The sequence below is a fragment of the Papaver somniferum genome, chromosome 1, assembly GCF_003573695.1.
Source record: "Papaver somniferum cultivar HN1 chromosome 1, ASM357369v1, whole genome shotgun sequence".
Lineage (NCBI taxonomy): Eukaryota > Viridiplantae > Streptophyta > Magnoliopsida > Ranunculales > Papaveraceae > Papaver > Papaver somniferum.
This window is the reverse complement of record NC_039358.1, coordinates 154,588,287-154,660,375: the sequence shown is the minus strand read 5'-3', so window position 1 is coordinate 154,660,375 and position 72,089 is coordinate 154,588,287. Positions and strand designations below refer to the sequence as shown.

At 38.5% G+C, this 72,089-nt stretch overlaps 1 protein-coding gene and 1 pseudogene across 2 annotated transcripts; one reads left to right on the top strand and one right to left on the bottom strand.

The window, feature by feature from the left end:
- Positions 1-23,832: 23,832 nt before the first annotated feature.
- LOC113305160 (autophagy-related protein 8C) lies at positions 23,833-25,812 on the top strand. Of its 2 annotated transcripts, XM_026554265.1 has the most exons (6): positions 23,833-23,991; positions 24,101-24,166; positions 24,768-24,823; positions 24,935-24,987; positions 25,254-25,372; positions 25,468-25,812. In XM_026554265.1, the coding sequence occupies exons 2-6, from the start codon at positions 24,127-24,129 to the stop codon at positions 25,557-25,559; spliced, it is 360 nt and encodes a 119-aa protein (XP_026410050.1). In that variant the 5' UTR covers positions 23,833-23,991; positions 24,101-24,126; the 3' UTR covers positions 25,560-25,812. The 2 variants fall into 2 exon arrangements, with proteins under 2 accessions (XP_026410050.1, XP_026410044.1); XM_026554259.1 differs by lacking the exon at positions 23,833-23,991 and having other exon boundaries at positions 24,058-24,166.
- Positions 25,813-26,538: 726 nt separating this feature from the next.
- LOC113333581 lies at positions 26,539-40,488 on the bottom strand (annotated as a pseudogene).
- Positions 40,489-72,089: the final 31,601 nt, after the last annotated feature.

The following is a 72,089-nucleotide window of genomic DNA, read 5'->3' as shown; positions in this document are numbered from 1 at the left end:
TTACGTTATTCTACATAGAGGACATGATGAAATGCGTGACACTGAACGCTCAGCTAGTGGAGGTCTTTCAGGAAACATATTTATCATGGCTTCGTAAAGTATGAATCGTCACATGCCTGAAGCCAACTCAGAAACATGTAGTATCATGATTTTACGGTTTTGTCCTTTGTTGAAAATCCACCATCAACAATTACATAAGCTTTTGTTAAATCCAGATCTTGTACTTGTGAAAAATTAACCATTTCTTTTGCACAAGTAAAAAAGAATAAACCAAACAAATTAAAATAATTGTAGTGATTTTCACATATTTGGAGTGGTGTGACTCTTAGATTTTGAGTGATATGATTTTTAAAGTGAGACAATCTTGTATATATATAGCATGTGTGAAATATATTCGTTGTAGTAGAACGGAAAAACGATTAGTCGTTTTCGAATCTCAGCCGTAAGATAAATACAACCGTTGAAGATCTAATGACTGATACCATCAACGGGAGATGGATAATCGTATAACGGAAAATTGTTAGCAGTTTTGGTTTGTTTGCCATTGGATACACAACGGTCGATTCCATCTTATGGTTGCCATTATAAAACGGACAATTATTAGTCGTTTTCTTTTGACGGCCAGATTTCAAAGACCTATATATACCATACGTCATTTGTTCACTAAACATTACAACACCGCTTACTTGCACTAACTTGTCTTATTTATTTGTTTTGTATTTTGTTTTTCTGTGGAGAGAAAATGGTTAATTTTATCTAACAAGAAGATATTAAATTGGTCAGAATTTTTTGCACCATCGTGGATCGACCCCTTTTTTGGATATGGATATACAAAGTTTTTGAAAAGCCGTTTATGTAGAATTTCATTCGAGAGCGGGTGTAAACCAAAGATGCACAAAAGATCTTCAGTGTCCCTTAATTCTAGATCAAGAGAAACTGTATGGTTTTCAGAATATGTCTACGTGGATCAAATAATAACATTGAAGCAGCAATGATGGCATATTCTGGTCAAGGAAGGGACATGTTTCATCATTCTATCGTGAAGTGAACAATATCTTATAATCAACTAAGTTATTTAGAGCATGTAATATGTTTAGTTATTAGCTTATCTCGTTTTTTTTTTCTTGTTGTTGTTTGTTATTTAATTACTTGTCTAAGTTAATGTAATGTTCTTGAATTAAAATTAAAAAAATACTTTAAGCAATAGAGTTTAACGGTTTAGTAGAAGTAAAATCCAATCCTATTTCACGTGTTCTTTAGACAAATTAAACAAAAATACACAACACAAAATTACTTCCCATCAACATAAAAGCCTTGCCCAGGATCACAAAAATCTTGATCAACATCCACCTCGTTTATATCTTCCCCCCAATCCACTTGGTTGTCTACTGCATCTCTAAGCATTTCACTATCCCTGAATCCTTGGCCATGTTGTTCTCCTATATGAGCAGTAAGATCAGCACAAAGCCTCTCTTGAAGAACCGTGTTCTGTAAGGAACCGCTCGTCCGCCTCAATGTTCCTATTATAGGTTCATGAACAAAATTTGACGCATACTTACACTTTAGGTCACGATATTCATCTTCTACAACCATATTATGCATTATCAAGCAGGTTCCCATGATCGATTTCATATCTTGCTTCTCCCAGTGGTTACATTTGTGGTACAAGATCCTAAATTTACTTTGTAGTGTCCCAAATGCCCGTTCCACATCTTTCCTCTTAGCCATTTGATACTTGTTAAATATCTCAAGAATTGGAATATTTTTGGGTACACCGTATGCTTGGACCGAAAGAGAGTAACTTTTATATATTACATCCACTAGATAGTACCCCTATTGGTTCCCACTGATCATAAATTCACAAGGAGGTGCAAAACCATTTAGATTATGATCGAACAAATTTGAGGACTTCAAAACATTGATACTCCAAAATAACCATGCAAAAACCACCTATCATATGAAGCAACCGCCTCAAGAACACAAGTGGAATAACTTTTGTGACCTTTGTATGTTGTTGCGTTGTCCATTGGACAAACCCTCTGTTAGAGCACTGCTCGGTCGAACTCGCATGTGTTGCTGTCTCAAGCATGTTTGTCAATGTTAGTGATCATAACTATAAGTCCTGATTTCTAGCCTATTTATAGATGTCTCGGACTAGGACACAGTTTGTGTATTGGGCTTAGACTTCACGGCGTTTATCACTTGAAGACGAAGAACTACTAAGGAGAGATTGTGGAACTTCATCGACAAAAGGTATGTGGAGACTTAAACTCATCTATCACTTGGAAAGTATATTTCTACTCTATCGCCTATATTGAGACATAATTCGTGTTACGATATAGTTTTCTCTATACACATTTGAGATTTCGAGCTGAGTATATCTCGCTTACATATTTCTCTAAATATGTCTTGATAAGCTTTCACTTCGACCAAGTTCATCTTATATCATGAGAAAATTTCCGAGTAACATCTTACATGATTTGTGTGATACAATCATTTGGTATAAGACTTGGAATGTTTCGATAATGATTATTTTAATATCTTGAAAATTTCTTTGATGCTAATAGTGTGTGAAAACGACTATTGTCATTATAGAAGAATGTTTCAATAATTGAAATAAAGAGTTTAGAATCTTGTAACCATCTTTAGATATAAGCATAGTGTGTTCGCACATTAGTGTATAAGTCCAAAACCGGGAGCCTAAAGTATGCATACTTGTGTGTATACAAAAAGGTTCTAGGAGACTGGGTAAGTATGCGTACCCGTACGCATACTGGCGGAAGTTCACGTCTGTGAATTTCTGCTGAATTTGAAAACCAAAACCAAACTCATCCGATTACCTAAAGTACGCATACCCGTACGCATACTGGCGGAAGTTCACGTCCGTGAATTTCTGCTTGAGCTTGAAAAACCAAAACCAAACTCATCTGGTTACCTAAAGTACACGTACCCGTACGCATACTGGCGCAAAGTTCATGTCCGTGAATTTCTGCTGAGTTTGAAAACTAAAACAAAATCAAATCCGGTTACTTAAGTACGCATACCCGTGCACATACTTAAGTAGGTTACTTTCTAAAATCGGTTGTACATGAACCTAATACATTTATCAATAAGGAATGCAATCTTTGCAAACCGTGGCTATAATGGTCATGCATTGATTCGAGTGAATCAAACGGATTTTGCTTCAATTGTGTTCTTGTATAAATCCATGAGAATATAACAATTGAACAACTGTTTAACTAGTTTCATTTGAGTCATTTGAACTAGTTATGGTTAAGATGAATAAGGTTGATATGAGAGTAATCATATGGATAACCTCGGTTAAGTATTTGTGAACCAACATGGTGTACACGTTTGGGTACGGTTACATAAACCTAAATGAGGGTATATTTCATTTATGTGTAACAAGCTAAGTTCGATCTAACGGTTGAAAGATATTAGCTTGGTTGAATCAGGTTTTTCATCTGACGATGAATAATGAATGCTTTGTTATCAAGGTAACTTGGATTGAAAACCCTGATTGAAAACTGTATAAAGAAGAACTCTAGCAACTGGGAAACTTAATCCCCACACCTCCTGTGTGTTACTAGTTGCATAATTAGAGTTGATTCTCCTTTAAACTTAGATTTCTTCTTGAGACCCTGTAGGTTAACGACTTGAAGACTTCATTGGGATTGTGAAGCCAGACCCAACTATTCTTTTTGTAGTTGCGTGATCTGATCTTGCTGTTTCTATCGTGATTGAGTGCAATTGTAAAATTGGATTGAGATTTATATTTGTGATATGCAAGATAAAAAAGTAGTCACAAACATATTCGTCTCACCATTTGCGATCCCACAATAACTTGTTTCGCTAGTCGATTAAGTTTATTGTGAGGTGATTGATAATACTAAGCTGTTCTTCGGGAATATAAGTCTGGTTTATCAATTGGTTCCTGTTCACCTTGATTTATCAAAAGACGGAATAAAAAATCTTGGGTATTTCTGCGGGAGACAGATTTATTCAATGCTATAGACTTATCTGTGTGAGACAGATTTGCTTATCAAGTCTTCGACTTTGGGTCGTAACAACTCTTAGTTGTGGGTGAGATCATCTAAAGGAATCAAGTGCGTAGTATCCTGCTAGGATCAGATACGTAAGGAGCGCAACTGCACCTTGAATCGGTGTGAGATTGATTAGGGTTCAACTACAGTCCAGTCCGAAGTTAATTGGTAGTAGGCTAGTGTCTGTAGCGGCTTAATACAGTGTGGTGTTCAATCTGGACTAGGTCCCGGGTTTTTTCTGCATTTGCGGTTTCTTCGTTAACAAAATTCTGGTGTTTGTGTTATTTCTTTTCCGCATTATATTTTGTTTTATAATAGAAATATCACAGGTTGTGCGTTAAGATCAATCAATTAGAATATCCAACCTTTGGTTGTTGATTTACATTGATTGACACTTGAACATTGGTCTTTGGTACCGTTCAAGTAATTCCTCTTATATTCAATCGGGCTCGCAGATTTCTATTTGCTTATTGCGGATTGAATTAAGAGTTAGAGATATTAAATTCTTTGATATATTTTATTCTAGATTGAGTCTGACTGTCTAGTTGATTCTCTAGAAAGTATATTGGAGTAAGTCCCCTCAGATTGTCAAACGAATTGTTGGGTGTGGTTGTTAGACCCCCGCATTTTCAATTGGTATCAGAGAAGGCAAACACGTTAAAGACCTTACAATTTTGTGTTTATAGTGATCTGATATGGACAGAGGTGATATCTCTATAAACGTACCACCAGTCTTCGATGGATGAAATTACTTGTGGTGGAAAATTGCTATGCGTGCCTTTCTTCAAGCGCGTGATTTTCAATCATGGGTTTATGTAGTTAATGTCTATGATGCTCCCGTTATGGCAGTAGTGAATGCGACCGTTCCTAAGGATATTCGTGCATATGACGCTGCTAAGATACTTGCTGCAAAGAAAAACTCCGACGATTTGAATGCCTTCATACATGCCATTACGCCAGATCTTCAACGCCATGTGATTACGTGCGCTCGGTCTAAAGATGCTTGGGGTATCTTAGAAACTGTATTCGAAGGAAATACCAGTGAAAAGGAAGCTAGGCTTCAAAACCTTAATTCCGATTGGAAAAACCTTCGTACGGCAAATGAAGATTTGATGAGTTTAATCACAAAGTGTCTGGCATTGTTAATGCATCTTTTGCATTGGGTAAGACTATTCCTGAAAAGGACATTGTGATGAAAATTCTCAGATCGCTGCCATCTAGATACGATTCTAAGAAGCATGCCATCGTTGAAGGAAATAACCTTGATGCTCTCTCCATAAATACGTTGGTTGGGAAGCTAAAGGTCTTTGATCATGAGCATACATCCAAAATTGGAAAGGATGTTGCCTTTAAAGCACAAAGGAACACTAAATTACTTGACAAAAATAAAAGTGTTTATGTCTCTGAGGATGATCTTTCTGAGACTGATTCATCAGATAAAGATCTTGACAAATCAGTCTCTATGATCACAAGACAGTTTAGGGCTCTTCTATTGAAGAGAAGTAAACGGTTTTCCAGAGACAAACCTGGTTCGTCAGTTAAACCTCAAAATTGCATTCCTCCTAAAAACAGGGATGCTGACGAGGCTGATGATGAGGATATGCCACGGTGCTTTAAGTGTAAAGGTTTTGGTCATTTTTCAAATGAGTGTCCAAACCGTAGAAAATACACTGGAAACAAAGGTCTTGCTACAACCCTTGATGAAATGTATGATCACTATGATTCCAATGAAGACGAAAAATCAAGTGTTGCACTTCTTTGTGAAGATATTTATTTTGATAATTGTAGCAATACATACATCAATATCGATATCCTTCCAGAAGAAAACTCAACCAATCTGGAAGAAGAAATTAACCTTTCTATTGGAAACTCTATGTCTGATTTTTCAGGTTCCACTCTATGCCTAGCATCTTGCACATCTCGGACGTCTGAATCATCTTATCCAGTGACATGTTCTTATTGTTCACTCAAGGGTCATGAACTTTTAAAGTGTTTCAAGTACAAACACAATATGAGACATGTCAAGAGACTTCAAAGAAGAGAAAATCGCCTAGCAAACAAGCTCAAACTTGTTCAAAAAACTGCTGAGGTATGTAAAAATTTATCCTCTTCAAAGAAGTTGGTTTCCAAAGATAGGTCAAGACCACTAGAGAAAAGAGTATGTGCCAAACAATTTGATAGACAAAGTTCTATGAATTCCTTTCAAAAAGGTTATGGTGGATAAATTATTGTTCACCGTAGCACAACTTGATTGTGTTGTTTTTGTGCATCTTGTCTCACGTGGCTGATCAAAAGAGACAAGATTGTGGACACCTCGGGCTTTAAGAAAATAAAAGTAGTTTTTTATTTTTATTTTTTTTTTTGCTTTGGTTTGCAATTTTTGGAATTCTTTCATATCCAATTGACATTGGAAGGGACTTATCTGTCTTATGAAAGAGGGTTATTCTCGACAATTCTACTCTCTCTAGGGTTGTGAATTGTGCGTGCGTGAACCTGTGTTGTTTAAGGTTCCGTGACCCTACATCCCTTTTTCCTTCTCTGAAACTCTTTTCATCTTAAGACTGTCTGTTGTGTTTAAAATGTGATTTCCTCTCACAAACCCATACACGTATGGAGACTCCAAGCATCATATGTTTTGATGGAAAAGATGCTAATATGATTGTTAAGCCATCAATCATGAAGGAAAAAGAAAAATCTCCGTTACCTCCAACTTTGAAAAGAAAAAAAAAAGGAATGTGAGGAAGCCAAGAGTTGTTCCTTCAGATTCTCAGAAGTTTTCTGATGTTCTTGAAGAGTTGAAGGAAGCAAGGAAGGAGATTCAGCAAATAAAGGCTTTTGTTATGAGAACTCTCGAAATTCAGAAGGCCCTGGTTCGACATCATCAGCCTAGAAGGTTTGTTGGAATTGACTCCTTTCTCCATGAATCGTATGTTCCCATGGCTGTTGACGACAAGGAGTTCGGGGACGATAAAGAATTCTCCAGAGGTCTCAATGTCTAGTAAATCTTCTTCTTATGTTTATAGAAGAATAACTAGGGTTTGGAATAGCCATTATTGTGAGTACACAGAGCTATGTCCAATGATTTTCATCTTCAATGTTTTTAGATTTATTTATTTAAATTTTAAGTGATTTGGAAGATGATTTTTGCAATTTTAATCTTTATGATTTTATATATTGCAAAGAGCTATGGGAAATGTTGTTCACTTCCGTGAACCTGTGATTGTCTCATACTTGTTCAAAAGTTATCTCTATTATGTCTCTATGAAAGTATTGATAGAAGATAGAATGAACTTTTGACATTACAAAAGTTAAAGCCTTTTATGTCATTGTTTTGATGGAAGAAAGGATAAAACTTTTTTTTACAAGGACTAAGTTTATTGTATGTCATTGTGCAAATAGTGATGGAAAATAAAATGAATCCTTGTCTATTCCGCAGTATTGGTCAATCTCCGATCCATATTTTTGTGCATATACTGTGTTGCTCCATAAGTTTTCTTATGTTTGAGCATGACCAATTGAATTGATCATTCTCTTGTGGTCAGTTTAGTTGTTGCTCTGTAAGTTCTCTTATGACGAGCATGACCAATTGAATTGATCGCTTTTTTGTGGTTAATTTAGTTGTGTAATTCCAATTGAATTAATCATGGGTTTTCTTATGGTTAATTTAGTTGTGCATTTCGATTGGATTAATCATAGATTCTTTTATGGTTAATTCAATTGAATACTTTGGATTCAAATTCATGTTTTCATGTGATTTGGTTGACCAAAGAAATCCTTATTTTCTTGTGAAAGTGAAGTCGCCTTTGTTGTTCTTTCGGGAATGACATTTTGTGGGGGAGAGTTCTTTTTGAACTTGTGCTTAATTGCCAAATCTTTGTGGGGAGTGCGGTTGTGGAATATTATAGCGGTTATCTTGTATCTTTATAAACTCCTTGATGAATGCATTTAGCTTCGGCTTTATGATGTCATCTAAATAAGTTGATATGGTATTCTATTTTTGTCATGAAGTATCTCTATGAAAATTTCATGAGGATCCCACTAGTTTTCGTACCTTTGACAATTTATATTGACAAAAAAGGGGAGAATTAATGTGTAGCGTGATACTACAAATACATATGGTTTACGGATCATTATGTAAGGGGGAGTGGTTTTCATGTTGAGATGAAGTATTGACTAAGGGGGAGTGATACATATCACCATAGTATTGTTGTCAAAGTTGTGATACAATTGAACTTTGATGTTGTATAATAATACTATGACACTGTATACCAATGATTGAGAGCACTTTGTTTTCTCATTGGTATCGCTACGGATCTTCAACAACTATGATGATGAACTTACAACCTTTAGGATCATGGAGTACTTGGAAGTGACGAAGATTTCGAGTCGCATTGAAGATTCCAAAGAGATCAAGCATTTGGATGAGAATCTACAATTTTTATTTATTTTGTAATATATATGTATTGATAGTTTTGTCACTAAAATTGACAAAGGGGGAGATTGTTAGAGCACTGCTCGGTCGAACTCGCATGCGTTGCTATCTCAAGCATGTTTGTCAATGTTAGTGATCAGAACTAAAAGTCTTGATTTCTAGCCTATTTATAGATGTCTCGGACTAGGACATAGTTTGTGTACTTGAGGTTAGACTTCACGGTGTTTATCACTTGAAGATGAAGAACCACTAAAGAGAGCTTGTGGAACTTCATCGACAAAAGGTATGTGGAGACTTAAACTCATCTATCACTTGGAAATTCTATTTCTACTCTATCTCCTATATTGAGACATAAGTCGTGTTACAATATAGTTTTCTCTATACACATTTGAAATTTCAAGCTGAGTATATATTGCTTACATATTTCTCGAAATATGTGTTGGTAAGCTTTCGCTTCGACCAAGTTCATCTTATATCATGAGAAAATTTCCGAGTAACATCTTACATGGTTTGTGTGATACAATCATTTGGTGTAAGACTTGGAATGTTTCGATAATGATTATTTCAATATCTTGAAAATTGCTTTGATGCTAATAGTGTGTGAAAATGGCTATTATCATATAGAAGAATGTTTCAATGATTGAAATAAAGAGTTTAGAATTTTGTAACCATCTCTGGATATAAGCATAGTGTGTTCGCACATTAGTGTATAAGTCCCAAACCGGGAGCCTAAAGTATGCATACTTGTGTGTATACAAAAAGGTTGTAGGAGACTGGGTAAGTATGCGTACCCGTACGCATACTGGCGGAAGTGCACGTCTGTGAATTTCTGCTGAGTTTGAAAACCAAAACCAAACTCATATAGTTACCTAAAGTACGCGTACCCGTACGCATACTGGCTGAAGTTCACGTCCGTGAATTTCTGCCGAGTTTGAAAAACCAAAACCAAACTTATCTGGTTACCTAAAGTACGCGTACCCGTACGCATACTGGCGAAAAGTTCACGTCCGTGAATTTCTGCTGAGTTTGAAAACTAAAACAAACTCAAATCCGGTTTCTTAAGTACGCATATCCGTACGCATACTTAAGTAGGTTACTTTCTAAAATCGGTTGTACATGAACCTAAAACATTTATCAATAAGGAATGCAATCTTTGCAAACCGTGGCTATAATGTTCATGTATTGATTCGAGTGAATCAAATCGATTTTGCTTCAATTGTATTCTTGTATAAATCCATGACAATATAGCAATTGAACAACTCATTAACTAGTTTCATTTGAGTCATTTGAACTAGTTATGGTTAAGATTAATAAGGTTGATGTGAGAGTAATCATATGGCTAACCTCGGTTAACTATTTGTGAACCAACATGGTGTACACGATTGGGTACGGTTACATAAACCTAAATGAGGGTACATTTCATTTGTGTGTGACAAGATAAGTTCGATCTAACGGTTGAAAGATATTAGCTTGGTTGAATCAGGTTTTTCATCTAACGGTGAATATTGAATGCTTTGTTACCAAGGTAACCAAAATTGCAAACCCTGATTTGAAAACTATATAAAGGAGAACTCTATCAACTGGGAAACCTAATCCCCACACCTCAGGTGTGTTACTAGTTGCATAACTAGAGTCGATTCTCCTTTACCCTTAGGTTTCTTCTCGAGACCCTGTAGGTTAACGACTTGAAGACTTCATTGGGATTGTGAAGCCAGACCCAACTATTCTCTTTGTAGTTGCGTGATCTGATCTTGATGTTTCTATCGTGATTGAGTGCAATTGTAAAATTGGCTTGAGATTTATATCTCTGATAGGCAAGATAGAAAAGTAATCACAAACACCTTCATCTCATCGTTTGTGATTCCACAATAACTTGTTTCGCTAGTCGATTAAGTTTATTGTGAGGTGATTGATAATATTAGGCTGTTCTTCGGGAATATAAATTTGGTTTATCAATTGGTTCCTGTTCACCTTGATTTATCAAAAGATGGAAGAAAAACTCTTGGGTATTTTTGTGGGAGACAGATTTATTCAATCCTATAGACTTTTTTGTGTGAGACAAATTTGTTTATCAAGTCTTTGACTTTGGGTCGTAGCAACTCTTTGTTGTGGGTGAGATCAGCTAAGGGAATCAAGTGCGTAGTATCATGCTGGGATCAGAGAAGTAAGGAGTACAACTGTACCTTCAACCAGTGTGAGATTGATTAGTCCAGTCCAAAGTTAATTGGTAGTAGGCTAGTGTCTGTAGCGGCTTAATACAGTGTGGTGTTCAATCTGGACTAGGTCCCGGGTTTTTTCTGCATTTGTAGTTTCCTCGTTAACAAAATTCTGGTGTCTATGTTATTTCTTTTCCACGTTATATTTTGTTATATAATTGAAATATCACAGGTTGTGCGTTATGATCAATCAATCAGAATATCTAACCTGTTAGAGCATTGCTCGGTCGAACTCGCATGCGTTGCTATATCAAGCATGTTTGTCAATATTAGTGATCAAAACTATAGGTCTTGATTACTAGCCTATTAGAGCTAAGGTCTTGGATTAAGATAGAAAGTGTAGTTGATCTCAAGACTCCATGGAAATCATCATACAAGACGAAGGACTACTCAAGGAACTGGTGGATCTTCATCGACTAAAAGGTGTGTGGAGACTTGAACTTATCTTTCACTCAAAAGTCTATTTACTCTATCTCCTACTCTTGAGACAAAAGTTGTTTTGATATATAGACTTTCATTATACACATTTGCTATTTCGAGCCGAGTTTATCTCGCCTATCTATTTCTCGAAATGTGTGTTGGTAAGCTTTCGCTTTAGCCGAATTCATCTTTACCAAGTGACGAAAGTCATGTTATGTTTCAATCACTTTGAAAATTGCTCTGATGAAAAATGGTCCGCGAATAACGGCTATATAACGTTCTCTGAGAATGTTTCAATGATTGAAATGAGAGTTTAGATTACATAACCATTGGTAGGGCATAAGCATTGTTGTGGAAACACATGTATGCATAAGTCCTTATTCCTTGAACCAAAGTTTGTGAACTTTGTTGATCAAGAGAAATGGAAGTGGCGTGAGCCAAGTCCGCGAACTTGCGGAACTTCTCGGCCCGAGGTTTCGGCTGGAGTGTGTGTACTCCTTCCATGAGCTTAAGTCCGTGAACCCAGTCCGCGAACTTGAGCAGGTTATATCTAAAGTCGGTTGTTCTTGAACTAATGTTTAAATAAACTAAGGAATGCTTTTGCAAACCGTGGCTATAAAGTTCATGAACCGATTCGAGTGAATCAAACCGATTTTGCTTCAATTAGATTTCCTTGCAATTGAAAAACTCTCTAACTAGTTCATTTGAGTCATTTGAACTAGTCATGGTGAAGAAGAATAAGGTTGATATGAGAGTAATCATATGGATAACCTTTTGGTTGACTTGTTTAACCAACAAATGTTAATGTTTGGGTACGGTTCATAAACCCAAAATTGGACATTTCATTTGTGTGTGACAAGCTAAGTTTTTGATCTAACGGTTGAGAAATATTAGCTTGAATCTAATCACGTTTTCATCTATTGAATGCTTTGTTACTAAGCTAACATTGATTTCAAACCCTGATTTGAAAGTGTATATAAGGGAGAACTCTAGCAACTGGGAAATATAATATAATCCCCACACATTCTGTGTGATACTAGTTGTGCTAAGCTAGAGTCGATTCTCCTTTAACCTTTGGTTTCTTCTTCTAAACCAGGTTAACAACTTAAAGACTTCATTGGGATTGTGAAGCCAGACCGATACTACTTTTATAGTAGTTGTGTGATCTGATCTTGCTGTTTCTATCGTACGAGTACAATTGTAATAATTGGCTTGAGATTTCTATCTCCGATAGGCAAGATAATAAGCAATCACAAACAAACTTCGTCTCATCGTTTGTGATTCCGCAATATCTTTTTTCGCTGCGTCGATTAAGAATATTGTGAGGTGATTGATAATACTAAGATGTTCTTCAAGAATATAAGTCTGGTATTATTGATTGGTTCCTGTTCACCTTGATTTATCAAAAGACGGAACAAAACTCGTAGGTATATTCGTGGGAGACGGATTTATCTATTATCGTAGTCTTTTTTGTGTGATATAGATTTGTTTATTAAAGTCTTCGACTTCGGGTCGTAGAAACTCTTAGTTGTGGGTAAGATCAGCTAAGGGAATCAAGTGCGCAGTATCTTGCTGGGATTAGAGGCGTAGGAGCATAACTGTACCTTGGATCAGTGTGATATTGATTGGGGTTCAAATATAGTCCAGACCGAAGTTAATTTGGAGTAGGCTAGTGTCTGTAGCGGCTTAATACAATGTGTGTTCAATCTGGACTAGGTCCCGGGGGTTTTCTGCATTTGCGGTTTCCTCGTTAACAAAATTATGGTGTCTGTGTTATTTCTATTCCGCATTATATTTGTTTATATAATTGAAATAATACAGGTTGTGCGTTGTTCAATCAATTAGAATATCCGACCTTTTGGTTGTTGATTTAAATTGATTGACACTTGGATATTGGTCTTTGGTACCATCCAAGTTATCTCTCTTTGATAAAGACTCGCAAATTTCTATTTGCTTGAGTAAAGATCAAATCGAGAGATTGAGGTATAAACTCTTTGATATACTTTTGTCTAGATTGAGTCTGACTGTCTAGTTAATTCTCTAGAAAGTATATTGGAGTTTGTCCATATAAATTGCTAAGAAAAATATTGGGTGTGGTTGTTAGACCCCCGCTTTGTCAATTGGTATCAGAGCAGGCAAACACGTTCAAGACCTCACAAGTATGTGTTTGTAGCGATCTGATTTTGGACGAATTTATCTCTAATAACGTACCAGTTCAGAAATTACCAGATGTTCCTAAAAGCTTGGATTCACCTGATAGAACTGTCACATCTAAGTCAATATCTAAACATTCTCTTGATGTAAAAACTATTGATTGGGAAACTCTCCTAGAAGAACAGTTGGATGAACTTTCTGATGAAGGTGATTCGGATATTGATAGAGATGTTGATGAGGAAGTCTCAGAGTATGTTAAGTTTATGGATTCGTGGAATATGAAGAAGATTACAACTTCTCATGTCTCACCTCTTCTGACTCCTCTCTGTCGAGAAAACAAGAAGTTGAGAAGATGTTACGCAGGTGTTTATTTTTCGAATCGTTCTAACAAATCGATCCTCAAGGATTTTGATGAAAATCTACGTATGAAGTCACTTGAATGTGATAATCTTTATCAAAAATACTTCTTGTTGGAAGAGAAACTTGCAGAATCTGAAGCAAGATATGACTCTCAACAAAAACGTTTTGATGACAAAGAACTTAGTCTTCTTGCCAAAAAAAATCCTTGGAGACTGACCTTGCAGTTGCTCTTAATAAAGTGAAATCACTTGAAGAGAGTCTGAGAAGATTCAATTCTAGCTCTACAAAATTGTATTCTATGATTGGAGCATGTAAAGAACATCATGATACACGTGGTCTGGGCTATAAAGGAATAGACGCTCCAAAAACTGGTAAGATCAACTTTGTTAAGGCCATTGATAATTCTTCATGTGAAAAACTTTCGCAGCTGGAGATGCACCTAAAAACAAGGAGTCTACTTCTTCTAAATCTACTCACACGAGAACGGTTAAGAATAAATCCTTTAACTGCTATTTCTGCGGAAATAAAGGACATCCTGAGCGAAGACGTCGGTTTCGTTTAAGGAATGAAAAACTTCACAACATGCTTGCATGGATGTCTAAAGAAGTTATCAAACCGCTCTCTCACATTATTGGAGTAAAAGGCACTTTCGATAATCAAGAAAACTACTATGATAAGTCTTTTCTTAATTGTGCTTAAACGAAAAATGGTAGAAGGAAGAATGGTCAAAGAGTAACTGATTTCTTAAATAACTCTGAAAAGAGGAAAATACATAGGAGAAAGAAAGAAAAGTCAAGTTTCTTGTCTCTCCCTGGAGAAGGCCGCAATTCCAAGAATTCAGCTCCAGATTGCTTACATATCAATAATCGAGTCTCAGAACTAAAGGTAAGCATAAACAAACTCAAACGGGGCATCAAGAAATCATGGAAAGCGATTGAATCAGGTACTCCTAGTTCCTCTCTTAATAAAACTCCTTCAACTATGTCATGTGATTTGTCTCTAAATCCTTCTGAAGGAGAAAAAGTAGAAGTCAAAATTGATGAGCAAAATGCTCATCCTAATACACTATGACTGCCCAATACAACATCCCTCTTTTAATTTAAGAAGGATGCTCATTGTTCTCAAGAAGTGTGTCTTGAGAAGTGCTGTCCAGGTTGTATTTTTTTGTCTCTTCTAGTTTTTTTTCTGTAAATTCTGTTGAGCTTCGCACCAGTTTCTCTCTTGTAGATAATCATGATCTTTTGTCCTTGAGATTTTTTTTTATTTGCGTGTTCTTCCTCTAAATAGTTGGTTCCCAACTATTTGTCATGACCTTCGAACTCCATTCTTCTTTTGGTCACATCTTAAGGCCGTGACCACCAGTGCACGAACTCCTAGCCCACACGAACGTATACAAGTTTCCTAGGTTTTTCCATGGATTGTATTTATATACTTGGGTGTCATCCCACGTTATACTATTCTGAAAGGTCAAAGGGTTTTACCAGTTTGGTGTGCACAATGAATGGAAGAAACGAAGATGATGAAGTCAAGAAAGGGAAGACTATTGAGTTTCATGAGAATCCTGTTTTCATAACATTCCTTCATGCCATTGATCATGAAAACAGACTACCAGTTAAAATATCATCACAACTGGTAGGAAATCTTCTTCAATATTTTGAAGTCGTACGTGAACAACTCGGAATTGCAACAAGGAATCTTGAGTTTTTGAAAAACGAACTGAAGAAAGCATCTGATGAGCTCGTCCATATTCAATCTCTGGTTGCTTACCGGATCTAGTGTTTTTCAGATCATGTTCTCTATAAGAGTTTATTTGCCTAGTAAATCTTCTATTTTTCTGTTTAGAAGAATAACTAGAGGTTGGAATAGCCATTATGATTACACATAGCTATGTCCAACGTTTTCATCTTCATGTTTTTAGATTTATTGGTTTAAATTCTAAATTGTTTGGAAGATGATTTTTGCAGTATTAATCTTTATGGTTTTATATATTGCAATATTGTTATGGGATATGTGTGTTTGCGTCTGTGAACTTGATTGTCCCATATCTTGTCAAAAGTAAAGTCGTTCATGAATTGATATGCATGTATTGATGAAAGAATTAATGGACTTTTGACAAATATAAAGCCTATATTGTCAATTATTAATGAAGATAGGTTAAAATCTTTTGTTTACAAGGATTATGTCTATTAAATGTCGTTATGAAAATAGTGATAGAAAATAGAATGAATCCTTGTATGTTCCGCAGTAATTGATCTTCCCTGATCCATATTTTATGTATTACTGTGTGGCTCCGTAATGTATCTTATGTTGAGCACGAAACAACCAAGATGATTATTTTTATGATTAGCCTTGTTGTCGTTCCGTAAGGTACTTTATGTTGAGCATTTTGAACTAAATTAATCATCTTGTTTGGTTATTTAGTTATGACTCCATAAGTCTTCTTATGTTTGAGCGATCATGACTGGGTTGATTGTTTTCATGATTAACTTAGTCATTGCTCCATAGACTCTCTTATGTGAGTATGACCAATTAAATTGAGTACTTTTGTGATTAATTTGGTTGTGTATTTCAATTAGATTAATTATGGGTTCTCTTGTGATTAATCTAATTGTATCTTTTAAGTCTCCATAAGTTCACTTATGTTTGAGCACTTGTCGATTAAATTAATCATGGGTTCTCTTTTGTTTAATTTAATTGAACTTTTTGGATTCAAATTCATACTTGTATGTGATTTGTTATGTCCAAAGAAATCCTTCTTTTCTCTTTCGAAATTAAGGTCACTCTTGTTTTTCCCTTGGGAATGACATTTTATGGGGGAGAGTTCTTTTTGAATTTGCGCTTAAATGCTAAATCTTTGTGGGGAGTGCGGCTGTGGAATATTATAGAGGTTATATTGTATCTTTAAACTCCTTGATGAATGCATTTAGCTTCGGCTTTATGATTGCATCTAAATAAGATGATGTGTGTTTTTCTTTTGGTCATGAAATGTCTCTTTCGGAAATTTCATTAGGATCCCGTTCTTGTACCTTTGCCAATTTTATTGACAAAAAGGGGGAGAATTAATATGTAGTTCACACTACAAATACATATGGTTTTCGTATCATTATGTAAGGAGGAGTGGTTTCCATGTGAGATGGAGTATTGACTAAGGGGGGGCGATACATATCACCATAGTATTGTTGTTGAAGTTGTGATACAATTGAACTTTGGCGCTGTATAATGATACTACGACACTGTATAACAATGATTGAGAACTATTGTTTTCTTGTTGTTATAGCTACGGATTTTCAACAACAATGATGCTAAACTTACAACCTTTGGGATCATTGGAGTACTTGGAAGTGACGAAGATTTCGAGTAATGTTGAAGATTAGGCATATGGAATAGGAGCTACAAAAGTTTATTTATTTATTTTTTGTATTCCATATGTATTAATAGTTTTGACACTAAAATTGACAAATGGGGAGATTGTTAGAGCATTGCTCGGTTGAAATCGCACGCGTTGCTATCTCAAGCATGTTTGTCAATATTAGTGATCAAAACTATAAGTCTTGATTACTAGCCTATTAGATCTAAGGTCTTGGATTAGGATAGAAAGTGTAGTTGAGCTCAAGACTCCATGGCAATCATCATACAAGACGAAGGACTACTCAAGGAACTGGTGGATCTTCATCGACTAAAAGGTATGTGGAGACTTGAACTTATCTGTCACTCAAAATTCTATTTACTCTATCTCCTACTCTTGAGACAAAAGTCGTTTTGATATATAGACTTTCATTATACACATTTGCTATTTCGAGCCGAGTTTATCTCGCCTATCTATAACTCGAAATGTGTGTTGGTAATCTTTCGCTTTAGCCGAATTCATCTTTACCAAGTGACGAAAGTCATGTTATGTTTCGATCACTTTGAAAATTGCTCTGACGAAAAATGGTCAGTGAATAACGGCTATATAACGTTCTCTGAGAATGTTTCAATGATTGAAATGAGAGTTTAGGTTACATAACCGTTGGTAGGGTATAATCATTATTGTGGAAACACATGTATGCATAAGTCCTTATTCCTTGAACCAAAGTTTGCGAACTTTGTTTATCAAGAGAAATGGAAGTGGCGTGAGCCAAGTCCGCGAACTTGCGGAACTTCTCGGCCCGAGATTTTCTGCTGGAGTTTGTGTACTCCTTCCATGAGCTTAAGTCCGCGAACTTGAGCAGGTTATATCTAAAGTCGGTTGTTCTTGAAATAATGTTTAAATAAACTAAGGAATGCTTTTGCAAACCGTGTCTATAAAGTTCATGAACCGATTCGAGTGAATCAAACCGATTTTGAAAAAGCGGGGGTCTAACAACACCACCCAATATTTCTCTTAGCAATCTGTATGGACTAACTCCGAAACACTTTCTAGAGAATCAACTAGACAGTCAGACTCAATCTAGGTAAGAGTATCTCAAGGAGTTAATATCTCTCTCTTGTTTTGATTTACTCAAGCTAAAAGAAATCAGCGAGTCTTTATTCAAACACAAGGAATAAATTGGACGGTACCAAAGACCAATGTCCAAGGATCAATCAATGACAATCAACAACCAAAGGTTGGATTATGATAATTGATGATCTAACGCACAACCTGTATTATTTCAATTATAAAGATAAAACAATATAATGCGGAAACTGAAATAACACGAACACCGGAAATTTTGTTAACGAGGAAACCGCAAATGCATAAAAACCCCGGACCTAGTCTAGATTGAACACACAGTGTATTAAGCCGCTACAGACACTAGCCTACTCCAAGCTAACTTCGTACTGGACTGTAGTTGAAACCCAATCAGTCTCCCACTGATCCAAGGTACAGTTGTACTCCCTACGCATTTGATCCAAACATGATACTGCGCACTTGATTCCCTTATCTAATCTCACCCACAACTAAGAGTTGCTACGATCCAAAATCGCAGGCTTTGACAATAAACAAATCTGTCTCACATAGACAAGTCTATCAAAGGATCAATCTGTCTCCCACAGAAAAACCCTAAAGTTTTTGTTTAGTCTTTTGATAATAATCAAGGTGAACAGGAACCAATTGATAATCCGGTCTTATATTCCCGAAGAACAGCCTAGATTAATCAATCATCTCACAACAATCTTAATCGTATGGTAGCGAAACAAGATGTTTTGGAATCACAAACAATGAGACGAAGATGTTTGTGATTACTTCTTATATCTTGCCTATCGGAGATATCAAATCTCAAGCCAATCAATCTGATTGTACTCGTACGATAGAAGATGCAAGATCAGATCACACAACTACGATAAAAGTAATATCGATCTGGCTTCACAATCCCAATGAAGTCTTTAAGTCGTTAACCTGGTTTTAGAAGAATAAAACCAAAGGTTAAAGGAGAACCGACTCTAGTACGCAAACTAGTATCACACGTAAGGTGTGGGGATTAGTTTTCCATAATACTAGATGTCTCCTTTATATAGTCTTTCAAAATCAGGGTTTTGCCTTGGTAACAAAGCAATCAATAATCACCGTTAGATGAAAACCTGATCTATATTCAAGCTAATATTTCTCAACCGTTAGATCAAAAACTTAGCTTGTTATACACAAATGAACTGCACGCTTATAGGTTTGTTAACCGTACCCAAACGTGTACATTGTTGGTTCAACAATAGTTAACCAAAAGGTTAGCCATATGAGCATTTCATATCAACCATGTTCTTCTTCACCATAACTAGTTCAAATGACTCAAATGAACTAGTTAGAGAGTTGTTCAATTGCAAGGAAATCTTATGTAACTACACAAGACACAATTGAAGCAAAGATGATTTGATTCACTTGAATCGGTTCATGAACTTTTATAGCCACCGTTTGCAAACTGCATTCCTTAGTCTTTTTAAAGTTTAAGTTCAGAAATCATCTTCAGATATATAACCTTCTTAAGTTTGCACACTAGGTTCGCAGACTTAAGCAACCGACAGAGTTTACAAACTCCAGCAGAAAATCTCGGCAAGAGACCTTCCGCCGGTTTGCGGACTGGTACTCATGCAACTAGTTTGTCAACTCCATCATAATTTCTCGGGATGAGAAGTTCGGAAGTTCGCGGACTGAGTTCGCGGACTTGGCAGTAATCCATTCTTCCGGTTTCTCTTGATCAACAAAGTTCGCAAACTTTGGTTCAAGGAATAGGACTTATACATAAATGTGTTTCCACAACAATGCTTATGTCCATCATTGGTTATGTAATCTAAACTCTCATTACAATCATTGAAACATTCTTAGAGGACGTTATATAGTTGTTACACCATTTCTCGTCAAAGCAATTTTCAGGATGATTGAAACATATCATGACTTTCGTCACTAGGTAAAGATAAACTTGGTCGAAGCGAAAAGCTTACCAACACATATTTCGAGATATAGATAGGCGAGGTATACTCGTCTTGAAATACTAAATGTGTATAATTTAAGTCTATATATATAGCATACGACTTTTTGTCTCAAGAAGTAGGAGATAGAGTAGATAGACTTTTGAGTGACAGATAAGTTCAAGTCTTCACATACCTTTTTTTCGAGAAGTTCCACCGGTTCCTTGAGTAGTTCTTCTACTTGTATGATGAATCGCCATGAAGTCCTTGATCTCAACTACACTTTCTATCCTAGTCCGAGACTTAGCTATAATAGACTAGAAATCAAGACTTATAGTTTTGATCACTAACATTGACAAACATGCTTGAGATAGCAACGCATGCGAGTTTGACCGAGCAGTGCTCTAACAGATTTTGCTTCAATTGTGTCTTGTGTAGTTACATAAGATTTCCTTACAATTGAACAACTCTCTAACTAGTTCATTTGAGTCATTTGAACTAGTTATGGTGAAGAAGAATAAGGTTGATATGAGAGTAATCATATGGCTAACCTTTTGGTTGACTTGTTGAACCAACAAATGTTAATGTTTGGGTACGGTTCATAAACCCAAAATTGGACATTTCATTTGTGTGTGACAAGCTAAGTTTTCGATCTAACGGTTGAGAAATATTAGCTTGAATCCAATCAAGTTTTCATCTAACGGTGAATATTGAATGCTTTGTTACTAAGCTAACATTGATTGCAAACCCTGATTTGAAAGTGTATATAAGGGAAAACTATAGCGACTAGGAAATCTAATCCCCAAACATTCTGTGTGATACTAGTTGTGCTAAGCTAGAGTCGGTTCTCCTTTAACCTTTGGTTTCTTCTTCTAACCAGGTTAACGACTTAAAGACTTCATTGAGATTGTGAAGCCAGACCGATACTACTTTTATCGTAGTTGTGTGATTTGATCTTGTTGTTTCTATCATACGAGTACAATTGTAATAATTGGCTTGATATTTCTATCTCCGATAGGAAAAATAAAAAGTAATCACAAACAAACTTCGTCTCATCGTTTGTGATCCCGCAATATCTTTTTCGCTGCGTCGATTAAGATTATTGTGAGGTGATTGATAATACTAAGCTGTTCTTCGAGAATATAAGTCTGGTATTATTGATTGGTTCCTGTTCACCTTGATTTATCAAAAGACGGAACAAAACTCGTAGGTATATTCGTGGGAGACGAATTTATCTATTATCGTAGACTAATTTGTGTGATACAGATTTGTTTATTAAAGTCTTCGACTTTGGGTCGTAGCAACTCTTAGTTGTGGGTGAGATTAGCTAGGGGAATCAAGTGCGCAGTATCCTGCTGGGATCAGAGGCGTAGGAGTATAATTGTACCTTGGATCAGTGTGAGATTGATTGGGGTTCAACTACAGTCCAGACCGAAGTTAATTTGGAGTAGGCTAGTGTCTGTAGCGGCTTAATACAGTGTGTGTTCAATCTGGACTAGGTCCCGGGATTTTTCTGCATTTGCGGTTTCCTCGTTAAAAAAATTCTGGTATCTGTGTTATTTCTGTTCTGCATTATATTTGTTTATATAATTGAAATAATACAGCTTGTGCGTTGTTCAATCAATTAAAATATCCGACCTTTTGGTTGTTGATTTAAATTGATTGACACTTGGATATTGGTCTTTGGTACCATCCAAGTTATCTCTCTTTGATAAAGACTCGCAGATTTCTATTTGCTTGAGTAAAGATCAAATAGAGAGATTGAGGTATAAACTCTTTGATATTCTTTTGTCTAGATTGATTCTAACTGTCTAGTTGATTCTCTAGAAAGTATATTGGAGTTTTTCCATACAGATTGCTAAGCGAAATATTGGGTGTGGTTGTTAGACCCCCGCTTTGTCACAACCTTTGGTTGTTGATTTACATTGATTGACACTTGAACATTGGTCTTTGGTACCGTTCAAGTAATTCCTCTTATATTCAATCGGGCTCAGATTTCTATTTGCTGATTGTGGATTGAATTAAGAGTTAGAGATATTAAACTCTTTGATATACTTTATTTTAGATTGAGTCTGACTGTCTAGTTGATTCTCTAGAATGTATATTGGAGTAAGTCCTCTCAGATTTCCAAATGAATTGTTGGATGTGGTTGTTAGACCCCCCACATTTTCACCCTCCAACCCCAATGCATATAGTCTAGGCTACGAAGCATTCCTGAGATCCCTCGTGCTGCGTTCTCCTTCAAAAACCACTTAGTATCATTCACGGTGGGATGTCTCATATATTTCGCATTGAACCCAAACATAATGGCGTCACAAAACTTCTTAATATAATAGTAAATAGCAGATGCATACATACGGGTATAGTCATCCACCCTATCAGGTGGAATACCTTTACAAAGACACTTCATAATAACATACGTTTTCATGTGTGGGCCATGGCCTGAAATCCTTACAACATCTCTTTATTGTAGAAAGTCTGGGTCAACCTCATAAATCTTATGAAAAATCCTTTAAAAAAGTGGTCGATACATACCTAAACGACCATGAAGTTTTTTTGGTCCCCAAGTACAACCATCGTTAAAATAATCCTGCATCATCCCTGCATCTGCTTCCACACTACCTCTATAAATTGATTTTCTTTGCCTGACTTGCTTTGGAATTGGTTGATGTAAATTCTGAGTATTTTGTAGCATAACCTGATACATGATGAAAAAATTATCATGTCTCTTCATCATCAGAATAATCTCCAAGCCGAACCCCATACTTAATTGACATCTACCTTTATAAAGGCATGCTGCAAATTACAACAACGCAAAATTTGCAATGAAATTAACAAAGTAAACAACTAATAATCGCAAAATTGGAATGAAACAATACCGAAGTTAACAGCCAACAACAACTGCAATTTATTCTAACAAAATTGTAGCAAATTACATACGAGATAATATCACTATCTTGTAAATTACCAAAATAATTAGACATGCAACATCACTTGGATTATTTTTCTCTAAATTACTAACTATGTTCATCAACAAATCACTAAAATTAATAATGTTATACAAATAAGATACGCACAAAGCAGTAACTAACAATAATACATTCATTCAATTTATGTTATTCATCATAAAACGTAACAAGAATAAATCAATTAAACGATTAAACCAAATTAGGGTTTTAGTTTATAAGGCATTACCTTTGCTTAATGAGTGGATAAAGTTACTTACAACCACTTGGAACTAGCAACTGGAAAGTTCTTGAACAAACCCAATCAAAGATTCGAGATGAGAGAGTGGGAAGGTGATGGTTATGGGATGAGCCTTGGGTTTTCTCCCAAAACCATGAAAGTGGAAGCATGCATTGAATCCTGATCGAGTTCTCTATATATGTTGAGAAGAAATAGTAAACCAAATAATGGTTACCCGGTTGGATCCATGTTGATTGGTCAAGACAGACAAAACGACTAACAAGTATCCGTTTCAACGAAAACGATTAATGAGAATCCGTTTTGTTAAAAACGGTTGATGACTAACCATTTTTCTTACTAGGAATGTCTAACCAATTAACAGTCCTCTACTTATTTTGGGAATTACCGCTGGTCCTAAGCTCTTCCCAAACTGACGTGTGAAGGAATTTGGGAATAGCCTGGGAAGAGCCACAGGGCCCAGTCTTCTAGGCTCAACTCCCGGGTCTAACCGCCTAATACCTAGTCCAAAAGGAAAAAAAAAGCATAAGTCGGTGAAAACGAACAATTACCGAGTTACCATGTGAGATAGTAACACTGAATAGTCCGACAAGTTAGCGAAACAAAGTCATCAATATAAGGGTCCGACACAATCCTTTACCCTTTCTTATAAAAATTAGGTTTCCCTAGCTCTTCGCTATATATCTCCTTCCTCTTCAAGATCACATTTCTCTTCTTTTTGATTTTGACAAGCAGCGACTTCTCAATCGACCGATCTTTCTCTCTAAAAAAACAACAACCCTAACTCGATCTTTCTCGTTTGGTAGGGTTTCATCTTCTTATTATTTGTATGTATTCGTTTTTAATCTGTATATTACTTTGATTCTTTGCTTGTATATTACTTATGTTTTGTCGCTGCTGCAAAATCACAGAAGGAAATCGTTCAACAAGTTTCTCCATGGCTGCTAAGAGCTCGTTTAAGCTGGAACACCCCCTAGGTTTGTTCTTCTTTAAATCACTTTCTATTTTTATTTAATTATTTCGATTTTTCTCTGAATTTCGTTGGAATTTATTTAGGTCTTAGGGCTATTTGATTCCTTTAATTCAACAAACGGAATATATTGTTTGATTTGGGGATCGGGTTTAATCTTGACTCTGATACTACTTTGTGATTACTCGTATGAGATTTTTCTATTTTTGGTTAAGTATTTAGAACTTGTTTGATTGTAATGACTTCACCCATATGTATTTCTTTTCGGTTGTTACGACTGCTAAAGGTTGATTCATGAGATATGAATCAATTATGTTAAAGAAGATTCATGAGATATGAGTCAATTATGTTAGTGATATGACATCTATGATGGAGTTAATGTTACCGAGCTTGATGAATATAGATTTTTCCGGTTTACTGCTGTTGAAGTAATTGAATGTTACAGTAGTGGTGGTAGATAAGAAGACTGTTCTTGGGTTAAACTATGATTTATTTAGCTTTAGTTCTGATATTTCTTTTTGATTGATATTACTTGGTTGCAGTTTTTTCCGCTTTATTTTTGTGTTTTACATGGGTTATTTTAAAACTGTTGTTCTTGTGATTGACAGAGAGGAGACAGGCTGAAGCTGCTCGCATCAGGGAGAAGTATCCTGATAGAATTCCTGTAAGTTTCTGGTTTAGTTTTATGTTTACAAAACCTTCTTTTTTTCCCCTTGGATATCTGCACTTGGCATCAGAATCATGTAGCTGACTTTCAACTCATTGTCTTTCACAGGTGATTGTGGAGAAGGCTGAGAGGAGTGACATTCCTGATATCGATAAGAAGAAGTTAGTCACTCTCTCTCTTTGTTTTTTCTTAAATTTTGAAAGATGAAGTTTAAATTCTAGTATGTTCCATTTCCTCTGTCGCTGTTGTTGCTTGTTCTATGTCGGAGTTTTTCTTTTTTCGTTTCATTATGAACTGAACAAGTCATCTTATTTCCAGTTGGCGCGAGTCTCTTATTTAATTTACATCTATATTGTGAAAGCAGTTATGCTTTATCTTCTGTGCTTTAAGCTTTCTAAGCTTTTTTCTCTATCAATGATGACTGCAGATACCTAGTTCCTGCTGATTTGACTGTTGGACAGTTTGTTTATGTGGTTCGAAAGAGGATCAAGCTTAGTGCTGAGAAAGCCATATTCATCTTTGTTAAGAACATTCTTCCACCCACAGGTGAGAAACCACTCCGTATTAAACATTTATTTTGTTTTGTTGGAAGAAGCTGCAGTGTTAATTAATTGGTCGGTGTTTTGTGTTGTTGGGTGCAGCTGCTATGATGTCTGCAATCTATGAGGAAAACAAGGATGAAGATGGGTTCCTGTACATGACTTACAGTGGGGAGAACACATTTGGGTTTTAACTGCAATGCCAGGTAACACTATGAGGCCTGGGGAAAGTAAAGGAAAACACGTTCTTGTAGATAAGACCGACGAACAAGAAGTTGTAAATTCTTATGCATCCATTTAGTTCTGCTCAGACAGTGCTTTTTTCTTTTTTCCTTTAAGATGTTTATAAGGGATCTATGAATATTATTTAGTATCACTTGTTACTACTTCCTACCTTCTCAGGTTTAATTGATGTTTTCGTTATGAACTGCAAATTGATTGTTTCAATCTGGTGCTATATGTTTGATTTTGTGAAAAAATAGTTGACCAAGGAAAGACCTGGAAAACTTAAAATTTGTTTAGTTCAGACCTGCATTTAGATTTAGTAGTAGTTGTGACGTTGACATTTGCTTTAAAATCTCCTCCAATTCTGTGACAACAATTGGTGGGAATCAGTTACATGTATCAATTTTGTAATCTAAGCATTTGATGCAAGGTTTATTCAATTAGTACTCGACAAATCTCCCCAAGGTTAGCAATCCAGTTCAGACATGCTTATAAGGAATTTCTAGCAATCCAATCATCCAGACATGCTTATACAAAGATTAATTTCTTGGCCAACAGTTTGGCCAAGAAGGGAGTTAGTAAACCAGAGAGAGGTCAGGCTATACTTTTCAGGCCAGGAGTTTCACACAGGCTTGATTAGTGTAGTAGTTGGAATTTTGGTCTGTAATTGGTTTTCTTCCAGTGGTTTTTGTTGGAACTTTTGTCCAGTGGTTTTCTTAAGCAATTATTTTTTACCGATCTTGCTTCACTGATCAAGAAACAAGCTCCCTCCCCTAATAGTAGGAATCAGAACAGAACAAATACCTTAATACCTTTCCTTGGAGCAATGCGCACAATATGTATCAGCTGATTCATTTAACATATTCATTAATTCGGATAAATAGGAAGTACACAATTGTATATATATATATATATATATATATATTTAGTTTCACTTAGAGATTAAAGAAGATATTTAATTTCACTTAGGAAAAAATGTTACCGTGAACAAATAATGAACTGATTAACAACTATTAAACATACATGACATACATGATGATCGACCTTCATCTTGCTGAATACGAAGTTGATTAGGAAAATTGGCTAGTTATCCATCGAGTGGGAAATTTGTCTAAAGAGAGGCACATGTTCAGGTAAAAGTGAAATCACCACATCCACCCCTCCATCTTCACTGCATGTCGGCAAGAATATTATTAAACCTTCAACCGGAATGTTGGGTGGAAAAAAATGCACAAGGACTTCCACCACCGAAATCAAGATCATGAAACTGAAATCTCAACCAACTGTCGACTTCCAAATTTGGACACAATGTGTTTCCAAATTCAGGCGCTGTTGCTTCGAGGTCCTCACCTTCATCATCTCCACCTATTGTTGTTGCTCCGAAATCGATGAAGGATTTGAAATACCTATTATCTACACGAATAACTTCATCATGGATTGCTTTTGCTACATATGAATGACTCTCTTGCAACAATTCCTTCACTTTCAAGGTTGGATAAGTCCACAGTACTAAATTGCCGAAATACTCCATGGGTACTGCTGGTTTGATTCTTGCTCTTCCATTTACAGCAACTCTAACTTGGGTCGACTCTTCCAAGTCAAGTCCTCTAGCTTAGGTCACTTTCTTCCACGCATGAGAAAGTAAGCATTCAAAAGTGCTGTATCGTTTGTGTGGGTTACAGTTTTCTTCAACAACCTTAGACTTGAGCTTGTTAATGAACTCGGTAGAATAGTTGATGATCAAAGTTTCAATGGAAGAAAAGACTGGGGTAGTCTCTGGATTAACAGTTGTCTTTTTGAATTCGATTGATGGATGGTCGAATTCAATTTTAGGTTGGTTTCTTGGTTGAGAAACAGCGAATCTATCATGATAAGGAAGTGTTTCTATGTCGAGACCTCGGACCATTCTAGCCCATGCCACAAAGAAAGAACTCATGGATTGACCATCCGCAACACGGTGATGAGACGTTTCACCAATGACTAGACCACCACATGCATATCGGTTGAGTTGAATTTGGAACAACTCTTCAACTCCTTCAACAGGTGGAAGGAGATGGCTAACATCTTTCGATGGATTGAATGGGAGCTGCTCAGCAAGCGTTGAGGGGATGTAGGTTTCGGTTATGCGAACACCTGCGTTGTTTAGAATGATACAAGTTCGGTCTAGATCGTCGGTTATGAACCTTCCTGCTAAGTGTGGGTAGTAAACAAGAACTTTGGAGAGTGCATCTTTCAAGACTTCATTTGATGGCATGGGTGGTGCAGTGGCATGAAACTACACACTACATCCGATGGAGTATAAGGTAATTCCACACAACATGAAGAAACATAAACAAATATAGGCACAAGGATTTACGTGGTTCGGTATGATTACCTACGTCCACGGGGTGAAAGGATGTATTATTCTTCTTCTTTTTTGGTTACAAGTTGTACTCTCTCTCTCTAGTGGTGATGTTCTCTCAACTCAAGTAGGATGCCTTGTTTTCTCTCCCTCTCCGACCTCTCCTTCTCTCTCAACTAGCCCTTATATTTATAAGCCAAAGTCGATATACAACAGAATTACAATGTTGGTCACATTACATCATTTTAGCTGTTCTTTATCGGACCTTCACTGATCGCCCGACTTCCTGGTCTGACCGATAGTTCTTCACCCGAGGCCGAGTCTGTATCGCCTGGTTAGCACGATGTCGCCCTTCTTTCTTCTCGTTCCTTTGTTTGACCATCTTCCTTCGTCTGACCGAGTGCTTTCTGATTGTTCGCCCGACCTGTCAGAGGATAAGGGTCACATCACATCCGACACCTATTGGGCCATCACGTCCGACCCACGTGATACCTCGCTCTTTGCGCCGTTTGGTTTTATCCTGTGCTTCGCCGCTCTTTTTTCTTTGGTGTATCATAGCTTAGGATATTGCCACCTAGCCCTATGGATTATCTACACCTACATTTATGCCCCTTCTTTCGCTCGTGTGCTTGACACGAGGGAAATAAGATCGTTCCATCTTCCCACGTCCTCGAGCGTGCCGGGAATTCCGCCATGCAGTTTCCCACTAACTCTCCTTTATGACTCGTAACCGTTGCTATCGCTTGAGGCGCTGCACCCTATAAATACCCTCCCTTATGTTCTCACTCCCTTGTTCGCCGTTTTTCAGAGAAACGAAGTGCTGTTCATCTTTCTTCTCTTCCTCCCTTTGTTGACGACGCCATTAATTCCGGTGACTCACTTCTCTTTTTAATCTTCGTCTTTGTTGTTTATGTTGGTGAGATTCGCGACAGTTGTGGTTAGTTCTTCCTTTTGCTTTTCTCTTCATCAGAGCTCGTATCTCCCTGTTCGTTTTTCTTGCCATGGCTTCTTCTTCTCCGTCAATGACCGAAAAAAGGTGCGTGAGTGATACCTTCTCCGAGGGCGATGTCGTTTCTCTCGATTCCCTGTTTTGGCTTGAGAGTCCATCCCATCACGATTATCGTGCTATAAATTCCCTTTTCCCTGATGAATCTCTTTCCTTTTCATGTAGGTCTGATAAGAGAGTCTCAAAAGACTTGTCTGATGATGAGTTTATCGAACAATTGAAGGAAGAATTTGGCCTTCAAAACTACGAGGTATCCCTGGTCTCGGGCCAGACGGGTGTATTGAGAAAGTCCGATGTCGACAGATATGATCAGTCATCCGAGGCGGTTATAGTTACTCGTGGGAAATTAGAGCTCGACCTTCGCTTTCCTTTGTATAACCCTACTAGCCCTTTCTACTATGAGGTGTTGTCGCAGCTTCATCCGCCTCGGGCCTTGACCCAGTGGAATGGCAACACCTTCCGTATGATGAATGAGTGGAGAGACCGGGGCGAGGGTCATGGATCTACGGCCGATTGGTCGACCTACAGGCCCGAGGATGCTCCCAAATATACTGTCGCCAATTTTCCTTGTGAACTATCGGAGTGGGACATCTACCAATGGTGACCTTGATGGTTTTGCTGCCAGCCCTCATCGTCTGAAGTCTATGCCCGATGGTGCTGAACGATTGATGATGGATGTTGATCCTCTAGGGAGAGGTTCCAACAAGCATGCTCGCCATACTAATGACCCATACTGGGATCGGGTTCCTTTGCTTGTTCGCGGTCAGATTTTGCATGGTAGCTTTCCTCCTCCTCAGTTTCCTGCGGAGCCTTACTTATTCTGGGTGATTAATGATGACATGGTATGTTGTTTTCTTTCCATTTTCTTCGATTCCTGCTGTGTCGGCTCAGGGTATTGATTACTTTTTTCTCGTAGGTTAAGTCTCAGAGTGAGTCAACCAAATCGACTTCTCTTTCCAAGAAGAGGAGCTCTAGCACAAGGGTCGAGGAAGACCAGGGGAAGGTAACAAACATATAGCTTTTATCCTAAGTACATGTACTTGCCCCTGTTTTTTTCCTTCACGTGTTCTGACGCTGCACCTTGTGCATAAATTCCCTAGGCGCGAGGATGAAGATGTTGGAGGGTCCGATATTGGTGGTGAAGGCTTGGTTCCAAGGAGTAATCCTCCTCGGGGAAAAGTGGCGGCGAAGGGAGTGATGCTGAAAAGTTCGGACGTCCTGATCGACATCCCCGATCAAGATGATGAGGACGATATATTTGGGGACGAGCAGCTGTTTGATGAGGATTGTGGTGGGAAGAAAGAAGGGGAGATTCCCTTGGAGACTACTATTCTGACTCCTACCGTGCAGCCTGGAGCTCAGGGGCCGACCGAAACATCGCTCCAAAAGCGTCCCCCAATGGATGTTGGTTCTTCCTAGGGTGTTCACACATCTTTTACCATATCGGGCCCTCTGTGTGATTCTCTTGGCGCACTACACTCTGAGGAGTTCGGCTCCTATACTGATGAGCAGATGATTTCCTCCGTGCCCCTGTATCCTGACAATGCGTCGGTCTTTGATAATCTGGTAAGTGGTTTGTCTGAACTCTTCGTTTTGATGTTTTCGGGCCTTACTAATCTCGTCTTGGGATGAAATTTGTAGGCGTTGAATCGGTCGAGGTTGGAGGCTACACTCCGCCGACAAGAGATTAGGAAGTTGGAGGCTGCTCTTCAGTAGGAGAAGGAACGATCTCGTGACCTGGAGATCAAACTCGCCGATGCTCAGGTATATTTTTTTACAGAGTTGTGTTGATTGAGTTCTTCGTACCAATATCCTGAGTCAATTATTGTTCTTCTAGCCGAAATATCTAGTATAGATCTAGATGCTTCTTCGGAGTATAGGCTTATGAAGAGAAAATGGGATATCGAGAAAGATCTTGTGGAGAATCTTCGACAACGAATTTGCAATAAGGATGGTAAGATAGACCGACAGGAGGCCTAGATCCAACAACTTCAAGAGGAATTGGACAGATATCGGCTGTTTGAGTATGTCCCCGAGGAGATAGATAACTTGCGGGCTCGCTTGGGGATGTTTCAGAGACTTGCTGGTGATAAAACGTTACTAGCCGATAATCTGGAGAGTCAAAATGGTTCCCTTAGGCTTCAAAATCGAGATCTTCATGAAGATCGGCGACGAATTTTGAGGGAAAAAGCTATGGCCGAAGAGTCCAACCGAGATCTTCTTGAAAGGACCAAGGGCTTCGATAAGCTGTCTAGTGACCTAGAGTGGACCCAAGCCCAGTTATCGATGCTACAATTGTCCTATAATCGTCAGAGGGCCGAGTGGAGCGATCACAAGAAATATTTCCCTTCAAATGAATTCAATGAACAATACTATAATGAGTTAACTTTGAAGCTTTCCAAGGCCGAGGATGAGTTGTCCAAGTCAGTGGAGTCGTTAGAATCTGTGTTGTCAACCCTATCATGTCTCTTGGGTGTATGCTGGGGTGGCCTTAGATCGAGTTAATTTGTTGTTTTTATTCTGCATTCTGCTATACTCCTTGTCTAACATGCTTGTGATTCTCTGTTACAGCCGAGAAGGGGCGTGTGAAGGATCTGGAGCGAGATGTGCACAACCTCGGGCAAGAGGTGGAGCAGTGGAAAAAGGATGAAGGTGAGACGAAGGTTAAGCTCCAAGACGCCGAGTCGAGGTCTGAGCATCTTTCTCAGCAAATTGTGGACGAGAGAAACGCTCATCAGAGCGAGCTAGCTGAGGTGATTAAGGCCAGTATGAACGAGTACATCGCGCAAAAGCGCCGCGAGGTCGCTCATAGGAAGGGAGGGGCCGGTGTTGTTCCACCCAGGAGTTGATCACGCCTTTTGTAGTGCTGCGCCACTAATTTGCCCTTTGTTGCGGGTTATAATCCGTTTGAACACTTGTCCCATGCTTCTTTGAACAACTTCTTTTAAATGGGGTGCTGCGTCGCCAAGCTTGTTGTTTCTTTTCTATTTTCCTTGACAATTTCCGCCTTTTCCACTGTGTTGACAATTCTCTCGATAATTTCAGCCTTATCTTGTTGTTTATGCTACGCACCTGCATTTAATGTCACATGTATTGGTTATTAGTGCCTTTTCTGTCGAACACACTCAAAAAGGAGGGTCATCGGGCCCGATGCCATGTCCCAGCCGAGGTATCTCATCACTATCTTTTAGATTCAGTGAAAGGGTTATAGTCTCCCTAGGTCTAGGCCCGATAATCCCGAGTGGTTATCGACCAACCAACTCGGGCAAGTGGTCACGGCCACCTGTGATGGGGGTAACCTTTCAGATGTAAGTAGGTTACCTGGCTGAGAAGAAATCATATCTTAACAACCTTTGGTATCTGGCTTCCAACCACCAGTACCCTTAGGCTACCTCGGCACTTGCACACTTCCACTGCCCCGAGTATCGATAGCTAGTCGACTGTAAGTTACCTCGGCACCTCCACACTGGCTTTGCCCCGAGTACGAATGACCATTCGAGTCTAAGTCACCTCGGAACTTCCTCACTGGCTTTTCCCCGAGTAAGAATGACCATTGGTCGCTCATGTCATATTTCCTACCCCTCGCGGTTTTAAAGAAATGAATGACAAGTATGTTTTCCTGTTTCCCTCGAACCCCTCATGGGTAATAGAGTTTCAGATGTTGTGCGTTCCACGATTTTAACTCGGGTTTGCCGTCTGGTTTGAGTAATCGATAAGCTCCTTCACCCGCCTTAGACACAATTGTGTATGGTACTCCCCATCTTGCCGCTAGTTTACCACCCTTTTTGTCACGTTCCCAATCGGCTAGGTATTTCAACACTAATTGCCCCGGTTGAAACTCTCTTGGTCGAACTCGTTTGTTGTATTCTCGTTGTAATCTTCTTTGGTAATTCTCCATTTTTTGCAACGCCATCTCCCTTGTTTCCTCCAAGTCATCGAGCTTATATAATATTAGATATGCCGATATGTTTCGGCTCCATGCCTCAGTTCGTGTGGTGGGTATCATCGCTTCAGTTGGTAGTATCGCTTCGGTTCCATAAGTCAGCATGAAAGGTGATAGCCCTGTTGCTTCCCTTCGAGTGGTTCGATAGGCCCATAAAACATTGTAGAGTTCTTCGCAACAATTACCGTACTCTCCATCTAATTTTTTCTTCATATTATGGGCGATAGTTTTGTTTGTGATCTCGGCCTGCCCATTACTTTGAGGGTATATGGGGGTAGCCTTTCTTTTTCTGATGTTGTAGGTGTTAAATAGCAGGTCGATGTTTTCTCCATGGAGCTGTTTTCCATTATCCGAGACGATGGCCGCCGGTACTCCGAAACGACATATGACGTGCTCCCAAATAAACCTGAAGACGTCCTTGTCACGAATATGTCTCAGTGGTGCCGCCTCCACCCATTTAGTGAAGTAATCCGTCGCTACTATTAAGTATTTCCTCTTCCCCGATCCCATATGTAATGGTCCCACGATATCGATCCCCCACTTGGCAAAGGGCCAAGGGCTCACCACCGAGTTTAGAGTTACATATGGCGTATGTATATTCTTACCAAAACGCTAACATTCTTAGCAAGCTCGTGCCATTTGTTTTGCATAATCATTCATGTATGTCCAGAAGTATCCCATCATTTTCGCTCTCGCTGACAACTTCGTCCCGAGCTGTGATTTCCGGCTGCCCATAGTGTAGTTCGTTCAGATTGTCTGGCCTTCTTCCTTACTCAAACATCTTAAGAGGGTCCCAGTACGATTTCTGTATAATTCCATCTCTTAACTCATAAGCGCCGATTTGCTTTTGACTTGTTTCTCGGCGCCCCTTGGGTAACTCGCCTGTCTCCAAGTACGAATGAATCGGCTTTCTCCAATCTCCGTCTGGATATCTATCGGCCGTATTGATAGCCACGTCGACGTATCTCGGGTGTCTCTGGTATGGATGGGGCGAGGAGTCTCATGACACGAATTCCCTCCACACTTGGGTCTGCGAGCTGGGAGCATGTATGCCAATGCGTCCGAGTGTCGATTGTCTTTTCTGCATATGTGGCGAATTTGATGTGGGGATCTGGTTGATATAGAATTGGGCGAGCTCCCAGTATTCTGCAAAATCGGATCGTGATGCATATTTGCCTGTGATTTGTCGGATCACCAACTGAGTCGCTAGTTAGCTTACATCTTGTAGGCCCATCTCGACGATTAATCTCAGGGCGTGAATCGCAGCTTCGTACTCGGTGACGTTGTTTGTCGCCTTAAATTCCAATCTAAACGAATGGACCATTTTTCGTCCCTTTGGTGTGGTAAAGACTATCCCAAGTCCCGATCCATCTTTGTTCGACGCTCCATCGACGAATACTTCCCAACGTGATGGGCTACTTGCTCGAGTAAGTCGGCCGGGTCTTCTCGATCTTCTTCCATTCCGGGTATGTCCTCGACCTCATCTTCGTCGCTTAGTGGAAAATCTGCCAAAAATCTGCCACTACTTGTGCCTTCACTGTGTCCTCATTTCGTAGAAAACGTTGAACTGTTTAATTTGCGCCCCCCATTTGGAGATCCTTCCAGATCGGCCTGCATTGTCTAGTACCGCCTCAATAGGTGATTTTGTGAGCACGCGGATCCGATGGGCTTGGAAATATGTCCTTAGCTTCAAGGTGGCGAAAGCTAGCGCTAGAATCATTTGTTCCATCCTTGTATAATTTTTCTCGACCGGACTCAATGTCTTAATAATGAAGTAAACGGGCTTTTCCTCGTTCCCTGCATTTCGAACTAAGACTGCACTAATAGCATATGAAGTTTCTCCGAGGTATAATGTGAGGACCTCCGATGGCTCGGGTCTTTGTAATACTGGAAGACTTGCAAGATGTAGCTTAATATTTTGAAACGCCTCCTCACAGGTGTCCGTCCATTTGAATTTCTCTCCCTTTTTAAGAGTGCAAAAGAAATCCTTGCATTTATCGGACGACCGAGATATGAATCGCCCCAATGCTGCTATACTTCCGTTCAACTTTTGTACGTCTTTTATTGTGGCTGGTGACGGCATCTCGAGGATGGCCCTGACTTTCTCGGGATCTGCTTCTATCCCCCTTGGAGTGATGATATATCCCAAAATTTTTCCCGATGTGACCCAAAAATCGCATTTGGTCGGGTTAACTTTCATTTTATATTCTCTCATCGTCCGAAAAATTTCCCGCAGGTCTCGGATGTGATTCTTGGCTAGGCGACTTTTTACTAGCATATTGTCGACATAGACCTCAATGGTCTTGTGGATCTGGTCTTCAAACATGTCGCCCACCAGCCTCTGATATGTGGCGCCTGCATTCTTCAGCCCAAACGGCATCTTGGTGTAGCAGTATAGGCCCCTTGGTGTGAAGAAAGAGGTGTGTTCTTGATCCTCGGGAGCCAGTGGGATCTGGTTATACCCCGCGTATCCGTCCATCAACGTTAGTGCCTCGTACCCCACTATAGATTCCACCAGCTGATCGATACTTGTGAGAGGGAAACTGTCCTTCGGACAAGCTTTGTTCAGGTCGCTGAAGTCAATACAGATTTTGACTCCTCCGTTTCTCTTTGGTACCACGACCATGTTAGATATCCACTGTGGGTAGTGCGATTTCCTAATTATTCCCGACTCCTGTAACTTCTTTAGCTCCTTCTCGACAGCCGCTTGTAATTCTGGTGCGATTCGCCTCATCTTTTGTCGGTCTGGATTGAAGCTTGAGTCGATCCTTAGATGGTGACAACATACCTCTGGATCTATACCCTCTATATCGTGCATGTTCCATGCGAATGCGTCCATGTTTTCCTTTAGCACCTCCACGAGCTGGTTTACTTGTTCGTCCGATAGTAAGGACTCGATCCTTACCACCCTTGGTTCTTCTAAAGTTCCCAAATTAATCTCTCGAGTAGGTTCCACGGCCGAGATGTTTGTTCTTGATTCCTTCGCCGGCGTCGTCTCCTTTAATTGCTATGAAGGCTCGCTTCCTTATGCTTCGTAAGCCATGACCGCTTGCGAAATAACCTTTTCCAGTTCTTCTGCGACTTTGGATTCTTTAGATTTTTTCTTCTCTCCCCTTTGCCGTGATCGCCGCTCCTCATTTATCTGGGCGTCGGCCTGCATGCATTGTCGGGATGCTTGTGGATCTCCTACGACTTCTGCTATCCCCTTGTACGTTGGGAACCATAATCTCTGATGATAGGACGATGCTACTCCTTTGATTCCCGCGATCCATGGTCTTCCGATAATAGCTTCATAGGGCGAGGCGACATCAACCACACAGAATGTGGTCAAAGTATCCAAGTAGCCACCTCCATCCGATACCCTTAGAGTTACTTCGCCCTTCGGGATGGTTACCGTCCCATTAAAACCGTATATACGATATGTTGACGGGACGAGTATATCATCCGACAACTTCATACTTTTGAACGTATCGTATAAGAGTACTTTGACGGAGCTCCCACTATCTACTAGTATCCTTCTTACCCCCCATTCCTCAATTAGCAGGGTAATAACCAAAGGATCACTGTGAGCTTGGTCGTTCATCGGAACATCCTGGGCCGAGAAAGAGATAGGTCGCACCATCCATGGTTCCATAGGCAAAGCTTTTGCTACAATGAAAATTTCCTTCCCACTATGATCTCTCTTGTGGATTCTAGACATTATTCCGGGATTCAGATTATACGCTTGAGTGGCGGAATGCAAAATTGTGTTGACAAACTGCGTGGATCTGTCGATCCGAACCTGATGGACTGGTGCATTGGGCACTGCGGTCGTCTGGGCTGGATGTCAGACGAACTGTCTCAGATAACCATCTCTGATAAGGTGTTGCACGATGTCTTTCACTTCTCAACAGTTGTTTGTAGAGTGGCCTCGATACTGATGATAATGGCAATATTCCGGGTGATCCTTGGTCTCTTCGAATTGTATCCCTCTTGAAGCTGGGTATATGATGTCACTCCTTTTTTCAACTTCTTTGAAGATTTCTTCTAGTGGAGCATTCAAAGGGGTGTACGTTCTCGCCTCGTGCCTTGGACTCTTCCCTTTAGTTATCCATTCCTTCTTCCCATTTCCTCGCACGGGCGGACTCGGTCTCTTCTCGGGCCGTCTTTGAGTATCGTCCGACGTTGACTCGGGCGCTGCACTAGCTTCTTGCACTCCTCTATCTCTTTACTCTTCCTGGATTTCTTCTAGGGCGATGAAATGCTCTTGCATTTTCCTCATTTCTTTCAACGTTTGTGGTTTCTCAGTGAACATGGCTACCTAGATGGGATCCGATCTCCCAAGTGCATTTTCGAACCCGAATATCTGCTGGTCGACTGGTACTTTCCCAATTTCCGTACACAAATTTCTCCATCTATCATTCAAGGATCTGAGAGGTTCTCTAAACCGTCTGGCCAAGGTGAATAACCTGTTGACCCTGGGCCGAGGTCTGCTGTTGTGCATGTACGTTTCAAGGAAGGCTTCGACTAGAGTCTCGTAGCTGTCAATTGTCCCTGGTGCGAGGTTGTAAAACCATTTCCTCGCCTCGCCCTCCAAGCTTGCAGGGAAGAACTTGCACATTACTACCTCATGGTTTTTCCATTGGATTAGGGACATTGAGTACATCTTCAACTGCTCCACCGCGTCTGCCGTGCCGTCGAACCTCGATGGGAAGGTGGGGAGCGTGCACTTAGGTGGGAAGGCCCTTAGTTCTAACTCTTGGGTGAAAGGGGTCCTCTCGGCCTCGCTTATAACCTCGACGAGCTTGTCTTCTTCCCCGGTTCCTGACAGCTTCCTTATCTTCTCCTCCAACTCTCTCAGCTTAGCTTCAGTTGCATTATCAGACCTTGTGTTTCTCTGCTGATTGTTCCTCTCTCGCCTTTCGTCGTCTGTTGATGATTCCTCGGGTGGTCCGTATCCCCTGACAAGTGGTGTCGGGGGTGGTCCCGATCGATCGGAATTGCTTGGTCCCACTGCAGGTGGTGCTTGCCCGATTCGGCCATGGTGACCCGATGTTCCTCGACTTAAGGATCCTCTCGACCTCGGCCTTAAGTTCCGTAATTGATAGTTCTCGAACTCTAGATCCAGATTCCTCTGCTGAAGATATCTTAAAGCCGCCTCTTGCCTTCTTTGGCTTTCTAGAATCGCGAGCAGTGTTGGATCTGTGCTCTCATGGCTGATGTGACCATTTGGATGGCCTAGATGAGCAAGGGGTGGCGTCATCGTCACAGGTGGTGGAGGTGGTATATTGGGAGGTATCTGAGTCGATGTCGCCGGATCGTCCCCGATAACCGCTTCTCGTCCAAGTTGTACTCGCCTTAACCGTTCTTGCTCTCGTCCGAGGGCTTCTTGATACTCAGCTTGTCGTTTGATGTTTCGTCTTTGAGCATGCAGGATCAATGCTTCTTCGTCATCTTCTGTGTCTGACGCGGTAAGTACATCTATTTGATCATCCCTCCTTGCTAGCGAGGCGATTCGCTCCAGAGGCAATGGGTCATTGTATCGTCCCAGATCAATCTCCTCGTCCACAGTTTGCATTCCTATGGTGGTGGATGCCCGTCACTCCCTCTCCTCGTCCCAGTTACTCCCCCTTGCATGCTACTACCGGAAATCGTGTGGTTCCTCAAAGTTCTCCCTATTCCCGACGTGCTAGCCATCGGACGTGGTACACTGTCAGTCCGAGAATCGTCCCTACCTACGTCAGCAAAAACAGACAACACCTTACTTTGACCTGTTTTGAAAAGTTTCTATTGCACGTACAATTTTTGGAAGAAAAAGGTGACTGACACTAAGACTGAGTTTTAAAAGTACGATTCCCCCTGGCCTACCAAGCTACCTTGCCAGTTTTCCACGTTCCGACACTAAGTGTTTTTTTAGACGGGTATCCTGCTACGTCGCTTTCAAGGGCACAACGTCGCTCTCAGTACCACGACTCTGCATTAACTACAACTTGTCATACATTCCCTAGACTCCAAATCATTAGCACCTAGTTCTTTGCGAGTAAAAAAGGTCTAAATTCGTACTCTTATGAGGTCAGCATGCCATGAAAAAAGCTAAACTAAGACTTATGCACTTCTTGGAACCGCAAAGGGATGTCTTCCCTTGATTCCTTGGATTCTTTCACCAGCAATGTATGATTCGTCGTGCTGCTGTTTCGGTACTTTCCCAAGCCAACAGGGAACCTCAAACAACTTCCACCATACATCAAAGATGTTACTTGGGAGTTTAAGAGTTTTCCGCTGTCGGACTCACAAGACAATAACTAAGATCAAAATATGAAGAGAAGTACGAAAGATGCTACGAAAACGAAAATTGAGACCTGAAAACAGACTCGGCTAGAGACAAGACTAGTCGAATGTTCAGATTCAACCCAGCTGAAAATGTTTGCTAACAACTCAATTTTCTCAACAAAAACTTAACTATACCAGCAGAACTTAAACCAAATGATTATAAACAGACTTTTGCCGAGCAGAGTTCATCCCCTAGCATCAACTAACACGCAAAGTGTTTTTAGGAGCTTTTGGATCGTCTCTGCCGGTACACGCAGTCAAGGTATCAGGAGAACTTAGACGTTCCCCTTAGTCGGCGCCAGAATGTAGTGGCATGAAACTACACACTACATCTGATGGAGTATAAGGTGATTCCACACAACATGAAGAAACATAAACAAATATAGACACAAGGATTTACGTGGTTCGGTATGATTACTTATGTCCATGGGGTGAAAGGATGTGTATTATTCTTCTTCTTCTTTGGTTACAAGTTGTACTCTCTCTCTCTAGTGGTGATGTTCTCTCAACTCAAGTAGGATGCCTTGTTTTCTCTCCCTTTCCGACCTCTCATTCTCTCTCGACTAGCCTTTATATTTATAGGCCAAAGTCGACATACAACAAAATTACAATGTTGGTCACATTACATCATTTTAGCTGTTCTCTATCGGACCTTCACTGATCGCCCGACTTCCTGGTATGACCGATAGTTCTTCACCCGAGGACGAGTCTGTATCGCCTGGTTAGCACGATGTCGCCCTTCTTTCTTCTCGCTCCTTTGTTTGACCATCTTCCTTCGTCTGACCGAGTGTTTTCTTATTGTTCGCCTGACCTGTCAGAGGATAAGGGTCACATCACATCCAACACCTATTGGGCCATCACGTCCGATCCACGTGATACCTCGCTCTTTGCGCCGTTTGGTTCTATCCTGTGCTTCGCCGCTCTTTTTTCTTTGGTGTATCATAGCTTAGGATCTTGCCACCTAGCCCTGTGGATTATCTACGCCTACGGGTGGTTTGAATGCATATAAAACAGCTACATGAAGATCGAAAGCAGCTTTCTCGAAGATTGTGAGCGGAATTACAACATCTTCAGAAGGGATATTAACTGATTGATCATTCATCGTGGTCAGTGATTGAAAGGAAGAACCGGCTTTCAAGATGGTGTTGTTAATTAAGCCAATTGCCATTGCTAGTAAAATTCAAGGCTTTTCTGGTAAGCTAAATCAAAATAAGTAATCTGGGAACTGATGAATACTAAATTTAGTAATGGATGTGAAGGTTTAAAATTAAAAGAAAAGTTGTTTAGTTTGGTTAAGAGGAAATGAGGAAGGTGTTATTCTTTGAGATCACAACATGGGGTTTATATATATGTATGGATATAGAAAGAGTGAAGCTAACTGAGCACCCACAATGTAGATGAGTTTTTAGCATTCGTCATTTTTAATTAGTCACATGTTTATTTTCTCTATCTAGTGGTTTCCAAGTAGATTCATATCATCTCAGTGCGACCACACCCCAGCACACCAGTATAGTACACTCTCTTTCTTTCCTTCATAGAATTAAATTAATGATTAGTGCTTTTTTCTCTTTCTTTGAAATTGAGGTCAATGGCACAGTCGTATGGACCAACTAAAAGGATGACTTTCTGTATAGGTGAGCATGAATGAAGAAGCTAAGAACGTCTCGACACTGCACTGCAGTACTATATGGATTCATACATAAGCACCAAGAACTGAGTTGCCTGCTAAACAAGGGGGTTGGAATGATTAGAATAATCATATTTACCACTTAAATTTTATAAACATGATACTAACCAACTTGGTGCTGGGTGAAAATGGTCAAAGAAGGAAGGACATTTAAAACGATTACAATACTGTTTTACAAAAGCCCACTCTTTTTTTTTTCCCGAAAAACACACCCTAAATTAACCAAGAAGAAAAATACAAACATCTGATATGGGTTCCTTCTTACAAAATTATCCAAAAAGGAGGAAAAGAGACTCAATTATCCTTAATACAGTACTTCCTAGTCCCACGTGCAAGCCGATCAGCTAATTTATTTTTTGAACGCTTAACAAAGACAGTATTAAAATTATTACTATTCAAAAGCGAAACCCTGCAATCTTCCGACAAATCACTACATCTCCAATCTATATTTACATTGTCTCCATTAACAAAATCCACTACTTGGAGACAATCACTCACAAATAAGACTTCAGTCAGATCCATCTCCTTCGCCCAGGAGATACCCAAAAAAAGCGCATTCGCCTCAGCGCCAACAGCTTCTGAAATCAGTCCAAAGTCCGAGTGAGAGCGAACTATTCTACCTGCATTATCACAGAGAATCAAACACAACTCCATGTTAAACTCTTAAAGGATCCATCCAAAAACATGATATACTCCGCAACATTTATTGAAGTTTTAACCTTTCTACTAACTTCCTTAACAATCAAAGAAGGGGCAATGTAAGTATTGATCATTCTTTTAGCATCTAAAATAATTTTATCCATATTAATAGAAACTTTCTTGAAAACCACATCACATCTTGTCTTCCATATAAACCACATAATAATAGCCCAATACTTGACCAATTCACAGCAAAAGGAGACTTCCCCAAGTGATTATCAAACCAGCTGAGGAAGAAATCTTCAATCCAAAAAAAAACAGAATGAACCAGATGTTGAAACGACAAACCAAACCACACATGAAAAGCAATAGGACAATGAAATAATAAATGAATCATGGACTCCATATCATTGTTGCACAAAGGACAAATATCATCAACATAAGGATTATAAGTTTTAAGCAAAGAATTAACAAGAAGCATTTGTGCAAAAATCTTCCACATGAAGAACTTAATTTTAGGAAGACAATCTAAAGACCAAACTTTCTTCCAAAAAGAGGCATCTTCAACCGAAAAACTGTCATTCATATACACCTTATAGGACGATTTAATAGTAAACTTACCATTACTAGTATGAGCCCACATAACTTTATCTTTAAGCTGCAGATTAAACCTAACTGTTCTAATCTTGATAACATCATTCGGGGAGAATAAAGAATTTAAAAGGTTAATATTCCAGCAATGATTTTGCACATCAATAAGCTCACTAACAAAAGTATAATCATTGAAGTCAGGGTTAATAGACACAGGCGGAGACGAAGTACCAGGTAACCAAATTGAAGACCAAATTCTAGTAGAATTACCATCATTTATTTTCCTGAATATATTAGAATTGAGAAAGATTAAACTATTGACAATACTCTTCCAATTCCAAGAAGACGAATCAACAGCTTTATCAATTTCCAGTAAATTTTGGTTAGGAAAATACTTATCCTTTAGAAATCTGGAGATCAAAAGCTTCGAATTCTGAATAATCCTCCAACTAAGTTTAGCTATGAAAACCCTATTAACAACATAAGAGTTTCTAATACCCAGGCCACCACTGCATTTAGATTTACCAATGTCCATCCAAGAACGAAAATAAGCTGCATGTCTTGGATCCTTCTTAGACCACCAAAAAGTTCTTTGAACATAATCAATTTTAGAAGTAATTTTCTTAGGAAAGGGAAAACACGACATATGATAGACAACTAGACTAGAGAGAACATGTTTTGTAACAACTGTTCTACCAGCACAATTAAGATTTGATCTTTTACAATTACTCAATCTAGAATAAAAGTTATCAATTAAGAATTGAAAAGATTTTGTTTTATCTCTGTTGATAAAAAGAGGAGTACCCAAATACTTCTCAGAACTACTCATATATTTAATCCCAAGGGTTTTGGATAAAAGCTTTTTATGTTTATGATGCATCTTAACACTAGTAAAAAACCTGATTTTTCAAAATTAATCGCTTGACCAGAAGCTTTTGCAAAATCATTTATAATTTTCATAATACTCCTAGCATACAAAAGAGAAGCTTTTGAAAAAAGCATACAATCATCGGCGAAAAACAGATGTGAAATGGATGGACTATCTTTTCTAATTTTAAAACCTTGTATTAATTTATCTGATTCACCTTTTAGAAGTAGTTGGGATAAAACTTCCATACCTAGAAGGAAAAAACAATCTCCCTGGACAGACAATCTCCCTGCCTTATACCCCTAGAAGGAAAAAACATCTCACCTGGTGAACCATTCACTAAAACAGAATAAGAAACTGTGCTGATATATTGAAAAATTAATTGACACCAATCCTCAGAGAAACCTAGTTTTCTAAAAACTGATATGATGAAAGACCATTCTAATCTATCAAAAGCTTTGGAAAGATCAAGCTTTATTACCATAAAACCAGTTTTAGATTTTTTTCCTTTTCTTTTTAAAAGAATGCAAGATTTCGTGGCTAATAACGATGTTGTCATGAATTTGTCTATTTGATATAAAAGCTGACTGAAAAGGCACACAAGCCCACTCAACTTTTTCTTTCTTAATTCCGAAAGATGAAATATAACAAGGCTGCATACATCAAGTTCAAATACGTCAAAGATGAAAAAAAAATAAACACATCAGATAATCATCCTGTTCTTGATGAAAAATATAATACATCAATTTCAAATACTCCCTCTGCCTTTAATTAAGGTAGAGGGAGAAAATGCTAGTTGAAAAATAAAATGCTAGTAGAAAAAAATACATCATTTTTTCCGATCCCCTTAATATAATACTCCCTTTAATTTGAAAAATATTAATTTATTAACTGTCCTAATTGACTAAGTCAAAATATTAAGGGGATCGGAGAAAATTCCATAACTACCCTAATCAAATACTAGATTATTACTAAAAGGGAACAATATTTAAATATCCCTCAAAATTCTCCCTTACTATATATCCTTATTCAATTTTTAGAAATGCCCCTACCTTCTGAAAATTGGAAGCAACTAGCACAAGTTGTTTGCAGAAGTGGACGCAACTAGCACAAGTTGCTTCCGGAAGTGGACGCAACTTTATACAATTTGTTTCTAAAAAGTTGAAGCAACTTTCTCAAGTTAACCAAAAAAATATTTTTTATCCCTCGGGAGTATTTGTGCAAGGTCAACAAAAATGGAGGGAATTTATAACATTCCCACTTACTAAAACTAAAACTAACATGTTTAGTATATTAAAAAAATATATATCGAGTAACTTTATTATTTTGGGAAATGTTTAAAAGAAAAATGAAAAACAAATATCTTGGTTTTATGGATTTTATATACCGGCCAGATTAGGATAATATCCAAAATAATTGGGATATACCCAAGTTTAAGTGGACATAAAAGTAAGGTTAAGGGCTGACCAAATGGGGTAAAGTTACGAAAAAAAACTTGTCGATTAAATGACGAGATTGTGAAAGTAAGTGATTACATAAACTCGTTTCAATACTTTAATTTGTTGTTTGCATGTCAAATTAGGTCCAAAAATTCAAAATCCAGAAGCTGCAGTTATGTGGTTGTTAGGATATATGTTCGACGACCATGACGACCTTTTATGTTTTACTTAGTCGTTATCTTCCTAAGTTGAATATCGTGACGACTTTTCATTTATGAAAGTAACATTTTACAGGATCGTCATGATATTCAACCTAATACCTTGATGACTACTGATGTCGTATTATTAGTCGCCAGGGTTTAAAAATCCTAACATGACGACTAATCACTTTCAGAAGTAATTTTTCTTGTGTACTATTTGGTTATTGGTCGTCACCTTATTGGAATAATACCTTGACGACTAAGTGTTGATCGTCATTTTGTATTATCGACCATGCCAACTAAGCGGTGGTCGTCAATTTGTAGATTATCGACTATGCCGACTAATAGCTCGCGAAAACATGGTTTTTCTGTGTTTAGAATGGTTTATTAGTCGGTACGATTTGTTTTCCCTAAGTCGACAATTAAAGTTTGGTCGTCCCCTCATACAATTTTCGACCCTGACGACTAAGCCCATAAGATATTAGTCGTTATCTTTCTGTTTTGTCGAGCATGCTGACTTTCATACTTTCAGTCCTGAAAGTGCTCATTTCTTCTGTAATTTGGGGAATGAAACCATTAAACAACTTTGCAATCCCTTTTTAGAAGTTTGGTTAGTGTGGTTACATTTCCGTTATAAAAAAAAACTCTCAAAAATCTTCCCACGTAATCCATAAGTTCAGCCTAACAAAAACATAATTTCATAATCTTTAATTCAACTAACTAATCTAACTAAATTAATTAAGCTAAACAGATTTATTAATGCTAATTAAACAAGGAAAATTTTGTCATTTTCAAAAATGGGTCTTACTCCAAAATAATCCTATTTTGTATTATTTGGTATATCCCAATTAATTAGGGTATACCCTAATCTCTCCAATTTTTATATCTGGTCAGATTTTAAGATCTTATAGCCATATATATTTTTATTTAAAATGGAAATGAAGATTAATAGGAAAGTGAAAAGACGAGGATACCCAAATATACCACAATCTTTTAAATATCAATCTATAAGTCTGGTATCTTAAGTAATCGTCTTCGTACAGAGTCGAGACAATACAACTTACGTCATATACCTTGTGTGATTGTTTATGGACGAGGTCGAAACAATGTGACAATAAGATATTTACTTGGCAATAGTTACGGTAATAACTGATTGACTACTAGGATCAACGTCAAGTAAATTCGGATTAACATGCATGTGTAATTTACTTAATTATAATAAAAATTTTAATGTGGAAAACAAAGTAAATGACACAACAAGATTTTTTTAACGAGGAACCCGCAAATGCAGAAAAACCCCGGGACCTAGTCCAGTTTTGAATACTCTCAGAATCAAGGCGCTATACAAAATATAATACCAACTTCGTATAGTTGAGACCAAGTAGACTACCCCTATCTACTTAGTTTCCTCAGTATCCATGCTCTTTTGACTTCTAGAGTCATGCACGTGAATCATCAATCCTTTTGATCGTATTCCAAACAGTAAAGTATAAATCTGTTTGGTAACCACTCTATTCAATCTTGGTAATAAGATATTATGAGTCGTTGGCAAAGGCTTTTATGTTTAAACTAATAAACTCCTTTTTTTCTGGCTATATCAACCTAAAATTTGATTACCGAAATAACCAAATTCTAGATTTGCAAATCAATGTAGAACTCAAAGAGTAACTATAAGGTGATGCCGATCTCATGCAACTAGCCAATCAAGTCTATCAAAGATAAACCAATTCTAGTTGGATCCCACAATTCACAAGATACGAAAGCTAATAAGAAAAACTTCGTCGTCTTCAAATCTTCGTTTGTCTTCAATAATAACCTGCACAACACAACTTGAATCCTCTTGTGATAAATCATACAGAGAACGAAGTCTATTAACAATGGATTATCACAAGATGTCTTTAGATCCGAAAATGGTTCTAAAGATCCCGTCAATAATTTGATCTAGTTTGATTGAGCCTTATATCAGAAGAGAAGGTTCTCAAGAATAAACAAACTAGGTGCCATCAAAGTTTCAACAACCGTTAGTCAATCAAATCAATAACCGAAAACTAAATAATGATGCAATTATCTAGTTTCCCACCAACGGTACTCGTAGAGCTTCTTGATCCCACATAAGTCTTTTAACGAGCGGTCGTAAGAGATTTCGCCTAATTAGGGTACTTTCCTCTCCGGATAGACGGCTCCACCAGAATCAACAAGAATGAAGTTTTCTTGGATCTTAAGATAGTTTGCAAGAAATGGAAACTTAAGTATTTATAAACCAAGGTTGTTTGGACAACAAAGAAATTCCAAAACCTAAAATATTCTCAAGATATTATCACTAAAGTACCTATTTTCGGTTTTTCCTATTTTCAATTAATTACCAAACCATATTTCCGAAAACTCCCTTAGAAAACTTCTATTATTAGTCTAGAACATTAACTAATAATATTTTCCAGAGGATATGCTTTAATTGCTAGTAATTAAAACATATATTATGAAAATCATAATTAAATGCTTTACAATTTTTCGATATGGGATCACCTTGAGTATCAAGGAATATCTTTGAAAAATTAATGACAAGAGTTATGTACATGTTCAAATAATGTCGACATCTATAAGTTTCTCAACAAACCCTAATTCCAAGCTTCATACAAGACAACTCGGTTTTGCTCATTGGGATCGTTTCTACCATGAGTCACAACGTAATTTGTGATCGGTTATACCATGCTTCCCAAACTAGATTATGACCAGTTACACCTTTCTTCCTAGAGGTATCTTGTGATTGGTTACACCTTACTTCCCGAGTTAGCTTGTGATCGGTTACACCTTGGTTCCAAAGTAACTTGTGAACGATTACAACTAACTTCCCAAATTAGCTTGTGATCGGTTACACCTTTCTTCCTAAAGATAGCTTGTGACCGATTACAACTAACTTCCCAATGTAGATTGTGACTGGTTACACCATGCTTCACAAAGTAGCTTGTGACCGATTTCAACATGCTACACAATATAAGCTATGACCGGTTATACCTCAAATCTCAACAAGTTAAGATAGGTTCTACCTTATCATCTTGCATCGGTTATTCAAAAGATATTCAGTAAAGAACCTGACAAATCATGATTTCCCTTCGATTATGAAACAAGTTCATATATATACTTCCTTTAAACTAATGTTATAAAACATTGTTTCCTAGGATGAAATCATACCTATATCTTACACATAATCAAGTAACTAAAATACAAATATTATGTTGATGTCGTATTTACGAAGTTCCAAAAGATAAGTGTTTATACTTCGTAATTCAATAAGTTCCTTGATACTTTGAACATAAAGATATGATCAAGTCTAACCAATAGAGTATTATATATACAGCTTCGCATGTTATGTTTCAATATAATCCGACTTGAAAGATACGTTAGGAATGGAAACAAGATCAAGTCAATATTACTAACGTCAAGTGGAAGGATGATATCCTCATTGTAGTCGTTACTTCTTCACATTCTTCAGGTCTTCAGAGTAATACTTGTACGTCTCAACATTCCTAGATTTTCTAGTCTAACCTACACAAAATTGATTCTAGTATTTAATCAAGCGACTCTAGATGAGTTTTGATACTAAAATATGACAACCAAACTTGACATACCAACGCTTGGTGGGTTCAACCGAGCTATGCTCTAACAGAAAGATATAAATTTATTTCTTTATTTAAAGCGAGATATTACTCGACTTTGTTGCCGCTGGGAACCCCATGTTCACATTTTTTTTTTTGCATGGGGAGAGGCGACCCCAGTTTTAGAAGATGTAGTCACGCTCATAGGACTGTCGATTCACAATGCTCATTTTTATCATGAGGCGGTTGTTTTCGAGACGGTGAATGAGGAGGATAAACGACTATTGGTCTACTTGATAGAATGTAAGGATGAGTCCCGAAAAGAACGAGTAAAGAATGATCAGGTGCCTCAGAAGGGGGACGATTCCAAAGGGAAACGCGCTACTTCATCCAAGGACAATGGTTTAAAGGAGAAGCCGACCTCTTATGCCTCGAAGGGGAAGGATATCGCGGTAGAGAGCAAGAAGACTTCTTCTGCACCGCCTCCAACGGGTGAGCGCTTTCAAGCTAGCTCTACATGAGCCTTTGAGTCCCTAAAAAATCTAGGCTTTCCTCCTATGAAAGCTTAGGATTTTTCCGAGTACTGTATCAAAGTTAACATACGTGCCTCCTTTCCTTTCTAGATCAAGTGTTGGGATTTTCGGCTAGTTGATGAAAAATTTGTCTAAAGAGATGAACATGTTCAGGAAAAAGTGAGATTACCACGTCCATTCCACCATTTCCATTGCAAGTTGGCAAGAAATTGACTAGACCTTCAACTGGAATATTGGGTGGAAAAAAGGCACAATGACTTCCACCACCAAAATCAAGATCATGAAACTATTTACTTCCAAAATCGGACATAGTGTATTTCCAAATTCTAGTTATGTCGCTTCTAGGTCATCGACTTCATTATCAACACCTTCTGTTGTCGCTCAAAAATCAATAAATGATTTGAAATACCTGTTACCGACACGAATGACCTCATCGTGAATTTCCTTCGAAATATATGCATGAATCTGTTGCAAGAATTCCCTCACTTTCAAAGTTGGATAAGTCCAAAGAACTAAATTTCCGAAATACTCCATGGGTACTGATGGTTTGATTCTTGCCTTCTGTTGATTGCAACCCTTACTTGGGTCAACCCTTCTACATCAATTCTTCTCGCTTGAGTCACTTTCTTCCATGTATGAGAATATAAACATTCAAAGTACTATATCTCTAATACGAGTTAGAATTTTCTCTTTGAACCCGAGGTTTCATGTATCACCATGTGTTTTTAGCATGGCGCATGCTAAATGATGCGCCATGTCCTGAGATGAAGCTTCATCCAAATATTTCGTTGCTTGGTAAGAGATAGATTGGCTTAAGGACAATATCACGCCAAAATGGCGCATTATGTTTGCCATTTGTCTAAGGGCCAAATCTCGCATCAAATGATGCATTAGGCTAGTTGGGTAGGTGACCTAGAGATTGCAGCGTATCATTTGCGCATCATGAAGGCTATTTTACTAGAGCCAATGTTGCACAATCATTGTGCATCAGGCCAGAGAGGGATGGCCGAACGAATGTTGCGCAATCATTGTGTTGTAACGCAATCATAGTGCTGTAACACAATCATTATACTGTGACGCAATCATTGTGCTGTAAAGCAATCATTGTGTTGTAACGCAATTATTGCGAATGAATAGTGAAGCAATCATGCCAATATGGTCCCCTTTCCATACTTGTAGAAATTGCAATATAACATATATAGGGAGGGGTAGTTGGTTGAAGGTTGATGAGTGCCAAATATTGTATATATTTATCCCTTTTTGTTGGCATTTTAACTCATCTTTTATGCGTTAATTCTACATTTTATCCCATATTCTGTATTTTCATTGTTTTCAAGAATAAATATTTTTATTAATTAATTTTGCATTTTTAGGTAATAAATAAAGTTCGGATGAGTCGCGGAGCGAAAAGAGCAGAAAAGTAGTGAAAAGCCGGGAGAAATTACGCAAGGAAGCCGCGAAGAATGGTGCGCACAACCTCATTTTCTACACACAAAAGCGCCTCCGTTCTCAGCCATCAGATCAGTTCTCAGAAGCATCCGACGGTCGCTCCTTCATAGAGCATCAAAATCTGATGTCTCTGCCGAGCACCACAGCGCTGAAATTCCAAGCCTTCAGATTAGATGGTAGTTGAATCCAACGGTCGCTCCCTTGTTGTGCATCAAAGTTTGATATCTCCGCCTAACACTACAGTTCCTAACCCCATCTAGAGCCGTTAACTTCGTTGTATCAAAATATCTGACGGTCGCTACAAGCTTCACTTCGTATCACCGTCCGATCCACCTACCAGCTTCGCATCTCGCAGCTCAGAGTCACAGAACATCAAGACTCGATGGATCCGCCTAACACCCTAGCAACCGAGCCTATACCACCTACCCAAACAACCCCCTTCTCCCATTCTATCGAACCCAGCCATCACCTACACCACCCCCCTCTGCAGAACAACCACCATCCCCTGCCGCACCACCATCACCACCACCCCTCCTGCAACAGCCACCAAACCACCAACTCTCCACAACAACCACAACCCATCACTACTATCATCACCCCTATCACCTATTACTCTATTTCAAAAACTCCACCATCCTCTTCACTGTTAGGATTGGATTTGGTGAATTAGATTGATAGATGAAGCAATTGGAGGCGTGGATAGCAGCAGGAGCGTCAGAGGAAGAATGGGTCGTCGCACATGGGAGGAATTGTGCCATAAAATTAGGTAATTTGCAAAACCTAATTTCACTGAATTTGGGGGAAAATTGGGGAAAACCCTAATGATGTAATTGGGTATAAATTGGGACTATGGGTTGTGTTAGAAACGATGCTTGGAGTAGCCAACATCCAGGACTTTCATGTCCTGTTAAATGATAATGTGTTCTGCTTAATATTGTTTCCTGTTAATTGTTATGCTCCTGTTATGTTTGTTATGTTATGCTATATCCTGTTGTGTTCTGTGTGTGATTGTATTATCCATGTTATGTTTGTCTTAATTAGTTTGTGTGTTTGTTTCTACACATGAGCTTGTAAGTCCCCTGTTTAACTCACATGTTCTTATTCTGAGTTTTGATGCTTGACAACCATGAGGACTCTTAACTGCAACATGTTCTAATTCCCCACTAGGGTGAGAGAACAACTGAACCATGATGGTTAGCTATTAGGATGGTTTTTGCTGAGCTTAAAATAGCTTAGGCTAGTTAGACTCCTAAGTGCCCAACTGATTTGTGATTAGTGGTGCTGTAAGAAGACCACTAATGCTAGGGGTCAGTGGTGGCTCTAAGGAATTAATTAGCTACATTAGTTAGTAAACCACTGCCTAGTTAGTCTGTGATTGGTTGTGCCTTAAACAGACAGCCAATACTAGGGGTTAGCTAAGGCTGTAAGGTTGGTTAACTAGATATTTGACAAGAACTTAACCTAGGTGAACTGGCTAGGTAAAGGAAACTCTCATCCATCTCCCTGCACTTCCCATCCACAATTTATTTTCTATGTTTGTTCTGTTAGCTTCACCACAACCCTGCCCTTGGCCTTAGGCCTTGGTTCATTCTTGTTTTGTTTTGCTTTTGTTTTGTTTTTGCTGTTTAGTTCTTCCATTGCTTTTGCCTTGTTGTTTCTTCCCTGCCCTGCAACTCTGTTGCTTCTCTGGTTTGCTTCCAATTTGGCCTAGATCCACTGTTTACCACTCCTTGTGCTGCTGTTGCTGTTGCACTTGCCCTGCAGCACTTCTCCTTTTGCTGTTGCTGTTGGCCTTGCTGTGCAGCTCTTGCTCCTGCTGCTGCTACTACCTGCTGTGCAGCTGCCCTACTGCTGCTACTGGTGCCTGCTGCTTCTTTGCCTCTGCCAAGCCTGCTGCCAAGCTGCTGCCACTTCTTCTCCTGCAGCTGCTGTGCAGACTTGCTGCTCCTGCAGCCAAGCAAAGGCCAATCCAACTGAGCCCAATTCACTTCAGTGAAGCCTAAGGCCCAGTCCTCAGTAACCAAGCCCAGTTTCTAAAACCAAAATCCCAGAGCACAACTTGGGCTCATCAGAAGACCAAAACCAAAGCCCAAGTTCATTATTAAGGCCCAATCCAATTCAGGCTTAATCAAAAGCCTAAATTTAAGGCCTAAGCCCATTTGCATTTCAAAGACTAACTGAGCCCAAGCTCAGTTCATTTTATTGTGAACAAACCCATTAGTACTCAAGCCCAATTTAAGCCAAAAGGCTTCTAAGCCCAAAGCAAATCTAGGAACCCAATTAGCTAAATCACTTCCAAAACACACCCGATCTCTGTGGATCGACCCGTACTTGCACGAGCTACAACTGACGACCGTGCACTTGCGGTATTACTGTAGGCCCCCGTTTTCATTGCGCATAATTTCTATACCCTTTCGAGGCCTACCAAGTTTTTGGCGCCGCTGCCGGGGATCTTTTTGCATTTAAATATAATATCTTTTCCAAGCCTACCAAGTTTTTGGCGCCGCTGCCGGGGAATATCAAGTTTTTGGCGCCGCTGCCGGGGACTACCAAGTTTTTGGCGCCGTTGCCGGGCCTGCCAAGTTTTTGGCGCCGCTGCCGGGGATTGGTGCTGTGTTTTATCTGTGTTTTTTAGCTATTTTGTATTTCATTACATAACATTTGCATCTGCATCTGCTTCATTTCATTTGTTGTTGGACCTGCCGTTCTGAACCTGTTTTTCCTCTGCTGGGACGCCACCAAGGAAAAGAACCAAAACCCAACTGGGTTTTTGCAACAATATCAGAGCAGCTGGGCTGTGCTAAAAAGGTAAGCCTAAACCCATTCCATTGAGAGAACCCAACCTGTGGGCTTCCAAATTTTTAATTGTGGGCTTGTAATAATTAACCCAATTTTTTGGGCTTTTTATTTTTCTATTTTGGGTTTGTAATAATTTATTTGTGGGCTTGTTTGTTTAATTTGGGGGATTGTATTTATTTTGTGTGGGCTTGTTTAAATTCTTCCATTGGACTTGTATTTTGGACTCTGGGTTTGAACCCAGCTGAGCTTATAACTGGTTGTGGACTTGTAAGTGGACCTCGAAACCAAAGTTTTAAAACAAACGTCGGGCCTTAACCAACTGGGCCAAATTAAACTTTCAAAAATTAAAACTTGGATTTTCGTAGGCCGCAGCCTTCATTTCATTAGAGGCTTGCACAGTGGGCTTGCTCCCATTTCAAAAACCAAATTTTTATTTTCTTCTTTTTATTATTTAAAAAAAAAAAAAAAAAAAATTTACTTGCTCCCAGATTTTAAAAACCAAATTTTATTCTGCTCCCACATTAAAAACCAAAATTTTTCTTTTTCCCATTAAAACCAAATGTCTCCCCAAAACCAAATTTTTCCCAACAAAACCAAATTTTTCCAAAAAGTCCAATCCCTTAAAAACCAAATTTTGAGCTTAGAGCCCAATCATGTATAGATCTTTTTACTGTTGGGGAATACAACGAATCCCTTAGAGAACTTGCGTATGGACAAACTTCACGTTATGAACCTCCCACAGACCATGATGTCAATAGTTATAGGAATTATTATGGACATTTTCAAAGTCCCGAGCCGCAATACATGAACCCTAATGACTATTCATACATGCATCATTTATCGCAACGTGAAAATGAACATTTTGCTAGTGCCTCACTCACACAATCATCTCTGATGGATCAATTAGAAGCTCGAATCGCAGCTTTAGAAATGCAATCACATGAGGAATCTGTCACATCTAATTTTCTTAGGCAACCTGAAATCTATGCATGTCCCGCATGTGGTAGTTTAGACCACCCTGTTGAGCATTGTCATATTTTGCATAATTTTAGGCCATCAAGAGAAAATCCAATGTATGAAATGCCCATGAATTGTGAGAATGGTAGTCATTGGGACCATAATCAATCCTTTGAGGGTTGCGATCAATATTTTGTAGACCCTAATGACCATGCATACATGTACCATTCACCACAATTTGAACATGAAGAATTTTGTACTCCCATGAATTTAGACTCCACCACAGAAGCTTTAAGACTTAGTGAGCAAAACTTCGATAGATCTACATCACGAATTCAGGCATATTTAGATCAGATTTTGCTTCACCTACAAAAGGAGGAAATTCATGAGGAAATGTATGTTGTCCCTAATGAAGTGTCTAGTCCCATTCATGTAAATGATGTTGAATATGAACCTAATTTAGAGGAACATGAATTGACTAACGACACCACCACTGTTAATGAGGACCAATATGCATGCTACCATGATGATGATTATGATGATTATGATGATGTGAAGAACATGAAAATATTGTGGAACCTGTTGGTTCAAAACATATGGCTTCTCGCCCTCGACCTTCATGAATGTTGTTTTCTAATACTCATTGTAATTCATATGATTTTGATATTGACATGGGATTCGTACAATTATTCTGTGAAGATGAGCATGACATAGGAATAGTTGAATCTTCTGTAGACACCAATATGCATGAAAATATAAGTGATGTGTCTGATTCTCTACCTAGGTCACATTGTGATATTTCTCCTGATTTGCCGATGCATGAGAATGAATTTGTTGATGATGTTGATGATTCTGAGTGTGAACTTGCTAAACTGTTTGATGATTGTGAGCATGTTGTGAAACTTGTAGAAGACTTAGGAGATGTTGATGTGATTAGTAATGATGTGCCTATCCTCCTACACGAGTCACAATCTGTTGGCCTTCCACCCAACCTAGATTTGGTTTGTACCAACATTGTAAAACCAATTTTTCTGAAAATCCCCAACCTAGGTTTGGAACTGTGTGCTTCCCAAGTCCTCTTGGACTATTTTGCTTCTAAGTATAATACATCTGAGGAACCACAGTTGGAATTAGCATGTTTGCCCGTCCCTAGCACAGTTCATTTCGAGCTAGACCTTTTGCATGATGAACCCCCGAAACTGCGCGATTTTGTTTTCAAAATTATATCTTCTGTAAAATCCAGGTTTGGGGGTAGCTCATTTTGTTTCACAGTTTCACTTGCGTTTCTTCCTGTTATTATTGTGTGAAGCTGTTGAAATGTCTACACTTTGTCTTTTGGGTTGATCCTCAACTCTTTAGATTGTTAGTGTATGGTGAATTTTTTGTATATAATCCAGTAGATAAAATTTTAAAAACCCTTTTGTTCCTTTTGTATATATTTTGCTAATCCAATATGATCTCGGCTGAAATATGTTGGATTTTTGCCTTGAATAACGGAGTTTTAATTCTGCTTTCGCCGAAATCGGGTATTCTCTCTCCTTTTACTCTACTCAGCATGTCCCTTTCCATATGTTGCATTTTAATTCTTTCCATATTTTGAAACATTGAGGACAATGTTTAGTTTAGGTTTGGGGGTATAGAGTAGATGCCACGATAATATGCTATAATTAAAAACGAACTCCTTCTTCTTTTTGAAAAAAATTGAAAAATTCCAAAAAAAAAAATTCAAAATTCAAAATTCAAAAAAAATTGAAAAATTGAAAAAAAAATCATAAAAATGGAGCTCATTTACCTTGAAATGTTGACTCTTGTGCAAATATGTATTATTTTTAGGAGTCTTAGTCTAGATATTTAGGCACCCTGATTCTAGCACAATTCACATAGTGATAAGAAATTTGCACGCGCACGATCTACCAATACATGTATGGCCTCGATCTTCAAGGTGTTGGATAGGAAGTTACGATTGCCAATCACTTTAGAATACTGAACGAAACTTGACTAGCTTGTTCTTTGGTTGGTTGGGATAGAAGGTGGAGGTTACATTAAGAAAGACAACCATCGAATTTAACTGGGTGCATCAAAAAGGGCTACCTCTTGCAAAGTGTCATGTAATTTTTGTTTCCTTTTGTATATGTATCAAAAGTATTTCCTTGTAAAAAAAAAAAAAAAAAATCGATGTTTATATTCAGAAAAAAATATCAGAAAAATGCAAAAAAATCAAGTATTTATCAATTCCATCATCTCTTGTTCCAAAAATAAAAAGAGAATAGTCAATGTAAATAAGAGTCATGTAAATAGTCATCTTTTGTTGTTTCGTTGTAATAAGCAAGGAGGGTGTATGCCATTGATGTACAACGCGAGAAATTGTGAAATACCTCCAACTCATTCACAATTCTCGTAAAGTCCGGACAGCTAGCTAGATTTCGACCTCAGTTCTTAGCCTGAGAAACTATCTCTTGGTGATTAGTAGTCATGACTTCAGATCTTTCTTTACACATGTGTAGATACACTTTACACTCTTATCACATGTCCTTATTTGTTATCAGTGCTAGGATTGTGCCTTCGATAGCTAGATTGACATCTCCATTTTGCTGTGAGCTTAACTGTTTTGCACATGTCACGTTTGATGGAATCTGAGCTTATATTTTGCCCTTAGGTTTTGTAGGCACACCTCTGGTAAACCTTCACGAGACTTCAACTCGTCCACTAGGGACACTTAGTGGTTTAAAAGGCTTAGTGCATACGCTAAATGCATTCGAGAGACCAGCGACAGTGGTATAGTTAGGATTTCCTTAGTTTTGTTTTACTTGAGGACAAGCAAAATTCAGGTTTGGGGGTATTTGATGAGTGCCAAATATTGTATATATTTATCCCTTTTTGTTGGCATTTTAACTCATCTTTTATGCGTTAATTCTACATTTTATCCCATATTCTGTATTTTCATTGTTTTCAAGAATAAATATTTTTATTAATTAATTTTGCATTTTTAGGTAATAAATAAAGTTCGGATGAGTCGCGGAGCGAAAAGAGCAGAAAAGTAGTGAAAAGCCGGGAGAAATTACGCAAGGAAGCCGCGAAGAATGGTGCGCACAACCTCATTTTCTACACACAAAAGCGCCTCCGTTCTCAGCCATCAGATCAGTTCTCAGAAGCATCCGACGGTCGCTCCTTCATAGAGCATCAAAATCTGATGTCTCTGCCGAGCACCACAGCGCTGAAATTCCAAGCCTTCAGATTAGATGGTAGTTGAATCCAACGGTCGCTCCCTTGTTGTGCATCAAAGTTTGATATCTCCGCCTAACACTACAGTTCCTAACCCCATCTAGAGCCGTTAACTTCGTTGTATCAAAATATCTGACGGTCGCTACAAGCTTCACTTCGTATCACCGTCCGATCCACCTACCAGCTTCGCATCTCGCAGCTCAGAGTCACAGAACATCAAGACTCGATGGATCCGCCTAACACCCTAGCAACCGAGCCTATACCACCTACCCAAACAACCCCCTTCTCCCATTCTATCGAACCCATCCATCACCTACACCACCCCCCTCTGCAGAACAACCACCATCCCCTGCCGCACCACCATCACCACCACCCCTCCTGCAACAGCCACCAAACCACCAACTCTCCACAACAACCACAACCCATCACTACTATCATCACCCCTATCACCTATTACTCTATTTCAACAACTCCACCATCCTCTTCACTGTTAGGATTGGATTTGGTGAATTACATTGATAGATGAAGCAATTGGAGGCGTGGATAGCAGCAGGAGCGTCAGAGGAAGAATGGGTCGTCGCACATGGGAGGAATTGTGCCATAAAATTAGGTAATTTGCAAAACCTAATTTCACTGAATTTGGGGGAAAATTGGGGAAAACCCTAATGATGTAATTGGGTATAAATTGGGACTATGGGTTGTGTTAGAAACGATGCTTGGAGTAGCCAACATCCAGGACTTTCATGTCCTGTTAAATGATAATGTGTTCTGCTTAATATTGTTTCCTGTTAATTGTTATGCTCCTGTTATGTTTGTTATGTTATGCTATATCCTGTTGTGTTCTGTGTGTGATTGTATTATCCATGTTATGTTTGTCTTAATTAGTTTGTGTGTTTGTTTCTACACATGAGCTTGTAAGTCCCCTGTTTAACTCACATGTTCTTATTCTGAGTTTTGATGCTTGACAACCATGAGGACTCTTAACTGCAACATGTTCTAATTCCCCACTAGGGTGAGAGAACAACTGAACCATGATGGTTAGCTATTAGGATGGTTTTTGCTGAGCTTAAAATAGCTTAGGCTAGTTAGACTCCTAAGTGCCCAACTGATTTGTGATTAGTGGTGCTGTAAGAAGACCACTAATGCTAGGGGTCAGTGGTGGCTCTAAGGAATTAATTAGCTACATTAGTTAGTAAACCACTGCCTAGTTAGTCTGTGATTGGTTGTGCCTTAAACAGACAGCCAATACTAGGGGTTAGCTAAGGATGTAAGGTTGGTTAACTAGATATTTGACAAGAACTTAACCTAGGTGAACTGGCTAGGTAAAGGAAACTCTCATCCATCTCCCTGCACTTCCCATCCACAATTTCTTTTCTATGTTTGTTCTGTTAGCTTCACCACAACCCTGCCCTTGGCCTTAGGCCTTGGTTCATTCTTGTTTTGTTTTGCTTTTGTTTTGTTTTTGCTGTTTAGTTCTTCCATTGCTTTTGCCTTGTTGTTTCTTCCCTGCCCTGCAACTCTGTTGCTTCTCTGGTTTGCTTCCAATTTGGCCTAGAGCCACTGTTTACCACTCCTTGTGCTGCTGTTGCTGTTGCACTTGCCCTGCAGCACTTCTCCTTTTGCTGTTGCTGTTGGCCTTGCTGTGCAGCTCTTGCTCCTGCTGCTGCTACTACCTGCTGTGCAGCTGCCCTACTGCTGCTACTGGTGCCTGCTGCTTCTTTGCCTCTGCCAAGCCTGCTGCCAAGCTGCTGCCACTTCTTCTCCTGCAGCTGCTGTGCAGACTTGCTGCTCCTGCAGCCAAGCAAAGGCCAATCCAACTGAGCCCAATTCACTTCAGTGAAGCCTAAGGCCCAGTCCTCAGTAACCAAGCCCAGTTTCTAAAACCAAAAGCCCAGAGCACAACTTGGGCTCATCAGAAGACCAAAACCAAAGCCCAAGTTCATTATTAAGGCCCAATCCAATTCAGGCTTAATCAAAAGCCTAAGTTTAAGGCCTAAGCCCATTTGTATTTCAAAGACTAACTGAGCCCAAGCTCAGTTCATTTTATTGTGAACAAACCCATTAGTACTCAAGCCCAATTTAAGCCAAAAGGCTTCTAAGCCCAAAGCAAATCTAGGAACCCAATTAGCTAAATCACTTCCAAAACACACCCGATCTCTGTGGATCGACCCGTACTTGCACGAGCTACAACTGACGACCGTGCACTTGCGGTATTACTGTAGGCCCCCGTTTTTATCGCTTCAATTATACACCCCTTCGGGCCTACCAAAGGTGCATATGCGGACGATGCGCCAAGTAACCTTCATAGCTTGCCGTAAGAGTACAAATGATGCCTAAGGCTCATTTATAGTTGCGTAGCCTTTCCAACGGGGCATGTGATGCGAAGGCATTACTATGCCATGTCGCGGACCCGATAACGCATAATCATTGTGCATTTTGACGAAACGTCCTATACGGACCAGGCCATTATCATTATTTCTAGGCCACAACCTTGCAATTGAGTTGGCTTAAGTTACTTCCCCTACGAGGATGAACTATGGTCTTTGCATGATCCATTTAGAGTAGGGAAGGGTACGTAGGCATCCGCAATGAGTTGCAGCATTGCTGGTCCAGCACGTTGACCCCTCATATCATCTAAGCTCGGTAGCTCGATGCAAGAGATGATTTAGGCCAAGCTTGATGAGGCTTAGTTGCATGCCAGGAAGTGGATGCTCATACTTCCTATCAAGATATATGAAGTTGGTAAGCGTGGTAAGGTAGGGAATTGGCAAAAGGTTTAGAGAGGCATATTCCTAAGTAGTTTGACTGTTTAGAGAGGCATATGCCTCAGTGATGAATTTCCTACGTTGAGGCAGAGCCAGTAATGCATGCAAGAATGCATTGGCCTTGTCCAAATGGCCTTTTACCCTTTTGCGGACAAGGTTAAGTTTGGAACGGTGTGGAAGCTAAGTTAGACGCATCATGCTCCACGGGCATGCTTGGAAGGGAAAGTGGACTTGCGTTTTCCTAGCCTTGAGGCCCGGACCTTAGCATCATCAATGGCGCATCGGGGGAGTAACGGCCTGCGGGGCAACGCGCCAAAGGCGTAATTTTCCGGTCCGTCACAATTCAGCTTGATAATGAATTTAGTGGAGTAATTGATTATTACAGTCTCAATGGGGGAAAAGACAGGGCTAATGCTTGGATTAATCGCAGCCTTCTCGAACTCGATTGACGGGTGGTCAAATTCAACTTTAGATGAGTTTCTTGGTTGAGAAACAACAAGCCGATCATGATAAGGAAGTGATTCTAAGTCGGGGCCTCAGACCATCCTAGCCCATGCTACAAAGAACGAACTCATCGAATGACTATCAGCCACACGGTGATGAGAAATTTCACTTATAACTAGACCACCACATGCTTATCGGTTCAGTTGAATTTGGAAAAATTCTTCAACTCCTTCAATTGGTGTAAGGAGATGGCTAACATCTTTTGGAGGATTGAATGGAAGTTGCTTGGCTAGTGTAGATGGAATGTAGGTTTCAGTTACGAAAACACCGAAATTGTTTAGAATGATACATGTTCTACCTTGATCATCAGTTATAAACCTTCCTGCTAAGCGGGGTAAAAAAAAGTACTTTGGAGAGTGCATCTTCCATGACTTCGTGAAAAAGCGGGGGTATAACAACCACACCTAATAATTCGTTCGGCAATCTGTATGGACTAAACTCCAATTTAATTCTGAGATCACCAACTTAAAAGCGAGACTCAACCAAGAATTATATCAAAGAGTTTTTATCTCTTTCACAATATAATCAGCAAATCAAATTGATAGAAATCCGCGAGCCTGATTGACATGAGAAATAACTTGGATGGTACCAAAGAACAATGCCCAAGTGTCAATTAAGTTCTATCCAACATTCAAGGTCAGATTTATCAACTGATTGAACTTCGCACAACCTGTGATATTTTAATTACATAATCAAATATAATGCGGAAAAGAAATAACACAGACATCAGAAATTTTGTTAACAAGGAAACCGCAAATGCAGAAAAACCTCGGGACCTAGTCCAGATTTGAACACCACACTGTATTAAGCCGCTACAGACTTTATCCTACTACAATTTAACTTCCTACTAGAATGTAGTTTAACCCTAACCAAGTATCACACCGATTAAGGTACAACCGCGTTCCTTACGCCTCTAGAACCACGCCAGATTCCGCGCACTTTCTTCCCTTAGATGATCTCATCCACAACTAAGAGTTTCTATGACTCAAAGTCGAAGACTTATAAACAAACCCGAACCGGTTAAGTTTATTCTAGAACGCGGTTCAAACACACAAAGGATACGAGTTCAGGGTAAGTGAACCGTACGTGTGTGTAAATGGCTCGTTTTTTTTTATGAACAGTTATTAAACAAGCTGTAAAGAAGATTGGAGCAAAGCTCAATAAATCTTTACCAAGTAATTCACAAAAACACAACCTTCCACACCATGACACCAAGAGAGAGTTTCTTTCCAACAACTCTTACATCTCACAGTAAAGAGAGAAACCCAAGAGACTGTTTTACAAGTTTTTCAAAGAATATAAAAAAACACAAGATGATTTGTGTTCCTGATTTCTTCGTTTACAACTTGTAACACACAGTCTTTGCAGATAATGTTCAGTACTGCACATGGAAACCCTTTTGATAAAAAGGGACATCCTGACTTTCTCACAAAAGAGGGCAATACCATTATCTTGAGAAGGTGTATCAGGGTTTGACTGATGAACAAAGTTAAATTCAGAGATGGAACTGACTGATAGATGATGTTTAGATACTTCTTGTATTATATCCAGTTTTTCTGGGACACAAGAGAGAGAGGGATTACCCTTACTGATAAGAAGATCAATATCAACCTCAACATGAAAATCATTCATCATAACTTGATTTATCTTATCAAGAGATTCTTTCTCTTTCTGGAGATATAACTCAACATCAAAGATAAGCTCTCAAGCCTTTTTTCAAGACCTAAAATCACTTCTAGGGATTTTAAACCTGGAGGAGGTTTAGATAGAATTTCTTCTACATATTTTATTAAATCAGTCATGGAAGAGAATTTTGGAATCCCTGGATCTGGTGGTGCATTTATTGAGATAACATTATTGTCCATAGAGTCAGATCGCTACAAACACAAACTTATAAGGTCTTAAACGTGTTTGCCTGCTTTGATACCAATTGAAAAAGCGGGGGTCTAACAACCTCACCCAATATTTCGTTTAGGCAATATGTACGGACAAACTCCAATATAATTCCAAGAGAATCAACTAGATAGTCAGATTCAATCAATGGAAATATATCCAAGAGTTGTATCTCAATTTCTCAAACCAATCTGCAATCGAACATATAGAAATCTGTGAGCCGGATTAATATGATAAATAACTTGGATGGTACCAAAGACCAATATCCAAGTGCCAATCAATTTATATCAACAACCAAAGGTTGGATTATCTAATTGATTGAACTACACACAACCTGTGATATTTCAATTATATAAATAAATGTAATGCAGAAAAGAAATAACACAGACACCAGAAATTTTTTTAACGTGGAAACCGAAAATGCAGAAAAACCCTAGGACCTAGTCCAGATTAGAACACCACACTGTATTAAGCCTCTACAGACACTAGCCTACTCCTAGTTAACTTCGGACTGGAATGTAGTTGAGACTTAACCAATCTCACACTAATCAAGGTATAGTCGCGTTCCTAACGCCTCTGAATCCCAAAACGACTCTGCACACTTGATTCCCTTAGGTGATTTCACCTACAACTAAGAGTTGCTACGACCCAAAGTGTTAGAGAATTGCTCGGTCGAACTCGCATGCGTTGCTATCTCAAGCATGTTTGTCAATGTTAGTGATAAAAACTATAAGTCTTGATTTCTAGCCTACATATCTAAAGGTCTTGTACTAGGATAGAAAGTGTAGTTGAGCTCAAGAACTCCATGGCAATCATCATACAAGACGAAGGACTACTCAAGAAACTAGTGGATCTTCATCGACTAAAAGGTATGTGGAAACTTGAACTTATCTGTCACTCAAAAGTCTATCTATTCTATCTCCTACTCTTGAGAGAAAAGTCGTTTTCATATATAAACCTTCATTATACACATTTCCTATTTCAAGCCGAGTTTATCTCTCCTATCTATTTCTCGAAATATGTGTTGGTAAGCTTTCGCTTTAGCCGAATTCATTTTTACCTAGTGACGAAAGTCATGTTATGTTTCAATCACTTTGAAAATTGCTCTGACGAAAAATGGTCTGTGAATAACGGCTATATCCGTCCTCTGAGAATGTTTCAATGATTGAAATGAGAGTTTAGATTACATAACCATTGGTAGGATATAAGCATTGTTGTGGAAACACATATATGTATAAGTCCTTATTCCTTGAACCAAAGTTTGCGAACTTTGTTGATCAAGAGAAATGGAAGTGCCGTGAGCCAAGTCCGCGAACTCAGTCCGTGAACTGGCGAAAGTTCTCGACCCGAGAATTTCTGTTGGAGTTTCTGAACTCCTTCCATGAGCTTAAGTCCGCGAACTTGAGAAGGTTATATCTAAAGTCGGTTGTTCTTGAACAAATGTTTAAATAAACTAAGGAATGCTTTTGCAAACTGTGGCTATAAGGTTCATGTACCGATTCAAGTGAATCAAACCGATTTTTCTTCGATTGTGTCTTGTGTAGTTACATAAGATCTAAGCAATTGAACAAATCTCTAACTAGTTCATTTGAGTTATTTGAACTAGTTATGGTGAAGAAGAATATGGTTGATATGAAAGTAATCATATGGCTAACCATTTGGTTGACTTGTTGAACCAACAAATGTTAATGTTTGGGTACGGTTCATAAACCCAAAATTGGACATTTCATTTGTGTGTGACAAGCTAAGTTTTCGATCTAACGGTTGAGAAATATTAGCTTGAATCTAATCAGGTTTTCATCTAACGGTGAATATTGAATGCTTTGTTACTAAGCTAACATTGATTGCAAACCCTGATTTGAAAGTGTATATAAGGGATAACTCTAGATACTAGGAAACCTAATCCCCACACATTCTGTGTGATACTAGTTGTGCTAAGCTAGAGTAGATTCTCCTTTAACCTTTGGTTTCTTCTTCTAAACCAGGTTAACGACTTAAAGATTTCATTGGGATTGTGAAGCCAGACAGATACTACTTTTCTTGTAGTTGTGTGATCTGATCTTGCATCTTCTATCATTACGAGTATGATTATAATAATTGGCTCGAGATTTTATATCTCCGATAGGCAAGATAGAAAAGAAGTCACAAAAATCTTCGTCTCATCGTTGGTGATTCCACAATATCTTTTTTGGCTGCGTAGAATAAAATTATAGTGAGGTGATTAATAATACTAAGCTGTTCTTCAGGAATATAAGTCTGGTATTATTGATTGGTTCCCGTTCACCTTGATTTATCAAAAGACGGAACAAAACTCATAGGTATATTCGTGGGAGACGGATTTATCTATTGTCGTAGACTTTTGTGTATGATACAGATTTTTTTATTAAAGTCTTCGACTTTGGGTCGTAGCAACTCTTAGTTGTGGGTGAGATCAGCTAAGGGAATCAAGTGCACAATATCCTGTTGCGATTAGAGGCGTAGGAGCATAATTGTACCTTGTATCAGTGTGAGATTGGTTGGGGTTCAACTACAGTCCAGAACGAAGTTAATTTAGAGTAGGCTAGTGTCTGTAGCGGCTTAATACAGTGTGTGTTCAATCTGGACTAGGTCCCGGGGTTTTTCTGCATTTGTGGTTTCCTCGTTAACAAAATATCTGGTGTCTGTGTTATTTCAGTTTCCGCATTATATTTTTTTATCTTTATAATTGAAATAATACATGTTGTGCGTTAGTTCAATCAATTAGAATATCCGACCTTTTGGTTGTTGATTTAAATTTATTGACACTTGGATATTGGTCTTTGGTACCATCCAAGTTATCTCTCTTTGATAAAGACTCGCAGATTTCTATTTGCTTGAGTAAAGATCAAATCGAGAGATTGAGATATAAACTCTTTGATATACTTTCCATTAATTGAGTCTAACTGTCTAGTTGATTCTCATAAAAGTATATTGGAGTTTATCCATACAGATTGCTAAGCGAAATATTGGGTGTGGTTGTTAGACCCCCTCTTTTTCAATTGGTATCAGAGCAAGCAAACACGTTAAATACCTTATAAGTCTGTGTTTGTAGCGATCTGATTATGGACGAGTCTATCTCTAATAACGTACCAGTTCAGAAATTACCAGATGATTCTAAAAGCTTGGATTCACCTGAGAGGACTGTCACATCTAAGTCAATATCTAAACATTCTCTTGATGTAAAAACTGTTGATTAGCAAACTCTCCTAGAAGAACAGTTGGATGAACTTTCTGATGAAGGTGATTCAGATATTGATAGAGATGTTGATGAGGAAGTCTCAGAGTATGTTAAGTTTTTGGATTCGTGGAATATGAAGAAGATTACACCTTCTCATGTCTCACCTCTTCTTGATCCTCTCTGTCGAGAAAACAAGAAATTGAGAAGATGTTACGCAGGTGTTTATTTTTCGAATCGTTCTAACGAATCGATCCTCAAGGATTCTGAGGAAAACCTACGTACGAAGTCACTTGAATGTGATAATCTTTATCAAAAATACTTTTTGTTGGAAGAGAAACTTGTAGAATCTGAAGTACGGTTTAACTCTCAACAAATTAGTTTTGATGACAGAGAAAGTGCTTGTCTCGCTCGAGAAAAACGCTTTGAGGCTTATTTAGCTGATGCTCTTGATAAAATCAAGATGTTGGAAGATGACTTGAAAAAGTTCAATACTAGTTCAAGCAAATTAACCACTATGCTAGGAGCAAGTAAAACTCATCGTGATACACGAGGATTGGGCTATAAGGGAATAAATGCTCCAAGTATTAGCAAAGAGGTAAAATTTGTCAAGGCTAGTGATTATTCTCAACAAAAGGTTTCCACTGATGGAAAAAGTGAAATACCTTCACCGGCAATTAAGGTTCGAAAGAGAAAAGTATATCAACCTCCAAAGTCAGCACAGACGGATCGAGGTAAGAACATTCCATATGTTTGCCACTATTGCGGAAATAAAGGTCACCTAGAAAGGAGATGTCGTTTCCGTATAAGGAATGAGAAACTTCATGATGTTCTTGTTTGGGCATCACAAGAAGTTGTGAAACCAAGATCATATGTTAAGGCTAATCCCCTTAATGCCACAGGTTGTAACTGTCCAACCTTTAGGCAAAGGAATCAGTGTTGTGATAAACATATTTTTTCCTATAAACGTCATACGAATCCTTTTCACAATCGTAATGGTTATCAAAAGGATAACTTCGTAAAGACGAAGACAAGATCTGATGTTCCCAGTTGGAGAAAGACTAACTTGCAAAAGAGTAGTAAATCCAATCCTCTTTCGAGAAATATTGAAGAGAGTAACGGGAAGAAGGTTCCGGTTGTTTCTAAACGCACTCATAAGTGGGTTCCAAAGAAAGTCAATGACACTTTGAGTGTGAAAAGGAATGATCTTCCAGAAAATTCCATGACTATGGAGAAGGCAGTATCCATGATGTTGGAACTTAAAGAGTTCTTTGGAAAGATGGATTTGGATGTGAAAGGTTCTAAAAGTGGTCTCTTTCATGATAATACAAAAGTCACTTGTGGTGAGCAAGTCATTGTTCACCTCAACACAACTTGAGTGTGTTTTAAGTGCATCCTCACCAAGGAATGCCCTGTTATGTATACGGTGAGGGAAGCACGAAAATTGGGGCGCACATATTATGTTTGGTAAGGCTGTAGAATTCAATTGGATTCATCTAAAAAGATATGTCTATAAACTTGAGCAATATTTGTGCTTTTATTTGCTTAGAGAACTGATAATGATTCACGTACCTTTCTTATCGTTCTTTTCTACCTAACTTGATTTGTGTTTAAGGTTCTTAAATGTTTAGGTTTGAAAATAATAGTTCGGGATGTTTGGACTTCATGGTACACATACCAAGTATGCATAACATCATTTAAAACAAATATCCAGGGGTTTAAGTTCGCAAACTCCGTCTGCATACTGCTCCAGGATACGAAAATTCGTTTGCAAACCCGTATGCATACTTGACGTCGATATTCGGTAAACTTGTTTTGGCCGTAACTTCTTCGTCCGAACTCGGATTGACCTCATTCTTTTTTCACTCTCTTCCTCTTTAGATTATATTCAAAATGGAGATGAGAAACCTTGAATTTGGATGAGTTAAGATTGGTATTTGTCATGTATCTTGTTTTTGAGTATTTTGCTCTGTTTCGTTGCACTTGTTCCACTTCTCTTGAACTTGGGCACTTGGATTCTTGGAGTACTACTCTTATAAGCTAATTTGTAGCTTTTACAAGAATATTGTTGGTGAATCACAAAGAAGGAAGTTCAAGAATGGATAGTAGTATGCAGTGCTATGGAATTCTTGAATGTTCACAATCATCCTTTGTGAACTATGGTGCATAGTCGTCATTGACTTTGTATGTTCTGCTTTGTTAAGAAAATATTTTGATACGCCTTTGGTATCTATTATTGGTGTAAATCCATGCGAAAAAGATTGATTCTACCCTATAAGGACAAATCATCTTGTATGTGCATTACGAGTTTGTCTTGTTTCCTAGGAAACTTCTTATGAGAATTTATTCTTATTTTTGAGAAGGATTACTAGAGTTTGGAATAGCCATTATTGTGATTACACATAGCTATGTCCAACGTTTTCATCTTCATGTTTTTAGATTTATTGGTTTAAATTCTAAAAATTGTTTGGAAGATGATTTTTGTAGTATTAATTTTTATGGTTTTATATATTGCAATATTATTACGGGATATGTGCGTTTGCGTCCATGAACTTGATTGTCCCATACTTTGTCAAAAGTAAAGTCGTTTATGATCGATATTCATGTATTGGTTAAAGAATGAATGGACTTTTGACAAATACAAAAGTTAAGCCTATATTGTCAATTATTGATGGAAGATAGGTTAAAATCTTTGTTTGCAAGGATTATGTCTATTGAATGTCGTTATGCGAATAGTGATGGAAAATAGGATGAATCCTTGTGTATTCCGCAGTAATTGATCTTCCCTGATCCATATTTTATGTATTACTGTGAGGCTCCATAAAAGTGTCTTATGTTGAGCATTAAACAACCAAGTTGATTATTTTTTATTAGCTATGTCGTTGTTCCGTAAGGTACTTTATGTTGAGCATTTTCAACTAATTTAATCATCTTGTTTGGTTATTTAGTTATGACTTCATAAGTCTTCTTATGTTTGAGCATTCATGACTGGGTTGATTGTTTTCATGATTAACTTAGTCATTGCTCCATAGACCCTCTTATGTGAGTATGACCAATTAAATTGATTACTTTGTGATTAGTTTGATTGTGTATTTCGATTAGATTGATTATGGGTTTACTTGTGATTAATCTAATTGAGCGTTCTTAAGTCTCCATAAGTTTACTTGTGTTGAGCATTTTTTGATTAAATTAATCATCAACTTATTGTGGTCAATTTAATATTTTGGATTCAAATTCATACTTGTATGTGATTTTTTATGTCCAAAGAAATCCTTCTTTTCTCTTTCGAAATTAAGGTCACTCTTGTTGTTCCCTTGGGAATGACATTTTATGGGGGAGAGTTCTTTTTGAACTTGCGCTTAATTGCCAAATCTTTGTGGGGAGTGCGGCTGTGGAATATTATAGGGGTTATCTTGTATATTTATAAACTCCTTGATGAATGCATTTAGCTTCGTCTTTATGATTTCATCTAAAGAACAAGTTGATATTTTTGCTTTCTTTTGGTCATGAAATGTCTCTTTCGGAAATTTCATTAGGATCCCGTTCTTGTTACTTTGCCGATTTTATTGACAAAAATGGGGAGAATTAATATGTAGTTCGCACTACAAATACATATGGTTTTCGGATCATTATGTAAGGGGGAGTGGTTTCCATGTGAGATGGAGTATTGACTAGGGGGAGTGATACATATCACCATAGTATTGTTGTTGAAGTTGTGATACAATTGAACTTTGACGTTGTGTAATGATACTATGACACTGTATAACAATGATTGAGAATTATTGTTTTCTTATTATTATAGCTACGTATTTTCAACAATGATGATGCTAAACTTACAACATTTTGGATCATTGGAGTACTTGGAAGTGACGAAGATTTCGAGTAATGTTGAAGATTAGACATGTGGAATAGGAGCTACAAAAGTTAATTTATTTATTTTTTGTATTCCATATGTATTAATAGTTTTGCCACTAAATTGACAAAGGGGGAGATTGTTAGAGAATTTCTCGGTCGAACTCGCATGCGTTGCTATCTCAATCATGTTTATCAATGTTAGTGATCAAAACTATAAGTCTTGATTTCTGGCCTACATAGCTAAAGGTCTAGGACTAGGATAGAAAGTGTAGTTGAGCTCAAGAACTCCATGACAATCATCATATAAGAAGAAGGACTACTCAAGGAACTGGTGGATCTTCATCAACTAAAAGGTATGTGGAGACTTGAACTTATCTGTCACTCAAAAGTATATCTATTCTATCTCATACTCTTGAGACAAAAGTCGTTTGATATATTGACTTTCATTATACACATTTGCTATTTCGAGCCGAGTTTATCTCACCTATCTATTTCTCGAAATATGTGTTGGTAAGCTTTCGCTTTAGTCGAATTCATCTTTACCTAGTGACAAAATTCATGTTATGTTTCAATCACTTTGAAAATTGCTCTGACGAAAAATGGTCTGTGAATAACGGCTATATCCGACCTCTGAGAATGTTTCAATGATTGAAATGAGAGTTTAGATTACATAACCATTGGTAGGATATAAGCATTGTTGTGGAAACACATATATGTATAAGTCCTTATTCCTTGAACCAAAGTTTGCGAACTTTGTTGATCAAGAGAAATGGAAGTGGCGTGAGCCAAGTCCGCGAACTAGCGGAAGTTCTCGACCCGAGAATTTCTGCTGGAGTTTGTGAACTCCTTCCATGATCTTAAGTCCGCGAACTTGAGAAGGTTATATCTAAAGTCAGTTGTTCTTGAACTAATGTTTAAATAAACTAAGAAATGCTTTTGCAAACTGTGGCTATAAAGTTCATGAACCGATTCGAGTGAATCAAACCGATTTTGCTTCGATTGTGTCTTGTGTAGTTACATAAGATCTAAGCAATTGAACAACTCTATAACTAGTTCATTTGAGTCATTTGAACTAGTTATGGTGAAGAAGAATATGGTTGATATGAAAGTAATCATATGGCTAATCATTTGGTTGACTTGTTGAACCAACAAATGTTAATGTTTGGGTACGGTTCATAAACCCAAAATTGGACATTTCATTTGTGTGTGACAAGCTAAGTTTTCGATCTAACGGTTGAGAAATATTAGCTTGAATCTAATCAGGTTTTCATCTAACGGTGAATATTGAATGGTTTGTTACTAAGCTAACATTGATTTCAAACCCTGATTTGAAAGTGTATATAAGAGAGAGCTATAGCAACTAGGAAAACTTATCCCCACACATTCTGTGTGATACTAGTTGTGCTAAGATAGAGTCGATTCTCCTTTAACCTTTGGGTTCTTCTTCTAAACCAGGTTAACGACTTAAAGACTTCATTGAGATTGTGAAGCCAGACCGATACTACTTTTCTTGTAGTTGTGTGATCTGATCTTGCATCTTCTATCGTTACGAGTACGATTGTAATAATTGGCTCGAGATTTTATATCTCCGATAGGCAAGATAGAAAAGAAGTCACAAACATCTTCGTCTCATCGTTTGTGATTCCACACTATCTTTTTTCGCTGCGTCGATTAAGATTATTGTGAGGTGATTAATAATACTAAGATATTCTTCGGGAATATAAGTCTGGTATTATTGATTGGTTCTTGTTCACCTTGATTTATCAAAAGACGGAATAAAACTCATAGGTATATTCGTGGGAGACGGATTTATCTATTATCGTAGTCTTTTCTTTGTGATACAAATTTGTTTATTAAAGTCTTCGACTTTGGGTCGTAGCAACTCTTAGTTGTGGGTGAGATCAACTAAGGGAATCAAGTGCGCAGTATCCTGCTGGGATCAGAGGCGTAAAAGCATAACTGTACCTTGGATCAGTATGAGATTGGTTGGGTTCAATTACAGTCCAGACCGAAGTTAATTTGAAGTAGGCTAGTGTCTGTAGCGGCTTAATACAGTGTGTGTTCAATCTGGACTAGGTCCCGGGGTTTTTCTGCATTTGCGGTTTCCTCGTTAACAAAATTTCTGGTGTCTATGTTATTTCAGTTTCCGCATTATATTGTTTTATCTTTATAATTGAAGTAATACAGGTTGTGCGTTAGCTCAATCAATTAGAATATCCGACCTTTTGGTTGTTGATTTAAATTGACTGACACTTGGAAATTGGTCTTTGGTACCATCCAAGTTATCTCTCTTTGATAAGGATTCGTAGATTTCTATTTGCTTGAGTAAAGATCAAATCGAGAGATTGAGATATAAACTCTTTGATATACTTTTCATTGATTGAGTCTAACTGTCTAGTTGATTCTTATAAAAGTATATTGGAGTTTGTCCATACAGATTGCTAAGCGAAATATTGAGTGTGGTTGTTAGACCCCTACTTTCTCACAAAGTCGAAGATTTGATAAACTAATCTGTCTCACACAGAAAAGTCTATTGAACAGATAAATCTGTCTCCCACAGAAATACCTATGAGTTTTATTTCGTCTTTTGATAAATCAAGGTGAACAGGAACCAATTGATACACCGGACTTATATTCCCGAAGAACAGCCTAGCAATATCAATCACCTCACAATATTCTTAATCGCATGGTAGCGAAACAAGATATTGTGGAA

Coding starts and splice junctions, on each gene's coding strand:
- LOC113305160 (XM_026554259.1), top strand. CDS start 24,073: ATGTTTTGTCGCTGCTGCAAAATCACAGAAGGAAATCGTTCAACAAGT. Junction 24,167..24,767: donor TAAGCTGGAACACCCCCTAG/GTTTGTTCTTCT, acceptor TGTGATTGACAG/AGAGGAGACAGGCTGAAGCT. Junction 24,824..24,934: donor AGTATCCTGATAGAATTCCT/GTAAGTTTCTGG, acceptor TGTCTTTCACAG/GTGATTGTGGAGAAGGCTGA.